We start from the raw sequence: 72,089 nt of genomic DNA on the forward strand, positions 1-72,089 counted from the left end.
GTACGTTTCGACGTAAATTTTAATAGAACCACAAACATACAAGTTATTAAATAAAGCTTTATGTTTTTACTTTCTTTTTTTATATATAAACGTTGTCGTTTACGGTCTACCCTCTTTTCTAGAATTCCAAATTAACTATCAATATCATTGCCACGTCCATATTTTATATATGTTTATATATGAATTTTATTCAAAATCGAGTTTAACCGTCGCAACGCGCGGGCTCTTTTACTAGTATATATATATATATATATAGTATACATGATGCTTGCATTTGTTCTATTGAAATGAGTTTTTTTAAGTCGCGATTGAAGTAGTTATGAATCGTTTTCAAAACATGAAAATGCGTATGGAAAACTTATAATATGCAATCTCATTTTTTTAATTAAATATAACTTTATTTTTTAATGAATGTTGATAACGTATATTTATTATTATAATGACCACCCAAAGACTTTGACGTCGGAAAAAAAATCATGCACTGAAAAATCCGAACCCATAGACAAAATTTCCTGGCTCCGCCACTGCGCACAAAGGGCGTCTGATCGTATAATATCTCTTCTTTAATCTTGAATGGTAACGATTTGAACCTATCACATTATCTTTAATAAGGTAAACACCACACCACTAAATCTCATTTGTGTTATTTTAGTTAGTTTTATGTCACAGCCTTTTTATAATAAAAATACAAGAAAGTGGAATGAAAAAGGTAAAAGGAAAGGGAGGGATAAGTGACTAAACTTTTTCTTTTTTTACTAAACTACATAGATCAAAAGCATGATTTACTTACAGAATTGAAAGGGACAGGTTGTTGTTAGCATGTAAGTAGTCATCTTTATTACTACTGGATACGAAAAACCGAAACTAGGATCGAACTGAGTTTGATTTACGAATCAAAGTTCAGTTGCCAGATCGGGTTATCATCTTACTTTGGTTATTGAATTGCGATTTTTTAATCGACTACGCCAGAATACTTAAGAGTTTATCGTGCGAATGGTACGAAACAAAGAGCAAAATCCACGTGGTGGCAATGCGGTAAATATTTAAAATCTTGCTACAAGTGACAAGAGTGATTACTTTGTGTAATAGAGTAATATCAAGTAATTACTCCGGTTATGCAAACAATTACGCTACAGAAACCACGATGTGTTATTTACACTTTTGCCACCGCTCCCTTTTTTTCTATGATTCACACACCTTGCACGTTAATTCTATTTGTATATGACCCGAACACTATATTTATATATTATTTTATTTTTCATATTTCGGGTTGTTCAAATCAACCAAAATCAGAATCGGTTTTTCGAATTATAAGGTCTATGAAGGACAGGAGAATTTCTTCAAGTAAAACCAAAGATGCATATATAAATTTTATGATCATACTACACAATGATATAATCTTGAACAAAAAATTATTCTGGATATTAATTAATCAAATGATGCATTGGCTGATCTTTCTTCGAAGACAAATATACGCCAACAAGCGATACACCACACCCATTCCTAGCAGCATCCAAACTTCTTTCCACCCTCCTTTTAAGTTTACTGTATCGAATGACGGTGAACTCTGCAACGGTCTGCATCCGCCTATGCTTTCACACTCGTATAACTCATCACCCGTGTATTGCACTTTTAGTAGCAGCCGGAACCCGTGGTACATGAATGATATATACTTTAGCCATTGCATGAATGCTGGTATATGCTGCAACAAAAAATGAACAAACTCCAATTTAGTTTACAAGATATAAGTAATTTTTTTACTAGATGGAAATTTGACTCTTTTACTGATTACCTGAACATAGTAACCTCCGGTAAGAAGGAACAACATTAGTATTAACGAAGCCACATTGCCCGCACGTCTAATGCTCATTACTGCAGCCCCAAACATTTCACCGGCACCCTAATTATATGAAAAAACAAGATACGTCATCCGTTATTTTTAATCTAAAATGTCTAAAAAATGGATGTAGATTTTAGACTTACTTGGCTAGTTATGGCTATTAGTAAGATCACCGACAAAGTTGTAAAGAAACACTGTAAATTTTTCTTGAATCCAACCATGAAATACAAAATGGACATGAAAATGGTTGGGTAAGTAACGTGCGCGATCATGTCACATAATGTGCTGCAAACATAGTACGCACTTAACCGATACATATCAGCTTTTCTTTCTTTTACAAGCATAAACTTCTCAAACGGGAACACGTATACAGCTCCAAATATTGATGAAGATGTCCAAAAGATACACACGTAGAACAACAACCCAATCTGCATCGGTTACAGAAATTAAAACGATATAAAAAATGATCGCGATTTCTTAACTAATGGATGGATTGGATAGGTTGTGTAACATGTCAAAGAGACAAAACATAATGTTAGTTGACCGATTTATAAGTAAACAAGTGTAACGCGACCTGATCTCTTAGGCGAGCCTCGTTCGCATAGCTAGATTTCCACCATAAAAGGCCTAACAAGACCGCAACTCCAAGCGATTGAATTATTCTTAAAATATCAAAATAATCTCTCCATCTTTCTCTATATGTTCTCTTGAACAATATTAAAAACTGGTCCCACCAACTTATCGTCCAATCTTTTTTCACTTGAGTTGCTAATCTAAGAGGTTCGGGTGCCTTTCCCGTTCTTTGAATTGCATCTTTCTCTTTACTTTCTAGCTCGACCTTGTACCTGTTTTGTACATACTACTTTCATAGTATAGCACAAAACGTATGCAGTAAGAATTAATTAATCAAAACTTCGGTTACAAGATAACAAAAATGAAGATAAAAGATGTTTTTACCCTGATGACCGCCCTTTCGTATTCAAAAGTGCCTTTAGGAGCCACGATATCATCAGGGGCGGTAATGTCATTCACTTGGCCTGTTGCTAAATCTAGCAAAAACTCTGCAGGGTTCATGGCTATATCCGGGATGAACCTTAAAGACATAAAATAGCTCATTGATTCTCTTGCCTTCCCATAGTACATAGGATGTCCTTCGGATATTAATAATATCTTGTCAAACATATGAAACACTTTACTGGACGGTTGGTGGATCGTTGTCACAATTGTCCTCCCAACCTAAATTGTTATAAAAAATAAACACCTTTTAACAACATATATCAATTTGTAATTTAAAAATCTTGATCTTGATTTTTTTTCAAGGTTTATTTACCTTAGCATTTTCTCTTAGAATCTGAATGAGTTTGTTTGCTGACGTGGAATCAAGGCCAGAAGTCGGTTCATCAAGTAATAACAATGAAGGATCAACCAAGATCTCATATCCTATACTCGTTCTTTTCCGTTCGCCCCCGGATATCCCACCTATGAATCCTCCTCCTACTCGTGTTTTTCGACATCTTTTTTATTTTAAAATAATTCAAAACAATTAGTAAGGAAAATATTAATATGCATGAAACTTGCTTTAATATTATCCTTATAGAAGAATTGTAAGCTAACCTTTCTAGTCCTAGTTCCTTAAGAATAACCTCCACTCTTTCCAATTTCTGCTTTTGACTCATGCTGCCCGAAAGCCTTAAAAACGCAGCAAATATTAATGTTTCTTCAACTGTTAACTGCGGGTAGAGCACGTCATCTTGTGTAACAAATCCAATCCTGTACATTAATTAGTAAAAAAGCATCATTATATGTGACATTATGGAAGAACATTATATGAACATATCTTACCTTCTTTTAAGAGCTGGACTATATGGAACATCATTATATGTGACATTTCCTTTAATATTTTCGCGCAATCTTCCACCTATAACTTTCAAAAGGGTTGTTTTGCCACTACCAGAAGGACCCATTAAAGCGAGGATCTCACCCGGGCCAATGCTTCCTGTTATGCCCTTCAAAATCTGCTTATAGTTGTCTTGTTCGGCGTTTGAAGCCACCTTTGACATAACCGCTTTCACTGGATTCCCGGGTGTTGCTTTGCTCATTTTCACCTTAAACTCTATATCTTCAAACTAGGAGTGTGCATCAAATCAAAACAACCGAACCATAACTTAAATAACCAAGAGAACCGAACCAAAATAACCCAACCCAACCCAAAACCAACGGTTTGGTTACATGTTTTTCAAAAAACCGAATTTCCAGTTCAGGCGCAGTTTCAGTTTTGCATGTATCAAAAATCGAAAGAACCGAACTGTCCCATAAAACTGAAATTTGTTACCAAGTATAAATGGATTGTAAATTTTATTTTTGAATGTTAAGTAATGTATAAAAATATGTTAATAAATGGTGTAGCCCAAAATTTTAAGGCCGAACATGTAATAATTGGTTAATTATTAATCAACAAAAGTTTTGGAGCCAAATTCATGACTTTGGACCACTTTTTTTCGGCTAAAAAATTTCAAGACCAAAAGAGAAAACTAGAAAAAACCGAAACCGAACTGAACCCAAACGACAGGCTATAAAGATTATCTGGAGGGCAGTGAAAAGTTATAGGGAACTAAATAGACTTTCCACTTAGTAAGATATTAAAGTTTATGTATTTCTTTTCAAACTTTGTATCATGGAACTTGTTGCCCGTTTGCCTGCCACTTTATTGTAATCGTTTTATAGTAAATTATATAAAATTGATTGTAATTATGGAACGTTTTAAGCATTTATAGAATTATGTTTTAAATTATGATTTCTGTAATAGTGACACGTTGTCCCTTTCCAGACCAAATATCTTACAAACGAAAGATCTACAATTGTTAGTGTTACCTTGAGGAAAATGGGAAGCGGGCGATCTTTAATGGAGCAACAAGTATCTTCTTGAATATCAATTTGAGAGCTTGATCGGTTTCTATGGCAAGTTTGAGCATTTATATCAAAGCTATGAACAACTCCTTTGTTGTTTGTAACCTGCATTGCACTCGATAGAGGAGACGACGTTGACAAGTCTTCGATTTCATCTTGGTACTTGGAACCCATTGTGAAGCAGAATTAACGATCATGCGATTGAGTATTGTTTAATCAGGTTTTTAGATCAAAGTTTTGCTCAACTAAAACATACCTAGATCAAACCTATATAGTCTTTTTGATTATGGTGTTGGACATGTAAATTTATATTGAGAAAGACTTGTGAATTTGTTGGTGTGACACAACCTTGGTGCCACATTCTGACCAACTACCTTAAGTTTAAGTTTAGCATGTCAAGAACATGAATTTCACCAATATTAAAATAAAATGTATTACTTTTATACAATTATGGGACGTCCATTATGGATGGAAAACAAACCTGAATCCAACGGGTACACCCGAAACATTTTGTGTAGTATTCGGGTATGGAACCATGTGTGGGACTAGTAATTTTCACGAGTTTGGAGACAGAGTATTGTATTAGGTGATACCCGGCCCGATTACCTAAAATATAAATACACAAACCATGTCCTTAAACGCTTCCATTTTAAATTTATTTTACTTTGTCCTTGAGCAATAGAGTTCAACTAATCCACTCATTTGACTTTTATATTTATAATTTTCTTGATAATAAAATTATATAGAAATTAAAATAGTAAACAAATGTATTTTGAAAACCTATGGACAATTTTTAACTAACTAAACGTCGATGCCCAGTTAGTATGAGACACGGTTTTATAATCCATTACGAGACTTAGATTACCAATATTTTGATCCCTCAATCATAAAACTTGTAATAATTTGCTATGTGAAATAGTTAGGGTTTTTTTAAAAATAATTAAGTAAATAAATAAAAGAAATAAAAGAAACTTGAACTTGAATTTAAGCTTTTTAAATTGTCGTGGACCGGGAAAAATTAATTGTTTTAGAAAAGTATGATTTTTTTTTGTATAGAGGACAACATAATTTTATAGGTTGAAGATATAAAAATTCACATATATTTAATTTTTGAGAACTTTTAATAGGAAAACGTAAGTATTTTTTTTAAATGGTTTCCTTACAAGATGTAAAAAGAGTTTGTGATTCCCTCTAGGGATTTACTCTGTACATGTTTCGAAAATACCGGTATTGAAAATCACTAACGTACCGGCATCGAAGACAAAAGTTTTGGAAAATATCGCTAAAGAGCGTGGAGGTTCGAGTCCTCTTCAAGGCATAATATTGAGAATGCTCATTCAATGAGCAATTCAATAAGAGAGCTCGGATAGCAATACCGATTCGATCCGAGCTCTCTTGGAATAAGTTCGACAGCGGATCACGAAATCTTGGTCATCTTCTCTATCTAATGAATGGGGAATCTGCTTTAAAATTTCAATATGTCCGCCCTGCACCGTTCCGATCTCCAAAACAATTCGGTACCGAATTAGTACCGATAAATTCTATAATGGTATTTCCCTTACATATATTATTATTATTATTATAATTATTATTAGCTTTTATATAGCTGTTAAACTGTGATCTTATTATTAATATTATTATAATTAGTAGTAGTTTTTATATAACTGTTAAACTTTGATTTCCTTTATTTTGCTTCATACACATGTACTTAGAGCCGAGGGACTCTCTGGAAGCCACCTCTTTATTCCTTTGAATAGAGGTACGGTGTGCCTACATCCCACCCTCCCCAGACCCTACTTATAGCTTTGCTGTCGGTGGGATTTTACTGGGTATGATTGATTGAAATTCGATAATACGTAATTTCACACAATTATCGACAGCATTTGCTCATTCCTTATTCCCTCGTCAAAAGATTCTCAATTTCATGTTTAAAACAAAGAAAAAAAAAAGCCAATATTAAAATCCACAAACGACGTCGTGGAGCCAAAACACATGACAGTAACAACATCAACTAACGACGGAATCAAGACGACTCCATTACTGAGAGCTTGAGTGTGTGTAATTAATCAATCAATGGAAGAATCACAAGAGATATTATTACTAAACTCACTAACAAAACTCGGTGTTCCGATCCCAAACGAAGCTTCATGCGTTAAAGATCTAACGCCGGAAGCCTTGGTATCAATCTGTGCTCACTCGCTTCGTATAATATCCAACTCGGAGGAGTCAATTCCGGTCACGTTACCGGACTCTATGGCCGATCGGTTCACTGTGTGTACTGATCTCGCAGCTTCTGTTAAAGACCTAGGTTATATCGGTGTTATATAAGATAATATTATTATTATCTTCTCTGTATCGTTTTGTTATGTAATTAGGTTATATCGGCGACATGATTTGTAGTTTATATTAGTTTGAGATTTAGGAGTGATAATGTTATGTTAATATGTGCTCAGGTGTTAGGAACTTTAGATATGTCAAACTTTTTATTAAATAATCATATGAGAGATTAGGTTAGATTCATAAATCATAACTAGGTTAAATTGATTGCAATGTGTAAGTGTAACTGCCATTTTAGGAGTAATAAATTGTATGTCAGCGTGTGATCGGGTGAAAGGAACTTTAGATTTGTTAATTTCAATTCGATCGTTGCTTGAATAATCATGTGAGAGATTATGTATGTAGGTTAAGATCATAATCAGGTAAATCTGATTGCGATGTGTAACTGCATTAAGGCTCATCAAGGCGATTCACAAGTTGTTTCAGTTTGCATTTTAGGAGTAATAATCTTATGCCAACTTGTGCTCGGGTCAAATGAACTTTCGTTTTGTTAATTTCAGTTAGATAGTTGATTGAATATTCACGTGATAGATTACATTAAATTCATAACTAGGTTACATTGATTGCAACGTGTAAGTGTAACTGCATTGAAACTTATGAAATTGATTCACAACTGATATCAGTTAGCATTTTAGGTATAGTTATTAAAGGTGACCGCCTCTTGCGCCTAGGCGCATTTTTGAGCGAGGCGAGGTAGTTGCGCTTGTAACTCCGGCAGTGTTTCAGGCGTAGATTCAGGCAATTACTTTCTAGGGTTTGCTAGACTGCAAAATATGAAAACAAAGTGCAGGGGAGGCTATTTACTGGAGCGACTTATTTTTTTTAGTCTGGGCCGGTGTTACTATCTTCTTGGGCCTAACCTAGGTTTACTAATCAAATCTGAACATTTTTAAAAATAATTATAACCGAATTGCTCTATTACTTATTTTGTGAGAAATTATAAACTTTTTGATTCCCAAAGATTATTAAATACCAAATTCTCACATTTATATTTTATCTAAATTACATCTGAACACAAATTTATTATATGCCATTTAATCTATATTAATATGTAGAAAGTAGTACTAAATTGACAAATGTGAAATTGCACTAATTTTGACGTATGATGTATATATGTGTGAACCCTCGGGTGGGCAAAAGTGAAATTGCACTAATTTTGACGTTATTTTACTAATCTCGTGAAAATAACGTTAAAAGTGAACCCTCGGGTGGGCAAAAGTGAAATTCGCACATTTATATTTTATCTAAAATTCGCACATATGATGTATATATGTGTGAACCCTCGGGTGGGCAAAAGTGAAATTGCACTAATTTTGACGTTATTTTACTAATCTCGTGAAAATAACGTTAAAAGTGACGGACGGTTAATCAGGCATTATGTAGTGGCGTTGATAGCCGAAAGACAAGGGTACATGCACCGATCAACCGGTGTCCCGATGATTGAGTGCTATGTGCCTTATGTCCAAGGCTTGATGCAAAACTACTATCGAGCCGGGGGTCTCACCGAAAGCAGCCTCTCTATCCTTATAGGGTAGAGGTAAGGCTGTCTACATCTTACCCTCCTCAGACCCTACCATAGCTTTGCTATTGGTGGGATATACTGAGTACGATGATGATGATATATGATGATAATATGTAGAAAACTTATGTAATTTTGTATAATAAAATTTGTCAATTTAGTACTACTTTCTACACTAATACTGTAATACACTAATATTTTAGAAATTTTGATGATATTAAACATTATATAATAGCTTTTGTTTATTTTGATTAAAGAATATTATTATTTTTCTTATACATAATATATTTTAAAAAAAAATTATGGTGCGCTTTTTTTTCTCAGGCCCTCGCTTTTTTGTGCTTTGCGCCTAGTCCCCAAGGGAGGTCTATGCGCCTTAAGTGCGACTAGCACCTTTGATAACTATGATTTTAGGAGTAATAATTGTATGTCAACATGTGCTCGGGTGAAAGGAACTTCAGATTTGCTAAATTCAATTCAATTGTTGATTGAATAATAATGTGATAGATTTGGTTAAGTTCATAGTTAGGTTAGTTTGATTGCCATGTGTAACTACATTAAAGCTCATGAATACGATTCACAATTCACATCAGTTTGCATTTTAGGACTAAAAATCATGTGAATGATTAGTCGAAGAAGCTAGTTATGATGAATCTCACTGATGAAATTAGATTCATATTCACCTATTGTATAGTTATTGTTGTGAAATTATTCTTAGAAACAGAATATATATCTTGCTTAGGGCAGTTCCTGTATCCATCTGAAGAAGACATGTATAAGTTGATTAGGTTTTTGGTTGGGAGGCTCTCTGAATCATCTCGAACTGCAGTATCACCTGAAACAAAGGATAATAATGCCACAGCAACAATAAATGTCGATGGCCGGGAGATATCTATCAAGGATGCTGATGATGAGGGGCAGGACTTGCATACTCAAGTTGCAGACCTGAAACTTAGAACTGATGAAGTGGCATCACATTCAATTCAGTATGCTGAAGATGTTGTCACTGATAATGGTGATAGAAGAGGGAATTCAGAAACTAATGATATGGGAACTGGTAGAGGTTTAACACATGACACTCAGGAAGATGGTCAACAAAAACTTGACCAGTCAACCATGTCTCTTCAAGACAAATTATCCCAGGCAAGTATACACTTGCAAATTTTTGTGTTATTTTAGTGCAAAGCAGTTGAGAATGATGCAATTTTTCTTTTCTAGTTGGAGTAAAATGATTGGATATTTGTTTTTGATGAATGCCATTTGTTTACTATTTTCAGACGAGTGACAAGACAGAAGTTTCAATAAATGAAGAAAATGTGTGTTCGGATGAAATGAAAACAAAATCATTGATGTTACAACAATTAGAAGAGCAACATGATTTGTTGAAAGCAGCAATGGAAATGGCTTGTGATGAACAAACTCCTTTGGAATCCTACATTACACAGCTCACCAAGCAAATAGATGCAAAGAGGCACAATCTAGCAGAAATAGAGTCAAAATGGTAATTGTTTGAAAAACTAAATACCATATTCTGTATCTTTAAATCTAAATAAGATTAATATATATTACATATGACAGGAAAGCCTTGATAAATCCTTTACAAGAGAAGAAAAGAAACTATGAAGAAGCGTTATGTGCAAAACATCCAGAGTCTCAAGAACATCAACAAAGGAAAAAACTTGAGCAGGATTTGGAGTCTACATTGTCTGAAACAAATCAAAGGTAAAAGTATTGTATAAGTGTTTAACACATGCAGATTGCTCGCTTTTATGAAATAATCAACGGGTTCATATGCTCTGTTTTATTAATTCAGAGAAAAGGAACTTTCCAATTTGTCAGCAGAAGTTGAGAGACTGCCCAAAATGGCGACTAGAAGGTCTTACATTGAGCGGATTAAAGAGATTACTAAAAACAGCCGAAAACAAGATATTGAAATTGATCGTATTTTAAAAGATACCCGAGATCTTCAATTGGAGAGCAACATGATTCAAGAACGCCTACATCGAACTTATGCGGTGGTAGATGAAACACTTCTAAGGTAAACACCATTAACTACACCATTCGTATGTAACTATGTAGTTGTAGAATTTCAAACATTTATCATTTGCAACATATATTATTTTATAGCTAAAGATTGGCAATTTTGGCTATTTTTATATATAAATGGATTGATTTTGGCTGCGTTTTACCCTCTTAATGGGCCAAACAACTAAAGTTTAAGAATCGCCAAAAAGTAAACGATCTCTCAAACGGGTCAAATGAGTCAAAACTCAAAAGGGTACTTTTAGAACAGTAAAGGTGTATCAGTTATTAAACAAATCTATTTATAGGAGAAAAAGTGGTCTGCGTCAGCCCAAACGGGCCAGACAGAATAGCCCTAAGTTGTATTTATTATGCATGTAACCTCTTAAATCATTTTATCAGAAAAAAAACAATTGTTTACCATTGAAATAATATGATTTTGATAATGATATTAAGTTTACCATTGAAATAATATGATTTTAAAATACCTGTCAAGTGTTTCATGTCAACCTAATTGGATCATTCGGGTCGAAACGTAGTGTACTTCTAATGCATAAAAAGCCTCTCAAATCATTTTATGAAATGTGGTAATCATAACTGACTAATGATTTATAAAAGCATATAGTGTAACTTTTTTTTAACAGAAAGTATTTCTGGTCAAGCCAACCGAGTAAATTGCCCATTTTGACACGGCCCGGCTGAACCTCCCATTTTTCATTTTTTTTGAAAAATAATATCTTAAGATGCCAGTTTTGAAGTCGAACTAGTAATTTCTGCCAAACATTGTACGATGTACTGAAAATAATCTTGCTTTTGTAGGGAAGCGAGGAAGGATCAAGTAGGAGAGCAAGCTCACATTTTGCTGACTACCATTCACGAGAGTTTTCAAGAAATTTCTGAAAAAATTCTTGCAACTGACAGAACGCGTAGAGAACAAACAGATCTTGAAACTAAGCTTTCAAGTATTGCTACTCGAAGTTTAAACATGGACAAACTACAAGCCGATCTTGATGCCATCCGAAAAGAAAACGAATACCTTGAATCTCGTTTGGGTAATCCTCCTTAAGGGCCCGTTTGGTTCACTAAAAACATTGTATTGGAACTTTAATGAATTCCTTCAAATTACTTCATTCAAAGGAAAACCGTAGTCCCTTCAATACAGGGATAGAATTCAACTAAAGGAATTGAAATCACCATCAGCGTGACGTCGCCACCACTAAAAAGGTTTATTTTGTAACCGTAGATTCCGATTACATTTGACATATTTCAGTTCTTTTGATAATTCTGAGCCAAATGCCTTCTAGAATTTTAAACTTTTGATTCGTTATAGAGTTTGTATGAGCCCGTCTTTTCTTTGATTTGTCGTCTTAGAATATTGTCAAACGCCTAGACGTTGTAAGCATCCATATTATGGTTGTTAATATCTGGATTTTGATCTTATGATTTTATGGAACATTGATGCGATGTGAATAGTTAAAAATTAAGTAAGAAAGCTAATCGAAAGAGTAGATATTCTAGAATTTAGAATTCTAAAATTCAAATCATTTGCAACACCACATAAAATTTCTGTTGGTTGTATGTTGACATTGCTATTAAGTTTAAACTTTATCATTTCATTAATATGAATACGAGGTTTTTAGTTGATTTATTACCACCATGGTAATTGAATAAGGTAACAATTGCTATGAGTGTTGGTGAGAATTTTTTAGTTGAACCACTAACTACGCTGTTGCTAAACATTCGCCCATGATGCTGTTGGCTTAAGAATAAAAGAAACATAAATCACATCCTTAATTCCCTCAAAACCCAATTCTCAAAAACCCACGAATAACAATGAATCAAGATCCGCCCTCTATGTGCTCAAACTACTCATTCAATCTATGTTCATAAAATAAATAAATAAATAAATAAAGGTGTTTGCTTCAAGTTTAGTCTTTTTTAGTGGTTTATGAATATGAGTGTGAATTTATGACACGACAAGAACCTAACATGAAATCTGTGAATTTGGGTTTGACATAAACAGGGGTTTGGGGTCAGTTTTAGGTTGAATCCGCTATCCTGTTTAGCCACGTCGCGTTTGGATTGGACCACGGGTTTACTTGTCAAACCTATTTATATTGTATTTCAGTTTTTCAAAATAATTAATTATGTAATAAGTGTTGGGTATCTAATATCAAATTTTAAATCTAAAGATTAAATTAACATTAAGTTTTATAATTGAAATGCAATTGTTTTACGTAAGTTTGTATTCTTTGTTGTGAAAATGTAAATTTAAATTATTAGGATGTGAAAAAACAAAAGTAAAAAAGCTTTCGGGTCAACTTGAAAATAAGCGCGACGTGTTTGGGTTCACGTGTTTTAAATTATTTTCAGTTTCGGGTCTGTGTCAAATTTTTGTGTTTGTGTTAGGTTGGACCCGCAAACACGGCCCGTTTAGCACCTCTATTTATAAACATCCTTGTAATTTGTAACTAAAAGATTTGAACTCCGCATTTTTGTCCCGCTTTGTACATCTCTCGTTACGAGTTGATCCCCTCAATTTTTCAAAAAAAAGGAGTAATATAAAAGGAAAATTGGATTTTAATAATCCAACTTAATGCATTTGGCCGATAATAATCCCAACTTTGAAGCTGTCACTGGTCCCAACTTTCACCCTATTTGTTTTCATTGGACCACCGTTAAAAAAAACTTAACGGCGTTAAGTTTTTTCGAAATTTCAAATTGATATTTTATAGCCTTTGATCGGAATGAGGATACGAGTCGATTAATGTAAAACTTACCTCCAAACGGTGGTCCAAATGACTAAAAGATGCTTCAATTCCGGTGTTTAAACTTTTAATTAACAAAAATCAAGCTGTTTGAAGCATTATTTCAAGTTAAGTTTTACATCAATCTATTCACATTCTCATTCCGATCAAAAGCCCTAAAAAATCAATCTGAAATTTGGAAAAAACTTAACGTCGTTAAGTTTTTTTAACGGAGGTTCAATGAAAACAAATAGTGTGAAAGTTGGGACCAGTGACAGCTATTTTTAAAGTTGGGATTATTATCGGCCAGCTGCATTAAGTTGGGATTATTACAATCCAATTTTCCAATATAAAATTATGAGTTAATCATTTGCTTTCTCTTTAGGTACGATTCCATTCAACCTAAGGTTGACAACGCTACTCAAACATTCGACAATAATATGTCAACTACGCAGGAACTTTAGACGTGGTGTGTAAGAAATCAATTGCTTCTTTTCTAAAACAACAAAAATAAAATAAAAATAAAAAGTGTAGATTATAATAATAGTTGAGTAAATAACAATCAAATGCAAATCATCATTTAATTTTTTTAATTTAGTTGGAAGTATAAAAACAAAACCTATGTTTCATTTTGCTACGCATCCTTCCAATCTTGAAATTGACATCTATTTTTGAAACTTGCATCAAAATTTTAAACTGGCATCAAGTTCAAGCCTTAAAATGTGAATTTGGGTTTCAGTAATTTCATTCCAGAGTTCATGATGTTTAGAGGAATGGAATTGATTAGCTCGGTTCTTGGTCGAAAATCGTTCTTGAAGAGAAAAGATAGTGATGCAGGGGAAGCAGGTTTGATTTATCTAAATTTTGGTTTGATTATAGTTTTGTAGTTGTTTGTATTTTATTTTCTATAGTTGAATTTTGTAAATTATTTATTATTTTTTGTTTAAATTTATGTTGTTGAATGTTGATTCTTCCTCAAATCAGTTTCATGATTCAAAAGTATAATTTAGAACTTTAATTTTGACTTAAGAGTTAAATTTATAGGTCTTTAAAATGGATTTTTTTTTTAGTTTTTTTACTTTATTTTACATTGGACAAAGAATTTCACCAAAAAACATATTTTTAAGATTCTAAAATTTTAAACTAGAAATTATATGTTTAGTTTTATTGTACGCAAGGCCGATAGATGAAAGATGACACGGTTTAAATGAGCGGTTGATAATGAAACAATTAGTACGTCATGCACTTCTTTTTAGGAAAATATGAATTTAACCAAGTAACCAATCAAAATGACTAACTTTGGGTGATATCTTGGATGTCAAAATCATGCTCCGGATAAAGAAATTTGGGTCCGAAGGTTCAACCCATTACACCATTTACGTCCATATTTTATGGACACGATAACTCCATATAAATCAAAAGTAATATACGTTTTAAGTTAGACCATTTTCTATTACAGTACACGGTTACTTTTATCAAATTACTCTAAATACGAATTTACCAACTCCGGTCAACAATGGACTTCGATAATTAATACCTATAGGTCCTAACAACTTGTTTTAGCAGGTTCAATTTGAATCGACATTTTGATCTTAACTCATATGTTTCTTTTAAGTCTTATACATGTATATATTATAACGAGTCATTTCGTTATATATCAAGACTAACTTTATGTTTAAATGTTAGCACGAGCATTAGAAGAACTTAGAGGATCACTCTACAATGAACTTCGGACATCAGAAGGAGCCAAACGTCAACAACAAAGATTATGTGGCCCTGTTGTCGCGTTAACCTTCAATTTTATGGTTTCCGTTGGAATCATCATGGGAAATAAACTGGTCAGTCAAAATCCTAAACTTTAAATCCTAAGTTTTATACAACTTTGTAGTAAAAATATGTATGGTTCATATTTTGGTATTGTGATTATTACAGGAAATGGGGAAAGTCGGGTTTAATTACCCGATCCTTTTAACTTTAATTCATTACACATCCGCTTGGTTGTTACTCGCCATTCTCAAGGCTCTCTCCCTCTTGCCACCATCTCCTCCAGCCAAAACGACATCATTCTCGTCGCTTTTTGCTTTGGGTGCAGTCATGGCTTTTGCTTCTGGCTTGGCCAATACCAGTCTCAAGCACAACAGGTCACTATTATAATATTACAAAAAAACTTTTAGTTTTTTAATAAAATGATTTCAAGATTTTATGTCACCGTTGACTTTTTTTTTTGGTCCAAAAGGTTAACTTTTTGTGATCAAGCAAGTTGACGGTGACTTAAAATCTTGAAGTATATTGGCTTTGTCGTCGCGATAGAGATAAATGCGTTGGACTCATCGTTTGGTTTCAAACATCCAATCAACTATAACAAATTATGTTTTGTTTTGTTTGCAACATGTGCAGTGTAGGTTTCTACCAAATGGCTAAAATCGCAGTTACTCCCTCCATTGTTGTTGCGGAGTTCATTCTTTTCAGAAATGTTGTTTCTTTTTACAAGGTTTACACAAAAGAACTTGGATTATTCTCTTAAAACAAATAGTATTTGCAACTTTACTTAGCCTTTTCATCATATATATAACTAAAAACGATAACCAACTGCTAGGTACTAGCGCTAGTGGTTGTTTCGGTAGGTGTAGCGGTTGCAACAGTGACGGATTTAGAATTCAATACATTTGGTGCGTGTATAGCGATTGCATGGATTATCCCGAGTGCCATAAACAAAATATTGTGGTCAAATCTTCAACAGACTAGAAATTGGACTGCTTTAGCGTAAGTGGTAACATATATCCACGTAAAAGTCCTAGGACCAAGACCAAACTTGGTCGAACATATGCTGGTCCTAGGCTCATAAGTTACATACAGTCCGGTTATAACAAGGACAACTTTTATGTTGTGTATTTCTCAAATACTTTTAAATGTCACAAACAAATTATGTTATTTGAAAATATTTCAATTTTGCTAACCAAAATTTAAGAATGATTAATAAGCTCTTTTTCATTATTATTAAAGTACGAGAATTGAAAAAAAAAATAAAATATTTCAACTTAATAAAATAAATAAACTTTATCGTTCACGAAAAAGAAAAAGATAAAAGAACGAGATTAGTCGGGATCAGCAACCAGGATCAGTACTCAAAACTTGTTCAATAGTCATGACGAAACTTGACCATGCATGATTTTATTCTCTGAAGAATAAATTAATATAATATGTGATACTTTAGGTTAGGGCGTGAAAACAATCGAGTTTGTAAGTTCACGGGTCAAATTATTCCAACCGAAACACGACTTATAGTTATTCATGTAAAAAACAGAAGAACTAGTTGCACTTAAAACAATGTAACCCAGACATTGCCCATTTAACTCATTTGTCCAAACGTGTTAAAAGGACTAAGCAAGTCACATGTCAACTTGTTTAATTCGTGTGGTTAAACATGTCGAACCGAACATTACCCATTTATAATCAAATCTAAATGTCTAATTAGGACTTGTTCACTTGATAGGTTGATGTGGAAGACCACCCCAATAACCATATTCTTCTTGGTAGCCTTGATGCCATGGTTGGACCCACCAGGAGCATTATCCTTCAAATGGAACCTCAACACCACCACTGCAATTCTCATCTCTGCACTCCTGGGCTTCCTCCTGCAATGGTCTGGAGCCTTAGCTCTCGGGTAAGCAAATCGTCGAGTCAACTCAAATACAATTCCAAAACCAACTCATTAATCCTTACTACTAATGCAGAGCAACATCAGCAACATCACATGTGGTGTTAGGTCAATTCAAGACTTGTGTCATCCTTCTTGGAGGTTACTTGCTCTTCAAGTCAGATCCCGGTTACGCAAGCATTTGTGGCGCTTTTGTTGCAATTTGTGGGATGTCGGTTTACACATCACTTAACATAAACAAGACTCAACACACAAAGCAAACATTTGACGATCAAAATGAAAAGACAAACGTTACCGGTGTATGATATGACGATAATCGAGCCTTTCAAGTTCTAACATCCCATTCTCACTCGAAAACTTTCATATGTTTCACAAGCACAATTTCCCTCATAAATTCCTCCTACCTTGTTTTAGTAAAAAAAAACAGATGTCTAATAGCCTAAAAATATGCTCTAGGGTTTTTTAAAATCACAATGGCCCAAACTTTGTATATATACAAATTGGGTCACAGGCAAAATATATTCTATTTTCTCCTTCCAAAAAGATACTTGACCATGAAGCAAAACCTAATGTCAACCGGTCCCTGTGTTCACTAACGCCGTCACGTGATGGTTAACCTGTGGTTCAATGGTGGCACCGGTAGGTGGTGGTTGATACATGAGTGGCGGTGGTATGGTGGATTGACCGGTCAAAGAATGATAAAGTGCGGCAGCTTGTAAGTGTGAAAAGGCAGCCATGTGTTGTCCTTGAGGGTAGGTATAGAAATAATTTGGCAGCATGTTATGTAAATCATGAACCGGTGCGTGAGCCCGAGCTTGTAAATCTTCAACCTGCGATTCAATGCGTATAAACAAAATTAACTAGATAAAAAATAATTAAATAAAATAAGTTATAGCTTACAAAGAACAAACCTGTTGAGTCTGTTGAACCGTTGAAACACTACCGTCATCATTTGCTTCTGATGTAATATCTTCATTGCTTTCATGATTGTTTTGTGAAGGGGTGAGTGTTTTCACGGCAGCTGCTGCCACCTGCAAATGATGGGCATTAGTGGCAGGTGGTGGCGGCTGAGGGAATACACCATGGTTCAACAAGTGAGCGGTTTGTGGCAAATACATATGTGGGAAATATGGATTATATGGAATGTAGTTTGGATATGGTCTGAAATAAGGAAACAAAGGTGGAGATAATGCTACAGAACCCTGGCCCGCCACTGCAGGTTGTGTCACAGACGGTTGACCCGCTGCAGTTACAGCTTGCGAGTTCCCATTCTGCATACATTAACAGTTGCCACAAAAACATAAGTAGATAACCCTAAAAACTTAAGTGAATAACCTGAAAAACCTAAGCAGATAACCTTAAAAACACAAGTGAATACCTTAAAAAAATAGCAACCTAAGTGAATAACCTTAAAAAAAACCCATAGGTGGATAACCTTAAAAACATAAGTAGATAACCTTAAAAACATAAGTAGATAACCTTAAAACCTAATAACTGCAATATTGAAGTTCTAGAATAAACTTGCCTGCTCAGGCACATCAAGTTGTACATAATGTGGGCCCATCAGGGGTGGCATATAGCCATAATAGTCCCTGGTTGTTGGAAGAACCGGAAGATTCTGGAATCCAGATGAAGGGGGAGGGGGGACCATATCCACCTTTGTCTGCTTGGCTATCACAGCAGAAGAATCAGATGATATATTATTAACTTCTGAACGAAATACATCTTCAAAAACACGATCTTGAATTTCACCTTCTTGAGCTACCGTTGAAGCGTTTCCGTTGCTGCCACCAAAAAAAGTTGAAAATTTTAAATACATTTTGAAAAATATAATAGAAGCAAAAAGTTCAAGAAAGAAAGCCAAGCATCTGATCTACCTCAAAGTAGGTTCTTTTACAGCTTCATTTTGCTGAGTTGACTCAGTCACGGAAATAGATTTGCAATCATCATCAGTAGCATCTAAACTTCCAAATATGAACTGGCATTTATAATTTTCAGGGACTTGTAAATGATCAGGGAAAATAACAGCTTGGTGAGAAGATAAAGTCGGTTTTTCCACCATCACGTCATGTTTTGGAGTCGATATAGCCAATTCAGACTCTTCTTCAGAAACTGAACTTGTATTTACAAAAGCAGAAAATATAAAAATATGTTAACATCTATTACAAAGCATGAGCTTCCTACATAAAAAACAAGAACAAAGAAACAATTACCTTTTAGAGGCTCGTTTGATAACTGAACAGGCTGCTGATTATCCTGAATAGGATTAACAACCTTTGAACTGTCTGGGGTTGGCAACAAAACAGGCTGCAAAGATTCTGAGATCTCTTTCTTTTCAGATACAATAGATTTTAGGTCAGAATCTGCAGCTTCCGTTATAACGGGTATGGTAGCAGTGTCTAACTGATCAACACTTAACTTCATGCCAGCTGGACTTCTTGCATTTGATTCATTAGTACCACTACGTTTCACAATCTCACATTTTATTGTACCCACAGCACATATGTGTTTTGTGTTCTGAGATGAAACCATAGCATGATCTGAAGCAGAGGATGTGACATCTAAAAGCACCAAAATAGTAATAAAAAGCCAAGAAGTTAGTGAAATTGGGAACTGTATTAAATACGATTAGTTAATAAGTTAAATATTAACATTACCTGCAGGGGATTCAGATGCATGTTTATGGTTGTGCTTCCCATTAGATAGAGCCGGTGTACCATTGGCCTTGGCACGAGAACTGCAAAAAGTATGATGTCAAATGAGTAAATTAGTTATAAATAAATTAAAAAAAAAACAAACACTTATTTTCAAGTCAACCCTATCTTGCCACCCATAAAATAAAGAGCACTAAACAAAGTAACAAAAACTGCGATATGTGTTTATATATAAACATTGATAGTTGAGATATTTACTTTGACACATGTACTACATTGTTTTCTTTTCCAGTTTGACCTTGCAAGGATGGCCTCAAAACCCTCTCTACGCGATTAGTAGCACCATGTTCCTTCCCTGAACTCGAATTCCTCCCACCTCCAACACCTAAAATGACAACACAACATAATTTCAATAATCTAAAGTGTAAACAAAATTTTAAAATATAAAGAAAAATACTTTATAAATGTTTAAAAAAGAGGATACTTCCACGATCAACATCTCGCTTATGTTGTCCCATGTATGTTTATTGCATGTATATATTGCCATATGCAGTTGAAATGTGAACCACTATTATATGTGGCATTACATAGAGTTGAAATACTAACCGATATAGCATATAAAAATGAAAGATATTTTAGTGTAAGATATAAGATAGTAATCATACCTTCAAAAACTTTAGATGAGTAGACAGTCCCTCGCCCACCCTTATCCCCCCTCCATTGATTACCCCGTGTCTGCATATTCTCACGAAAACCCTCATTGTTTATCTAAACAAAATTGTAGAAACAACTAATGAATTGTCATGCCATCAAGAAAACTAAGAAACATTTCCTTCATTAAAATTGCAACTTGTACATTAATTAAAGCTATAAAATAGACACGTGAGAGAAATCACAGCTGCACAACTTACGATTTTTCTCCGGTCATGTTTCTTTTTAACCACGTGAAAAGTATCTGCAAAATCAAAACAAAAACCATCACTTTTCACAGAATAAACTAAACAAGATTCTCACAAGCCGCAACATTTAACACTTTGATAACAGCTTGTTTGTAAAATGAATAAAAATACAAATGTAGTCAAACACATATATACGACCCGATCAACAAAATCACATATAGATACCATTATTGACAGGAAAGTCTCGTAGAACAACCGGCTTTCAACCATAAAAGAAGCAAGAATATTGAACACATTCCCATACCAGGTCCTAATGTTAACATTAACAACCATTAATAAATAATAACTAAAACCATTAATAAATTTAAAAAACATTTCACACAATAATAATCATAAATAGAAGAGCATGCAGTACAGATAATAACTCCAACAACAACTGCACATCCATCAAAGCAGAACCCATAACTGATTCAAAAGCAACGCAAAAAAATCATCACTTTTCAAAAACTAAAGTAAACAAGATTCTCACAAGCAATATCATTTAACACTTAAATAACATCTTGTTTGTAAAATGAATAAAAATACAAATGTAGTCAAAACACATATATACAACCTGATCAACGAAGTTGTACACAAATACCGTTATTAGAACCAAGTTTTGACCATATAAGAACACTGAACACATTCCCATATCAGGCTCTACCTTTCCCCTTTGCCATTACCACATTACCAACATTAACAACCAAAACCATTAATAAATTCAAAAACCCATTTCACACAATAATAATCATAAAGAGATGCGTTTGTAATACAAATAAATTATACCAATATACATGACCCGATCAACAAAGTCGGACACAGATGCCGTTTAAAAACACATACCTATATCAGGTTCTACCTTTTCCCCTATGCCATTACCACAGTGTCAACATTAACAACCAAAACCATTAAAAAAAAACATTTCACACAACAATAATAATATTCAAATAGAGAAGAGTATGCAATACTACAGAACCATCAAATCAAAACCCATGAATCATTCAAACATTAAACCCTAAATCCCAACTAAACTCAACCCAAAACACAAAACCTACAAACCAAAAGGGTTAATTTAAATCAAACACCTGGGGTTAAATAAAATAAAATAAAATGATACCAACATACAAGAGCCTCTGAGCAGCTTCGTTAGCATCAAGATTACAGTCCCACAAGTCACAACATTTAACACTTAAATAACATCTTGTTTGTAAAACAAGTGAAAATACAAAATGTAGTCAAGCACATATGTATCACCCGATCACTTCTCACATAATAAGCTAAACAAGATTCTCACAAGTCGCATCATTTAACACGTAATTAACATATTGTCTGTAAAATGAGTGAAAACACATATATACGACCCGATCACATCTCACATAACTTACTAAACAAGATTCTCACAAGTCACAACATTTAACACTTAAATAACATCTTGTCTGTAAAATGAGTGAAAATACAAATGCAGTCAAACACACATACATGACCCGATCAACAACATCCTATACAGATACCGTTATTGAAAAGAAATCTCGTAGAACAAACAACCGACTTTCGACCACGAAATAAGTAAGAACATAAACCCATTTCACACAATAACAATAACTCCAAAAACAACTTCAGACCCATGAAAACAAAACCCTTAATTAATCAAACTCCATAAGCACAAAACCCTAAAACCCACAAACACTAAAAGGGTAAAATAAATAATAATATAATAATATACCAATATACAATAGCCTCTGAGCAGCTTCATTAGCATCAAGATTACAGTCCTTAAGCATTGTGTATACATCCTCCACGCTGTGTTTTCCGGCGATCTCTTGGATGTGGTGGACCATGCTCAGACGGCGGCTGGCTTCGGTGGGGTCCATGGCGGAGTCCTTCAGGGTGCTGTACAGGAACTGCTCCGTGTGTTTGTGGGTTTTGGAGAGCTGGTGGATGACGTGGCGGATGTTGGCCGGAATGGAAACCCTAGACTCGCCGCCGGTGGTGGGCATGGACATGATGGTGGTGAGAGGAAAATGAATGAATAATAATAATTTTGGTATTGGAAGAGATGGGCGGTCAGAGGGTTTGATTGATTATTAATTGAAACTTTTTATATGTATATGATGTTATATTATGTTATGGGAAATAGTTTTGATCTTTGTTATCTTGTATATATGAAGACTAATCATATACAAATACAAATACTATAATCATAATAATGTTGATTGATTAACACAAATTTAATTGATATCGGTTAATATTTAAGATAATGATAGTGCTTGATATTATGGTAAAAAAGAATTACACTTTTGAAAAGTAATTTGTTTGATCATTGTAGTGGCGAGTCGATGAAAATGGCTTTTAAGAAACACAATAATGACAGGGAAATAACACTTTATGGATATAAGTATGGTGCAGGCATTACATGAGCTTGATTGAGCATGGGCAAACAATGGACACATGTTGCGGAGATGGTTAGGGTCTTCATAATGGTAGAAAGCACGGGCTATAGGAACACCGAGTTGAGCATGTGGGGTAGTAGTAGACTAGCAAATCTAGGAGCAGGCGGGTAGACCGTTGTTGGACGGCTTGTGCACCAGGCGGTGCACGTCAAACGTTAGCAAGGTGACTGTAACAATTGCATTGGGTGCACCATCTCCTTGACCTATCCTGGACCCCGACCTCCCCCTCGGTCAAGTCCTAGGTCTTCATAGTTTGAGCTCCAACAACCGCAACGTTCACGCATGTGGTCTTTAATTTTCCATTCTCCATCAACATTGGAAAACATCAATCTGCTTTGCATATCACCTTCCTCTTTTGGCTTTGGGAGACGTTCCTCAAAGGCCTTCAATCTTCCTACGGTTTCTTGAAACGACATCGTCTTAATATCCGCAAATTACTCAATAACCGCCACCATCTGTCTATATTTTTCTGGTACAACACCTAAAAATTTTCGAACCAACCTTATGTTTTCAATCGGGGTCCCCATGTTACTTGATTGTGATGCAAGTTGGCTAATTTTTCCATAAAATTAATTAAAAGACTCGATGTCCTTCATCTTCAATGACTCGAACTCAAATTCAATTGCCTCTAGTCGCGCCTCCACAATCCTATCAACACCAACGTAACGCATCTTCAAAGCATCCCAAACCTTTTTAGCCCTCGTGAACTGAGCAACTTGTAAAACAAGTTCTTCCGGTAAGGCTTGAAACAAATATGCTATTGTCATATTATTCCTCCATGGATTGGTATCGGTTCTTGGGTTCGTTTACCTCTCAAATCCCATGGACATTGAGAATCACCTTGATCTTCACAGCCCAGATGGTATAGTTGGTTTCCGTCAAAATGGGAACCTGAAACGCGAATGAACCGTTCCCCCTTACAATCGCAACTTGTTTGTCTCCCATTGTACTTTGGTTTCAACCCCTTTTGATCGTAGTTTTACCGTGTCACACCCCCATCTTAGGCCTAGGCGTGTGACTCGCAGTTGGTACCGTTTTTGTCAATAAATTAGAGTTACGGATTAATGCGGAAATATTTGTGTGGATTAAAATATTAATATTTACATATTAAAACACGGGATTATAAAATACCCGTTTAATGTTTACAAAAGATTACTTATTTATATAAACCCACCATTCATGTTAAATATTTAACAAAATGATCTGAGTCATCAGATTGTCTAGTGATGACTTCGATTCTTCAAGCGCATATCCTTCGTTACCTATAAAACAGTTTGAAAAGACGCTAGCAACATATGATGGTGAATAAGCTGACGCATAAAATATAGTTACTTAATTACCCTTCAAGACATAACTTAGGTATCGGCCCATCGTGGCTTAGTAATAATCAAGATAAAACTTAAACGCAATTATAAACTTAAGCTAAACTCGAAACAGCTCAGCAAACACCGCAACGTTCGAGGTTACTTAGTTACCATCAGTATACACATGATTACCCTCTCTCGGACATAACTTAGGTCCGGCCCGTCATGGCGGAGGCATAACCAGGTGTGGCACGGTGTGCCCACCGCCTACCACACATGAAAGGATCCAGACAAACGTACACGACAGCTTGAGGGCCAGCGATTACTTTTGTTCATAATGTTTTAGAGATACGTAATCTCATGTAATCAATTTAATTGACTCGATTAAACTCAGTTATAAAAGTTTGGGGCGTATTCACCTTTTTAAAAGATCAGCTTCACTTCACTGATCGAGTTTGTCTTTCTTTGTTATATCGGACCTATAGTACGAGTATAACCATTTGTTATTACTAGATCAATAATTTAGCTTTAAATATTTAGTCTATTTTGTATAATCTTTACGTCGATTATATTTTCTATTCGAACCTTTAGTTCAAAACATCTTTTCTTTATTTAATAAGTTCAGACCTTTAACTCGACTTATTTACTTTCTAACTGCTACGTTTATTCTTCTCAAAAAGACGTATACTTTATTTCTTTACTTATTATTTAAGAAATTAAACTTAAATAATATTTTCATTATTAATAAAAAATTATTTTATATTCATATCACTTATTTATATTTTCTTTGTTTATTTTCGAGGTATCGAGTAAACCCTCGAGTAGGGTCTAAGCCTTTTTAATATTATATTAATATTTCATTCGTTGCCTACCTTGTTCGGTTTATAATTTTCTAGATTCTCGGGCAGCACTTCCACGCTTTCACGTTTATCGAGAAATCTTGATCAACACTTCCTGGCACGCAAATCGAGGCACGCCGATCTTCAAAGCTTGTCGGCACGTACTTCGAGGCGGGGTGTCAGTTTGTTTCGTGTTGGCACATACTTCGAGGCAACGCCAGGTTTTGACATGTTTTACGAGGTACGAACTTTGGGTCAGTGGCACGTTTATTTTTACACCCCGACTTAAGGCCTAGACGTGTGACCAATAGTTGGTACCTGTTTTGTAAATATATCAGAGTTGTGGGTTTATGTTAGCGGAAGTCTTGAATAAAATATTATTATATTAAAAACTCGGGTTTAGATACCCGATTGGTAATTTAAATACTTGTCGTTTACAAAACATCATTCTTTATAGTATATTGTGACATTCGTAAATTTCGGGTTACTTTTATTATGTAAACCCGACCCGTTTTTAACCCAAATATTTCAAATATATAAAATATTGGATCTTGTCATTTAAAATATATAAAATATTGGATTTTTATATTATGCATTGTTTGACCATTTAATCATACCCATTTTTATGCAAACCATAAAAGAATCTTTATACCCAACCCTTCACTCCTTCCCTATATATACACACCCATCTTCTTCATTTTACTCTTGCTACATCTCCAAATTCTCTCTCAAAACTCCATAGATTCAAGGTTGTTTTATATATGAGTTCTTGAAGGTTTGACTTCCAAGAGTCAAACCATGTTTAATCTTTCACTCTATTTAGCTTATGTATTCTTATTAATAATTGTTTATGGTGGTACAACATATATATATATATATATATATATATATAATACATACCCCTTGTTTCCTTTGGTAGTTGCTTCTCCGGTTCCGATCGGTTTAAGTTTCGACCTCGTAAGGTAAGGCTTCATGTTCTTGATATATATATATATATATATATATATATATATATATATATATACTTATATAACTTGTTAATAAATACTAACCATGGCTAACTTATGCTCTTTTAGTTTATTTATGAAGTTCCATGGTGTGGGTTTGTAGAGACTAACCTCGGTTTAACCGTAAATTGTCCAAACCGTGAACCGAACTTTTGCTTACTAGTTTTGTTAAGATAGTTGTTTAAATATGTTTAACGTTAGATTTGAGTTTCAAAAATCATTTACAAGTTCTTTAATATTAAGCATGTGGAATCTATCTATGAACTCATTGGGAGATGGAAACCGAACCAAACCGAAACTTTTGCTTAAAAGACTTGTTGTTAACTTTTAGTTGTAAAACTTAAATATTTTTCATTTATAAATTATTATACAAGATCTATGATATTTGGGCATATGGAAACCATCAAGGAACATATTGTGAGATGGAAACCTAACCAATCCGATTTTTACTCGCTTAAGACACACAAGTGTGTTTTTAGCTATCAAGACTTGTATATTTCTTTAAAAATAGTTTACAAACTGATTTTAATTATTTTCTTAAGTACTTGGAATTGTTGATCCAACTTGATCTCATAACATAGTTTGGACCGACAAAACCGAACACTCGCTTAACGTGCATTGTTAGTTCTAAAACAATAGAACTACATACTTGGTTAAGTCTTAATAAGTTTTATTGAGTTATCTCATAACATTCATTATTTTGGAAAGTTGGCCTTGGGTTTGACCAATTATCAAGACCCGAACCAACAACCTGAACACTCGTTAAAAGCCCGTGTTAGTATCTTTATCCCAATGGAACTTGCATTTTAGCATTTTTCTCACCTTATTACTTACCATTGGTTATGTAAATATTAAGGTTAGATACTTTAACCCGGTTTCGAGCAAACTTACATTTTTAAAGGGTTATTATTATAAATTCTTAAATAGTTACATTTTAAACCTTGAACTTTAATTGTTTACTTTTTGCAACAATTATTTTATTTAAAGATCTTCAAGACAACCTTTCTAAATCCAAGACTTTCTTTTGTTTAGGCTTCATACGTTAAACCCGTTGTTCCGGAAAATCTTCAAATTACCAACTTTTCAAGTTTATTACTTGAACGTGAGTAACTTCATACCCCGTTTTCTATCTTTTGTTTTGGGATGACATTTCATACTTATTCAAATCAAATGCTTTATACTTGAGTCTTAAATCACAAACGTTATTGTATACTTTACTTAAATAAATGCTCGATTTGGTGTTCTATGCTTACATGATTATATGCTTATGTGTTTACTGCTTTTGGAAGGTTGATTCATAAATCCGTGAACTATCTGGTATTCTCTTATAGCGCGGTGCCGTTAATGTATTTTTATTAACGACCTCATGAAATCCGAATCTATTTGGTATTCTCTTATAGACGGTGCCGCTAATTTATTCTTATTAGCGACCTCATATTATCCAAATTATTGCTATTTATTTGTTGTTTCGTATACAAGATTGTGGCTTTTCTATTATATACATATATGCTCAAAAACTATGAATTGCTCACCAACCTTTGTATTGACAAACTTTATTTTATGAAATGTTACAGGTTTGCATCTAGGATGATTTTGGAGTTCGGTGAAGAAAACGTCACAAATACCGTTAGGATATTAGCAAAAATGAACAATATTTGATTTGCTATATTTGTTATATTTTGTTGTATTTGACTTATGATTATCGTTATGTGACATTTTTGATGTTGTGAAATGAAATGAGTTGTTAAATATTGTCGCTTAAAATAGTGTCATGCGCTTATGGGCAATCGTTACACCTCGGCATGTTCCGCCGCCTTTGGTCGGGGTGTGACATATATTAACATAAATATCTGAGCCACCAGATAGCATCTAATGCTATAACTCCAATATTTTATTCTGCGTTGCTTGTATGTTCTAACCTTTCTTAATTTTTAGTAAAATGGGTTGAAAAATACATCAGCACACAGCTGGTGAATGACGCTGACTCTTTGTAAAATCTTTTCAATACATTTGTGAAACCAACAATAATACCTTTGTGACTACTCATTAGGCACCCAACTTAATTGGGATAAAATTACCTTAAGTACATGTACAATTAATTATATTCACAAATCATTTCTCATAAAGCTTTCAGAGACATGTTGATGATTTGCATGGCCTCGGGAAAATGTCGAGTCACCATGTATGAATGGATCCAGAAACATGTATACTCTTAATCAGAGTGTCCGTTTCTTATTATTGTAACACAAGGTTTTAAGGATTCATAAATCCTATGCAAACATTCTGACTCTAAAAGAGTTGTAAAAGTTTAAAGCGTATTCACCTTTTCTATTTATAATCAGTTTCTGATACTGATTCCTGTTTTCTGATTTCTGCTTTCTTGTTTTGTTACCTCGGACCTATAATACGAGAATAACTTTTGTATAAATAACTAGATCATTGATCTAGCTTCAGACCTTTAGTCTGTTTTGTATAGCTTTAACCTTGATAAAATTATTTGTTATATAAAACATTTGGACCTTTAGTTCCTTTCTTTATTTACCAATTATATGTTACGTTTCTTCTTCAGGAAGAAACATCTATACTGAGTTTCTTCTTCAAGAAGAAACATTAACTTAAAAATATCCTTTTTATATGAATTTTATATTTCTTAATTATAAAGAAGAATCAAGAAGAAACAACCTTTTAACTATAATCTTTGCTTAAGAAAAGTTATTTTATGCTTAATCGTAATCAAAGTTCGGGTTATACCCCCGACTACGATCTAAGCCATTTATAATAATAAAATAATAACTTAGACAGAACCCCTACCTCGCACGGTTATACGGAGTTAGATATTTAAAACTTAACGAGCAGCACTTCTACTCTATATCGCGTATCGGGACTTAAACCATCAAAACTTCGGAGCTTGGCACGTACTACGTGACTATGCACGGAAAACAATGTAGAGAGAGAAAATATTCTTGAGAGAGTGTGGGAGGTGTTTGGGAGAAATGACCGTGACCCTCATTTTTATAGCCAAAATTGAGTCCCATCGCGATACGCGATGGGCTCTACTTTAACTGCTTCGCGTATCGCGACGCCCCCTTTTATGAGATCACGCCACGTGGTGACACGTGGTCTGTCACACTGCCACGTTTTGACACTGATGTGCTAAAAGTAGTCAAATAATTATTAACTAAAATTATATTAATCTAGACACTAGGTAATACTCTAGACCCTTAAACTTAACTTAGATTACTAACCGGTAAGTGAACCGATCGACTATAGTACAGCTAAATAAGTCCGGATATCGAACCCACGAGACTCTTTAAATTACGAAACTAGCAAATAAGACTTAACTGCAAGACACGACTATTTATTAATAATATTTGAGGGGGATATTTAGTACTTCTAAAAACTCTAAGTAATAATTAACTAATAAATACTTTAACTATTAAACTAATAATAAACTAATCAAAACCTAACCCTAATTAATATAATAATAAAACATAATCATTACCTTAAACTTAATTAATTAATTAATTAATTAATAAACCTTTAACCTAATTACTTTAACTAATAAACAATTAAACACTTAGATTAACTCAGATGATGAAGATAACTACCCAGGCCAGAATCCCAAAGTTACGGTTATTAAATAAATGGAAAACTCACGTTATGGAACTGGGATAATAAAATAGACCCTTAACAGAAAACCCGAACATGACCCTTGAACTTCAAGAAGACGCCTATGGATTTCTAACAAGTTTTAAGACTCACAAGTTTAATATTAAACTTCCTTAAGGTTATTTAATAGCTTATGTCTAAGTATCTTTTATGACGAAAACCTACCTTACAGCGTGTAATTCAAAAGATAGCAAAGAAGACTCAATTAACTTAATAGACTAAGCTGACAATCAAACCTAGACGGACTCCTTACGAAGAACTAAATCTAGCAATCCTGACAAGCAAAGATCTATCAACAACCTATCACATTACAACTTTCTAGGCTGGCAGTTCACTTTTATCTATTTACTTGATTTTATTGTTTCTATGATTTTAATCGATATTAATCACAAACTAGTCAAGAACACACAGTAAATGACCTAACAAAACCCTATCCTATGAAACAATCAACAAGGACAATGTGAAACAATAAATTCAAGTAAACAAAACCAAGCAATCATACGCATTAATTAAATCAAACTCAGTCGTTTACTTAAAACATAAAATCCATAACGAAAACGAAATCCAAATAAATATCAAACCGAACTAAGGTTCATCCGACCTAGGTAGTTTATGGAATTTAGCCTAGCATCATAAAGTTTAAATCAAACAAAACGAATAATAACGAAAACATGGTGAAAATATAAGAAATGGGAATCCAAGATGATAAAACCCGTAAACTCGAACGTGAACGTGTAGCTCTTCACCGGATGTCCTCTCGCCTTCAAAATCACCAACAAACGTGAAAAATGCTCCAAGAACTCTCCGGCCAAGGGTTTCAGGTTATGTCAGGCTTAAGTTAAAGGTGTTTAAATACCCAAAACAAGGCCTGACAAGAAGCAAAAACGAAATAAATCTAGCCCAGTGTTGCCTAGGCGCCGGGCGGCCGGGTTTGGCCTCCCCCTTCGCGCGGCGCTGCGTGCTTTTCCAAGGGGGCCGGTCAGACCGGCCCGGTCTAACCGGTTCTCTGCTCTGGTTCTTCCTGACGCGTTCCGGATCTCCTTTTCGACTCGTTTTAGCTCGTTTTTCACCGTTTTTAATGACAATCAAATCCCGGAACCTACAAAACATAAAAAAGTTAGTAGTATACAAATCTCGACTAAAAACGAACAAAAACAATTAAAATATTAAATAAAATAAACAAGGGAAACATATATATTTAGCATTATATCAGACACGTGGCTCGACACGTGTTATGCGTTGCCGACATCAGATCGCGGTACGCGATCTCCTAGCCTTTCCTCCATTGCGTGTAACATCCCCAAAATTTCAATCCAAATTTGACAAATTAGTAAAGTTGAAGGACCAAAATTATTCTCTACAATAAAAATTTAAATAAAGAAAATAGATTCATTTTATAAGGAAATAAAAATATTTTATAAAGACAGTCATGGAATAAGGAAATTCAATCCACATGGAAAGATGGAAGAAAATAGAAGCATTTCACTTAGGTATAAATAAGGAAAATGGAATCCATTTCTCATGGAAAGTGGTAAAGATTTGGAAGCTCTTTAAAAAGAGATAAAATTCCATAGTAATATTCTTTTATGCCTAGCATGCACTCAGTGGTCTTAGCGGATGGTGCGAAGCACCCGATGTGCAAGGGCACGGGCTCGGGCGAGGACAATGGCGACGACGTTGGGCGATGGGCGCAATGTGGCGCACTTTACACTTCGCACGCTCGCATCGCCGCCATATTGTTTTTGGGAAATGAAAGTAAGATCAAGATGTGACAAGTTACCTAAGACAATGGATCAAAAAAGAAAAATTGAACTCAAGAAGCCATCGCGCTACGCGATGAGCCCATGACAAAGGTCATCACGTATCGCAATGGACCTTGATTACTCAGCATACACGTGTCAGCTTGTGGTATGGCGGTGGAGAATATATGGCGCCGCGATACACGACGAGGGTTACCAAGACCCATCGCGTATCGCGATGGGTTGCAGTTCAGCCTATAAATAGAAGGTTCACGGCACACTTCTTCTTCACATCAAAATCCTTTCTCTCTCTAGAAATACTTTCTCACTCTACCTCGATTTACATGCCATATACCAACGATTCCTCGAAGTGCGTGCCACCCGAAAATAACCCGACAATCTATCTCGAAGTACGTGCACGACACGACGATCACCATATATGTCACCTCGTTTAGCGTGCCGAACCTCGTAAAGCGTGTCAGGCTCTGAAGTTTCGCCGATTTGAACCATAATACGCGACATAGATTAGAAGTGCTACTCGTACAAGCTTAGGCACATAAGCTCCGATATACCCGTATAAGGTAGGGGGTTCTGCCTAAGTCATTATTTTATTATATTATATGGCTTAGACCATAGTTAGGGGTATAGCCCAAACCTTGATCATGATTATGTTTACATAAGCTTTGAATACGAAGGATTATAGCAATATTTCTTTACAATTAAGAAACACAAATTTTTCATTCATAAGGATATAGTCAAAATATAGTTTCTTAACGATTAAGAAACATAACATTTCATACACAAGGAACATAGTAAAAACATTGTTTCTTTATGATTAAGAAACATAAGACTTTACATAAAAATATAGCAGTCAGTGAATGTTTCTTCTTGAAGAAGAAACAGATTATATATGTTTTTTCATGTAGAAGAAACTCAGCATATGATTAGTAAATAAACAGAAAGACTACAGGTCTAAATATTTCATTCAAACAAATGATCAATCAAGGTTTAGAGCTATTTAAAACAAAAGTAAAGGTCTATAGCTGGATCAAGAGTTGATCCAGGTGTTTACATAAACCTATTTAATAGGTCAATCATCAATCAATCATTCAAAGTCAAGGTTTCAAATGCACATCGACGGTACAGGTGTATACGTTAACCTTTACAATCAATCAAAACATATTTATACTCGATAAGATGAATGGGTGTTTGTCTTAACGAGTCAGTAAACGTTACATGAGATTACGTGTTCTCTAAAATGTTATAATACAAAGTAGAAAATAAAATCAACTCAGACCGAATAAGCATGCGTCTGGATCCAAACATAACTGTTCAGCCCAATCAGTCAAAGGCCAGGTGGTCGCGGGCTAACGGTCATGACTAGTTCTCTGTTCAGGACTATATGGCTTGTAGAATATAATTATGTGTGTAAGGCAGTGGTACATATACCGGAAGTAGAAATACTTCCGCTGAGCTTGTCAAGAAAATTATGTTTGTATTGTAACGGTAATTTTACATATTTTAGAGTCATACGTGTTCACCAGCGCATAGCTGACGTATTTTCCCCATATTGTAGGGAAACATATTAGTACAGGTAGCAAAGATTATAACCATTAGTGGAGTTAGATGCTCGCAAGGTAGAGATGACTCCGTTTTAAATTATTACTCCCTCCGTCCCATTATAAGTGTCATATTTTGACTTTTTAAGTGTTTATTTTGCAACTTTGACCGTAAATATTTTTATTCGTGTCATATAATACTTGATAAAATTATATCAATGTAAAATGTATTTAAAACCCAATCCATTCATATATTTTACATCGAGTTTTATATAACACAAACAAAAATATCGCCGGTCAAAGTTAAACAAGAAAGACTTGAAAAATCAAACTAGGACACTTATAAGGGACGGAGGGAGTAAAATATTATAAACAAGATTTAAATATGATTTATAAATCAAATATTCGGATATTTATTATCTAAAAAGTTTTCAAATAATTTAATATTTTATTATAACCAAAGTCTTCTGCTAAATAAATCGCAACTATGATGTATTTACAAAACAGGTACCAATTATTGGTCATACGCCTAGGCCCTAAGCCGGGGAGTGACATCGTGTATCGCGATGAGGTTCAATTTCCAGAGATTTCATTTTAAGTCCCTGCACTTTCATATCTTGTCATTTCCTGGTCTTGCTTTGCAAAGTGCGCCACCAAAGCGCCACATTGCGCCCATCGCCTTCGCCCGTGCGCGTGAGTGTGCACGTCGGGTGCTCCGCACCCTCTGCTAGGACCAATAGGTGCATGCTTGGCATAAAAGAATATTACTATGTAAACTCTACTCTTTATAAAAAGCTTCCATTTTTTACCACTTTCCATGTGGGATGGATTCCATTTTCCTTATTTATACTCAAGTGGAATGCTTTCACTTTCTTACATTCTTCCATATGGGATAGAGTTTCTTTTTCTTATTTCCTTCATGTGGGAAGACTTAACTTAGGAAATATTTTTATTTCTTTATTTTTCTTATATTTCCTTATTTAAAATTTTCCTATTACTTGTCTTTGAGATTATTTTTGGTCCTTTAACTTTAATATTTTGTCAAATTTGAACCGAAATTTTGGGGATGTTACACTTATCGAGATAGAGAGAGGAAATGTTTTAGAGAGAGAGTGAGATGGTTGTGATAAAAAATGAAGGGCCGATGGCCCTATTTATAGGCGCTGATCAGATGACCCATTGCGGGTATCGCAATGGATCGGCGACAGAATTTATAATATAATATTCCATAGCGATACACGATGGGACCTTGATAGGCCTGCAAGGTTCAAGTTGGTTCTCACGAATAGATATCAGATCAGGCTATCATCAGCTGAAGGTGAAGGAGGCAGACATCCCTAAGACAGCATTCTGAACGCGGTATGGACACTACGAGTTCCTACTAATGTCATTCGGTCTAACAAATGCTTCTGCAGCATTTATGGACATGATGAATAGGGTGTGTCGGCCAATGTTGGATAAGTCAGTTATTGTCTTCATCGATGATATATTGATTTATTCAAAGAGCGAGTCTGATCATGCTGAGCATCTGAAAGAGGTATTGGAGACGCTGAAGAAAGAGAAGCTATATGCTAAGTTTTCGAAATGCACGTTCTGGTTGCGAGAAGTGCAATTTCTAGGTCACGTGATTAATCCTGAAGGGATTGTCGTGGACCCAGCTAAGATTGAGGCGATAACTAACTGGAAGACTCCACAGAATCCGACTGATATACGAAGCTTCTTAGGGTTAGCTGGCTACTATAGGAGATTCATCGAAGGTTTCTCTAAGATAGCCGCACCATTGACCGGTATGGCCCGAAAGTCGATAGTGTTCAGTTGGGGTAAGTTTCAAGAAGAAGCTTTTCAGGAGTTAAAGAAGAGACTCACGCAAGCTCCAATCCTTGCTTTACCCGATGGTAACGAGGACTTGGTTGTTTGCACTGATGCTTCGCATCGTGGGTTTGGTTGCGTGTTGATGCAACGAGGAAAAGTGATAGCTTACGCGTCTAGACAGTTGAAAGTCCATGAGAGTACTTATCCGACGCATGACTTAGAGCTAGCAGCGGTAGTGCACGCTCTTAATATATGGAGGCATTACCTGTATGGTACCAAGTGTACCATTTACATAGATCATAAGAGTTTAAAGTACTTCTTCGAGCAGAAGGAGTTAAACATGAGACAGAGGAGGTGGTTAGAGTTGATAAAGGATTACGACTGCGATATTAAGTACTATCCTGGTAAAGCTAACGTGGTCGCTGATGCGCTAAGTCGTAAGAATGAAGAAGTTATTGCAACAGTGAAGTCATACCAGTTGATCATGAACTCAAGTCTTTTTGAAGAAATCATCAAGGTACAATCAGAGGTGTTAGTAGATGAAGAGTTAGTAAAGAAAGAAAGAATTTATGGTCAGCAAGATGAGTTGATGGAAAACACTCATGGTGTTAAGACTAGATTTGACCGTACGTGGATTCCACGCCATGGAGATCTCAGAGGTTGAATCTTAGATGAAGCTCATAAATCTAGATAATCGATTCATCCGGGAGCTACTAAGATGTATCAAGATTGAAAAGAGACTACTGGTGGCAAGGGATGAAGAACGATTTGGTGGGTTATGTTAGTAAGTGCTTAACTTGTTTACAAGTCAAAGCCGAACATCAGAAACCTTATGGGAAAATGCAACCGCTTGAGATACCTGAGTGGAAATGGGAACACATCACCATGGATTTCATAACTAAGCTACCTCGTACAGCTAAGCACCATGATACCATCTGGGTGATTGTGGACCGTTTGACCAAGAGTGCTCACTTTCTGCCCATACGAGAGGCTATCTCGTCAGAAACGTTAGCAAGCTTGTTCATTAAAGAGGTTGTATCTAAACATGGAGTACTGTTATCAATCGTGTCTAATAGGGATACATGGTTTACTTCGAGGTTTTGGAAGAAGTTCCATGAAGCTATGGGAACGAGATTGAACATCAGTACGGCGTATCATCCTCAAACCGATGGACAGTCCGAGAGGACGATCCAGACCCTTGAGGATATGCTATGTGCTTGTGTTTTAGACTTTGTTGGAAGTTGGGATGATCACCTGCATCTGGCAGAGTTCTCCTATAACAACAGTTACCATTCAAGTATTTGTATGCCACCGTTTGAGATGCTTTACGGTAGACGATGTAGAACTCCCGTATGTTGGGGAAAGATTGGTCAGAAGGAAATGGGAAGCTTAGAGCTGGTTCAAGAGACATCTTCAAAGTTCGATCAGATTAAGGCTAGAATGAAGGCTGCCCAAGACAGACAAAAGTCGTATGCTGATAAGCGACGACGACCGATTGAGTTTAACGTTGGTGACAATGTGATGCTCAAGGTCTCGCCTCGGAAAGGAATCATTCGTTTCAGGAAGAGGGGAAAATTGAGTCCGAGGTATATTGGACCGTTTAAGATTATAGGTCGCGTGGGTGAGGTGGCTTATATGCTGGATTTACCTAATGAGTTAGAAGGAATTCATTCAACCTTCCATGTTTTTCACTTGAGGAAATGTCTAGCTGACGACCCGTCTCACGTGCCATTGATGGACATCGAGGTTGATGAGCAGTTGAACTACATTGAGCAACCCATAGAGATTGTCGATCGCAAGGAAAAGTAACTTCGTCACAAAGTTATACCATTAGTGAAAGTGATATGGAAGCATCGCAAAGGGTCAGATGCCACTTGAGAAGCTGAGGATGAGATGCGCAAGTTTTACCCTAGTTTGTTTAAGTAAGAGTTAGATTTCGGGGACGAAACCTCTTTAAGGAGGGAAGACTTGTAACATCCCAAAATTTCAAATAATAATAATAATGTATATTGACTCGTTATGACGGAAAAGTTTACTTGAGTTAATAAATAAATAGTAAAATGATAAAAGGGAAAGATAAGTAGGCTAATTAAATGGAATTAATCATGGACTAAAAAGGGAAGATGGGCTTAGGTCCATGGGCTTAAGGGCGTATAAATACCCCCTTAAACCCTAATCCTTTCCATTTTCCATCCATCTTATCCATCTTATTCTCTCTACACCTTCAAAACACACACACACCTCTCTTACGACTTATGGCCGCAAGAAGAGAAGGAAGACCCGAGACCAAAATCAAGCCTTTTGTTGATAGATCTTAGATATCCAAGCTAGATACACGATTCAAGTTCATAACCAAGCTAGCCGTGACCTAACAAACGTCTAAAGGTATGTTCTTTACGTTAAAGGTTGCGTTTTTATGAACGAATAATCATGAAACTTAAACCTAGAGTAAATCGAGTATAGCTATACCATAAAGTTGCAAACTTGAGGATTAAAATGGACTTAACGAACTTATGATTATGTACGGTTCATAAAGGAAACCCTTGATTTAGCTAGAACGTTTTAACACTATAAAGGTCTAAACTTTATAACTAGAATGGGTTAGATCTTGAAGTCGTGAGGTTAACGGGTTGGTAACAAGTGAAAAACGGTTAAGGAGAATGGGTTATGGATGGTTAGAAATATAATCATGGATAGTTAGCCATTATAGAATGGGTTTAAAGGAAGGAACCTGAGCTGAATGCATTAGACCAAGGGTCTCGGTGACCTGAGCCTCCGTCTAGGGTTCTAGGTCACATACGAGTTCTCGGTCAACGAGTTCTCGGTCAAGGGAATTCTCGGTGACCAGGTTCTTGGCCAAAACGAGAGTTCTCGGCCACGGAGTTCTCGGTTACATATGAGTTTTCGGTCAAACGTGGGTTCTCGGTCAACAGGGATTCTCTGCCAAGAGTTCTCGGCTGACCCAGCTTCTGTTTGGGCCTGACCCTAGTTGGGCCTAAGTGCTTTAATGGACAGTTGGGCCTGACCTAAGCCCATAACCCATCTAAACTGGGCAAGCCCAACTTAGAAAATACATTGGTTAACTAAATATCAACTTACTTAATTATACGGTTAATTAACTTTTATATGTAAATAACAGTTAGCCGTGCACAATTAAAGAAGGGGATTACGATTAACGGCGAACGTAACAGGATCCAGGTGAGTTTCTAGCCCCATTCCTTGTTATGTTTTCGGGGCTGTGTGCATACTCGATATGTTTGTTAATACACATATCCTAAGTGATAAGTGTATGCCTTATGTGATGATGTGAAATGTAGGAATGATTGCTTGTTGGTACGTGAACGATCTTCGGATATTGCATGTATTGTCAGGTTGTAATGCTATGTATAAGTATGTATGAAATGTATGATGTATGATTAACTAGAACTCACTCAGCATAGCTGACTTTTAGTATGCACGCAGGTGAGTAGGATGAGGCAGCTCGCTTGAGGGGAACACTTGGCATTGAATAAGAGGTTGGCATCGGAGAACTCAAGACATTTACGTTTAGTATTATGATAATTCGAAAGACAAGGATGTTTATTTTAAGGCAAGTTATGGATTATGTAACGTTTATGAAAGTTTTTATATTCCGTGAATGTTTTTTATTAACTCTGATGATTAGAACTATGTTGATGAGTAAATCCAACGTCCAAATGTGAGGCATAGGTAATGGGGTCTTACATAACCATTTCACCTTCAAACTCACTTCCGCTTCCAACTCAAGATGTGCAAGTTCTTTTCTTGCATTAGATAACTTCAACAGGTCAAGCTCTCTCAACATGATCAAATCATCACATGACAATAGTTGTTTAGGCTTAAAACTCTTAAACTCTCCATTTTCAAACCAGAAAACAACCTTGTTTTGATAAGGGTAAAAAAACTACTCACTTACATGTTCATAAGGTAAAACCTCTTGCTGAAGATCATGAAGGAAATCATGTAAAACATTAATGAGATTTGTTTCTTGTTGACATGGAAAATTCTTCCTAAGACCAATCTCTTGAATTTGATGTTTAAAGAGGTTGTTGAACATCATGACGGATTCAATATTATCTTTTTCTATCGTGACTAATTCGCTAAACACGAATTGATACTTATGTAACAGGTTACAAAACCTCCAATTCATAATCGTAGCCATTATCGGAATTTAGTTATGTTCACAAACTTTAGATTGTTAAAGAAGAAGACGAAGAAGATTTAAATTGAAAATTAAAAAATAGATTAATGAAGTGACGGCTTTTCTTTTCCAAGTCAGTTAATGATTAAATCTATCTAGTAATTATAATGTATAGTTAGCCTATACTTGGTAATATTTAATTAGATAGTATTATAAATATCTTAAATACTTTAAGTAAAAAAGTAAACATAAAAATGGTATCTTATAAAACGAATTTTAAACATATAGATTTATATCCGGAAATTTTTGGTTTATATTAACATTAAATAGGTATTTATAATTAATTAACAAATTATAAGTTAGGATAACAAACAAATATTCAAAACAAATTTTAACTACATAAATCTAAAGTATAGACCAAAATAAATTACATTATAACCATTACTGTAGAATATAACAATTTGAATTACATAACAAATTTAAACATTTAACGTTCTACGTTTCCAAAAATCTCCTTGTAAACAACATTTGTTGTTTTATTTGTAAGCTTTGATTCTTTGTCGAGTATCACTAACTTAATACCATTGCGACTCTTCACTCTTGACAAAGCTACATAAAGTTGACCATGAGAAAATACTGGATCTTTAAGATACAATCCAACTTTTGACAATGATTAGGCACTCCTGACATCTCTAAACCATTTAACAAATCAGGGAAGTACAACTGTGGATCAAAATCGTCTGAAACGTCTTCACATTCAGCTAAACTGTCAGAACTTAGATACTCGACTTCTTCACCAGGAAAGAGGGCTAACATACGTTCATTAATTTCTTGAACCACCTCATTCAAAGGTGCCAACAGTGCGCGATCCTGAAAGTAAGTAAGTTTGTTGAATCTATCTAATATATTAGGATAGACAAACCTTATTAAATCACCCATCGAATCTAATGAGTTCAATATCAAAAGATCGTCTGGAATATCAATTACTGAATCTCCGTCATCTGGACCACCCACGTTTCCTTGACCTATGTCTAATAGCCAATCAGCAAACTCTTTGATGTTTTCAACATTTGAAGATTGACATCCAACTGTAAGCCTCATGTTCTTAGTTAGTTTAAGAACTTTGCACTTTGACCATATATAAGAAGAATTGATGCAAGCATTGACACATTCACTTCTTGTACCGTTCGTTACAACGGGAAAAATTTGCCGCAAATCACCACAAAAAACAACCTTACCTCCAAAAACTGCTTCAATCACCATTCATAACATCGCTTAAAGTCCCGTCCAACGCTTTGAAAGCATGCTTATGAATCATGGGTGCTTCGTCCCAAATTATTAAGCTTGTCTTTTTCAATAATTCATAGACGTCGGTATTTCCTTTAACCTAATTATATGAAAAAAATAAAAAAACATATATAACGTAAAATATTTAAAAGTAAATTGATATTCGAATAACAAATAAAACCATATATACTAAAAAAAGATTAATATTAAAAGTAACATAAAGTAGGTTGTAATATTACCGGACAAATGAAATCTTCGGTCAAATTAATAGGTATTAAAAATCTCGAATGTGCGGTTCTTCCACCCTCCAAAAGCAAAGAAGCTATACCACTTGAAGCAACATTCAACACAACTTCTCCCTTTGACCTAATTGATGCAGATAAGGTTTTCCATAAATATGTTTTTCTAGTACCACCACCGTAACCATAAACAAAATAAGCGCCACCTTTTTTATCAATCAAAGCACTCATTATTTCATTATAAACTACTCGTTCATCTGTTAACGAATCAAACATATAATTAAATTCGTTATTCATGGTCTCGGTATCATATGAGAGCTCTTCCACCATCAATGGATTAGTTGCTATTGAAATTGTCTCCATATCTGGAAATGACATTTGTTGATATCTTCTAAAACTGGAGTTGTTGCAAATTAAAAAATTTTCAATTTCCAGAAGTGCTAGGTTTTTTAACTGTTCTTCATTAAGAATCAACCCTAAAAATCAAATAAGAAGCTACTTAAATTAATATATAATAAATATTTATGATATTAGATATTTGGCATAATTGAAAAATTACAAAAAACATAAATCGTACCGGGGTTGTTTTGATCCTTTTGTTGTTTGTATAGTATACCATCAACTAAAAGTTGCCAAGTGCTTTCCCAAACAAAATGAGGTTTAGATAAATTATAAGTAATCAACATTTTAGCAAATAAATTCCTTAAATAATATCCGGTAGAAGTATGACTTGTTTCTTCAATGGCTTCTATGTATTCCTTATCATCATCTAAAAGACCTCTTTTGTAACATGCATCTCGAAAAGTTTCACACACAACTCCATCAACTGTTCGAATGTCTTCAAAACATTCAGGACCTTTAACCTTATTTAATAATATTCTTAGATAGTAAGCCTCGTCGAATGCGGGTGGAACATCATGAACTCTACCGATTGCAAAACCCCTTAGCCGAGGTTCCCATTTACGACCTTGTTTTTTCCAAACAAACTTTGTTGGAAACTTAGAGTATGTGAGAGTCTTTACAAGGTCATAGTTCTTATTACACTCAAACCAACCGGTAAACATCGAAGAAGCATTAGTTGTTTTGTTTAAAATATCTTCAATATCTTCATTAGCACCATATATTACTTGTTGCTCACCGGGTAAATGAAAAACAAGCCTCATAGCAGATGGAAGCCTATAATGCACATCAAATGAAAATATCCTCCATGTTGCCTCGCATTCAGAGACATATCTACAATCACAAAACGCTTTGATTTCATCTAAATTAGGATATGGGTTATCACCATTGTCATTTTGTACAAGAGAAATTGTTGCTCGGTCTGGACCCTTATTAATGTGTTTAAACAAATACTTTATCGATCCATCTTGATTACACCACTCAACGTTAATATGTGCTTGAAATTGTTTTAATAGGGTCTTGTTGTAGGAACAACAGTTCTATTATCCATCATTATATCTGACTTAACAACATATTTTCCGTTATCTCTTCTTTTGTATACTGGAAAACCTTGTGAATCAACAGTTGTCTCATCATTAAACATTTTAGGGAAATTTTTGGAGCATTTTTTGTTTACCATGCAAGTGCACTTCGGGTTAGCATCACCACATGGACCGTGAATCATATGATCAGATACAAGCTTGTATAGGTCTGGATCACTGTCTTTTTTTGGAATCTTGACAGAAATAAATTTATCTACATCTTGTGGATTATGAATCTTGCTACCTGGATGCATAAATATGCAAATATGGGCGTGCGGTAGCCCCCTTTTTTGAAACTCTATCGTGTAAACAACTGCAACATGCATAATAAAAGTAAATATTCTACAAGTTTTAATAGTTAAAGAAATATTCTGTTTGTTTAAATTGATGTTTAAGTCTATACCCTAGTAATATATTCAAGTAGCTCATGTTTATAATTGTATACTCATAACATTAAATAAAATTACATGCTTGAACCCTTCCAAACACAGACTTATCCTTCACCAATTTAATTATTGCATCAAGCTTGAGCTTAAAAAGCTGACATAATATATCAGGTCTATCCTCCGACTTTAACGTTGCATCCTTAAGAAATATTTTAACTTCTGGCCAATTGGGATTACATGTTATGGTTATGAAAAAAATTGGGATAACCGAACCATCTACAAAGACACATAGCGTCTAGATAATTTTGCATCATATATCTTGCTCCGCCAGTAAATGAGGATGGTAGAATAACACGTTGACCAGCCGTTGAAACATCAGTATTTCCAACAGATTGCATACCTCGTAAACTTTGGTAAGTATCACATCTAAGTTCATGTTGTTTACCGCGCATAAAATGTAATCTTTGAGCCTCAATCATCGTATATTTGTCAACTAAAATTTTCTGAAACAAACGCCTACCATTTAACATGGTTGAAAACGTATTTGGCCTATCTTGAATACGATAAGCAAAAAACTCAAGCATTGTAACCTTCTTGCGTGCTCCGGTTGATGAAGAGGAAACATTCTTATGAAGTATATTAACCTGATAACCATCCTCACCAAAAGGATGAAACAGCGGGTATTGAAGAGGTGTATACGATGGATGAAGTTCACTGATACGCTTTAACGAACCAGATTTCTTGGTAACAATTATATCTCGGTTATCAACAGCGTCACCAATATCACCAACGATTAAAGTAGCAACTTCAGAACTGGATGGTAAGTTATATTGTCTGGCATCATTCTGTCTTGTTCCAATAATACGCAACTTCAAATCGAGTTGTGGGTTTTCTTCAAAACAATCTCGTACCATTCGATAAGCTTGGACCAAATGATTATTTGAATCTAACATCGCCTTCAAATAATTAATAATATGCTTTTCTTGCTCATCGACCATTGAACTATTATCACTGCCCACAAAAAAATATATTTGCTTTCATTAAATATAATAAAACTTATACTAAAAAATAATAAAATAACCAAAGTTGACGAATATTGTTAAAAGTATTTACCAAAAAACACCTTGACGGTTTGAAATCTCGTTTTCCGTGTCGTAAATGTAAAGTTGAGAAAACTGTGGTTTACGACCGTCTAATGGTAAAAGACTGCCCAAACAATGATAGTTTTCACCGGTAAGTCGAAACGTATAAGGCACATTCCCTCTATTTATGGAATGGTCAATCTTTCCTTCCATAGACGCAAATGAAAACATTGAATTGAAACGTCTAATGTTTTTCAAGAAATACTTACTCATGGCGCTTTCACCACGAAATAATTCAAGATAACTCTCATCTGGTTGTCTAACATCCGGAAGTTCGACTTTGCCATTATAACAACAAAGCGGAAAAGCTCCTTCTTCATTACTACTACTTGGTCTATTAACTTCGGCTTTCCACAACAAAGCATTGCAACTTGGACACATAACGGATTGATTTTCATGATCAACATATTCTAGTAAAATTTAAATATCATGATATGGAGTTACTTAGTATACATAAATGCATAATAAATGATTGAAATTAAATTATGAAATATATATTATACATGATGATATTCCTTTATAAACATCTACAACATTTTGATAACTAGTAGTTGTAGCATGTTCATTTAAATCAGCCATAGGTATAGGTACTATAGGGGTTCTTTTTCTTGACCTTATGCGAAAGGTTGTAGATGACTCCGGAATGTCATCAACAACACAAGACGCATTTGATCCTTCTTTAACATTATATTTAATTAGACGACCTGTTAAAAATTAAATAGATAAAAGTTATATAAAGGTTGTCAAAAAATATCGACAACTACACATATGATATTTTAAATGACAAATTGTAAATTATATTTTTAATTGTTAATTATATTAAATATAAGGCTACTTATTAAAATGAAATTATTATTACGTCTAATATTCTTACATTTAGATTGAAGTGTTTAATTTTTTTTAAAAAATCTCAAAAAAATGTAAATAATAGTTATAAGGAAAAGGCAAGAGGTACTTTGTAGACCAGTTTTCTTTCTGTCAACTAAAACAGTTCTTTTTGCATCTAAAATTCATCGTTATTCTTTCCTTTTAGACGCAGCAGAGTTCACAAATGGTGTACATGTTTGAGGGTCTTGAAATTACAAAGGTAATAATATAAATATTTAAGGCCAAGTAAAGGTTTTAAAAACGATTTATAAAAAATAAAAAGAGTTTATTTGTTGTGTTAAATATTTATAAATACTAACCGTTATTTACTACATTAGAAGAGTAGACATTTGACGTTGTTGATGGAGATAGGTTCTCATTATTAGATTGTAAATGCGTTACTAGTGTTGATGAGGGGATATTTTGCTAAGTATCGAAAATTCGATTAATTGTATCGTTTTATATATTACACATAAACATGAGAAACAAAAGTTGATAACGAAAATATATAGTGAACAACATTTTATTAACATACCAGAGACACAAGGATTAAATAAGGAATATGTTGTATGCAGATAAGAATTTGGAATATTAGATAAACCACTAACCGGTATATTAGTACCACATGCATTAAACAATTTATTTGTTAATTTTCATTTAAAAATATATTTTAATAAAAAATATAATTTAATAAAATTACATACTTGCGAAGTGGTTTCCGATGTAAGCGTTTCATTTATTTTTAAAAAAACCTCAAAAAAATGAAAATAATACTTATAAAGAAAAGCCAAAATACATGAAGAGGTATTTTGTAGATCACTTTTCTTTCCGTCAGCTGAACCAGTTTTTTTTGCATATAAAATTGATCGTCTTTCTTTTCTTTTGGACGCAGCAGACTTCACAAATGGTGTACATGTTTGAGGGTCTTGAAATTACAAAGGTTATAATATCAATATTTAACCCTAAGTAAAGGTTTTAAAAACAATTTCAAAAAAAAGACCATGTTAAAAAAGAAAAAAAAAATTAAATACTAACTGTTGTTTACTACATTCGAAGAGTAGACATTCGAAATTGTTGATGGAGACACTTTCTCCTTATTAGATTGTAAACGCGTTAATTGTGTTGATGAGGAAATATTTTGCAAAGTGCCGAAGATGGTTTTAACTGTATCGTTTTACATGTTACACACAAACATGAGAAACAAAAATTGATAAGGAAAATATATAATGAACAACATTTTATTAAAACACTAGGGACACAAGGATTAAAGGAGGAATGCGGATAAGAATTTGGATTATTAAATAAACGATGAATATTATCTTGGTAACTAATAACCGGTATATTCCAACCACCTGAATTAAACAATTTCAACGTTAATTTTATTTGAAAACTTGATTTTTAATAAAAATTTATAATTTAATAAAATTTACATACTTGCTTGATATGGTAGAGTGACAATCGTTGTTGCTTGATAATCCATGTAGTTTGTATTATTGGAAAATGGTAGACGTTGACTTTGGGCTACATTGAAAGACATTAAAAATTAAAATAATAAGATTATTGCTTAGTTAAACAAAATATTAACCAGATAAGAATACATAAGTGGGTAGAAACAACTAAAATCTTTGTACCTACCACTGTTATTTAGCTGATTTTGAGAAGATGAAGATCCATCATTTTTTCGTTTCTTTTTAGATGCAGACATCTTCAAAAAATATAGCAAACAAACCTTATACGTGAGTTAAGCCTACGCTACCGCACCCTAACATAGAAAAATGGAGTCTTATAGATTAAACCTTCGAAACACCGTTAAATAAAATATAAATCAATGTAATTTTGGAATACCGGAAACAAATCATATTAAAATAAATCCCAAATAAAAATTCGAAAAAATAAAAGGTTAAATAACATCTGTTTGCTAAGAAACAATTTTCTATCTCTATATATATTGATTTTTATAAACATCACAGTCAGCTAAATATATATATATAAAGATGAAATTGAAAAAAAAACAAAACTGTAAAATATGTATTTGTCAAAAATAGATAAACCATTTTGTAATTATGCAAATAGTAAACTGATGACGTGCTTTGTATAAAAAATTTTATTTTCAATAAAAAACGTAGATTGAGGAAAACACTTAAAAAATCAAAATTCTGTAAATTTTATAAGAACGATGCTTAACTTATTGTGTTGAGGATGAAATGTATGACAATAATCCATAGGAAGAAAAGTAACATAGAAGATTGTTGGAGATAAGAATGATTTATATATGTATATATACACAAATTATGTAATTTATATTTATTCTAAAGGAAACAATAATATAAGGCTTATATTAGGGATGGTTTATTTTAGGATGTAATATGGTAACCATAATTTAGAAATATGGTGACAAAAACTAAACATAATTTGTGGCCTTAATATATGATAATCTTTTATAATATTATTGCTAATTAAATTCTGACTATTCTTAAATAATTAAGATATAAGTATTTGTATAAAATACTTTATGATAATCTCTATAAGCTTTTTAAGAATAAATAATTTATGCCATAAATAATGATATACGAATTATTGTATAGAAAAAATAATTTATGGAATTCAAGTTAACCATTTATATATTTGTTTCCTATTGTAGTGAGTCAATATTTATTATAGGAAATAATTCTTATATATAAATATATATACTTACATAACATCATAGAAGACAACTAATGGCATTCAAGTTAATCTTATAACAAAATAAGATGCCATAAAGTCATAATTAGTAGTACAAACCGTACTTACTAAATCTACCAAAATAAGTGAATAATTTACATAGCTAAAACTAACAAAGTAAAATATAACCGGTTAGCAAAGCGTACTGTTTAAACCTTAATGTATCAAAATAAAAAACAACCCATGATAGACAAGTTGAAAATTAACCAACAACATCAGTGAGTATCAACGAATGAGTAGCAACGTTGTACACGAAAACAACCATTGTTCCAAACTGAAGACCATTCGACCGAACAAAACTTAGCCAATGTCTAACCCGATACCTCTCATTAATACCATTGAGTTCAATAGCAGTTTCAGTGGATATGTCAACACCATTTGGATTTATTAAAACCAAATCTGTTTCCACATTCAAGTTATTGTTCCGTGCAAACTCAACCGGCAAACGCTTTGAAGAAAAACACAATTAAGAAGTTATTTGTTTGACGATCCATCATATGAAATTAAAAAGGTTGTATAATATGAGTTTACTTACCAGCTTATCTCGTATAACCACTTCCAAAATGTTGTTTTCTTGAACATGAAGAACAATAATATCCAAAACCGGCTCATCAACATCTTCAATATCAACATCAACTCCTATACATATATATTTAACTTATAAAGTTATTAATAATATAAAGTGTAACAAAATATATGAGATAAAACAAGATGAAGAAAATACCGATGAGTTGGTTGTGTTGTTCAGATTCGTCATTACTTTCAATCTCAATAACCATTGGAACATAACCGAGTTCGGGATGGTTGGTTGGACCGGTGTATACCAACTCATCATTAAAATTGACACGTTCAATACCACGGCTATCAAAAACAAATATTCTGAATGTCCACGTACCTTGAAGATGTTGAAAAACCAAATAATCATTCACAACAAGCTTACAATGGGCGGACATGTCTTCCCACATACCAGTAAAAGCAAATCTCGGAGTAGTCAGTTTGACGCACTGGATGTATAGATTCCATTTAAATCCGTCAACAGACTGAGCGATGATTTCGTGTAAGGCCCGTTACCGGTGCCTCACATTTGGACGTTGGATTTACTCATAAACGCAGTTCATTATATCAGAGTTAATTAAAACATTTAGGGAAAATAATAAAACTTAAAACATTCATTACAATCATCCAAAATATTGTCTTTTTAAATCATAACGTAAAATATAGTAATAAACATCATGACCAATCTTCAGATGCCAGCCTCGTCCAATCCTACCATGTGTCCCCTTCAAGCTAACTGTCTCATTCTATTCACCTACGTGCATACTAAGAGTCAGCTACGCTGAGTGAGTTCTAGTTAATACAAGTAACATACAATACGTTCTTATATTACATACTTGACCTTCTTTTCTTTCTTTCATACATACGTAAGTATATATACATTCATTCATACTTTCTTTCTTTTGTACTTCATATTTTATCTTTTTTTACATACATACTTATACGTTTTAAAGAGCCTTTCGGCCTATAACCTCACATATATTATTAGGGTCTGCCACCCTTAAAGAGCCTCTCGCCCTATAACCTCACAGATATTATTAGGGTCTGCCACCCTCCCTCACATATATTATTAGGGTCTGCCACCCTTTACCGTCAATTCCTTCATATCATTTTTTTCTTTTCTTTTTATAACTATCATATACTTTCTTACATACTCATTAATCTATAACATACATACATCATAGATACAACATATTTAAACAATCACATAATAAGCTATCTCCTAACAGTACATGCAATATCCGAAGATCGTTCATGTACCGTTAAGCATTCATTCATAACCTTCACATATATCATAATAGGCATACACTTACTACTTAAGGTAAGTGTATTAACTAATCACATCGATTATGCACACAACTTCGAAAACATAAAAAGGAATGGGGCTAGAAACTCACCTGGATCCGGTTTCTTTCTCCGTTAATCGTTATTCCCTTCTTTAATTGTGCACGACTAACTGTTAGATATATATATATCCGTTAATTAACCGTATAATTGATTAAGTTGGTATTTTAGTTAACTAACGTATTCTTTCTAAGTCGGGCTTGCTATTTAACTTAAGATAATGGGCTAGCTTGTTTTAATCAGGTTATGGGCTTAGCATTTTGTGGACTTAGTTAACTCAGGCCCAACTGTCCACTATCTGAGCCCAACTGTCCATTATGATATCTGGGCCCAACTATCCATTATGATATCTGGGCCCAACTGGACTCAGGCCCAAACCAAACAGGAACTGGTCAGCCGAGAACTCTTGACAGAGAACCATGATGACCGAGAACTTGTTCTTGCCGAGAACCCTATCTGACCGAGAACTCAGTTTTGACCGAGATCTCCCTTTTTGGCCGAGAACTCTTTTCTGGCCGAGAACTCCTGTTGACCGGGTTCTCGCGTTGACCGAGAACTCAAGGTGGAGGTTCAGGTCATCGAGAACCCCTTGTCTGATGCATACAGCCCATATTTTCATTTTTTAAATCCATTCTAGGCTTAAATAACAGTTTACGATCCATAACCACAACTTTAACCACCTATTTCCATTTTTCATTAACCGTTTTACACCCGCTAGTAGCCCTTCATCAAGATCTAGACCGTTCTAGGTATAAAGTTTGAACCTTTAGGCTAAAGATTTTCAACACTAGATCTAGGGTTTCTTTAAACGAGCCATTCATGACCTTATGTTAGTTAAGTCCATTTTAACATCAAGTTCGCAAATTTATGTTTTATCTAGACCCGATCTACTATAGGTTTGAGTTTCATGATTATTTGTTCATAAAAACATAACATTTAAGATCAAGAACATACCTTTATGATTCCCTCCAACTACAGTTAGCTTGATACGTGATCTTGGACTTGTTATCTTGATTGTATGATCAAAGATCTAATGTTACTATGATCGGTTTGGGGTTCTGAAGGTGGCCGACGGCTATGGGAGGTGTGGTTGGCTTAAGTGTGTGTTTTAAGGTGTAGGCAAATGTGTAGAATGGATGGAAATGGAAAGATTTAGGATTTAAGGGGGGTATTTATACTCCATTAAGCCCATGGACCTAAGGCCCATCTTTCCTTTTTAGTCCATCATTAATCCCATCCAATTAGCCTACTTATCTTTCCTTCTTTATTATTATTTTATTATTTATTTACCATATCAAGCAAACTTTCCCGCCATAACAATTCAATGTAAAATATTATTATTTGAAATTTCGGGATGTTACAAGTCTTCCCCCCTTAAAGAGGTTTCGTCACCGAAACCTAACTATCATCTAAACAAGGCAGGGTAAAATTTGCGCATCTCTTCCTCGACTTCCCAAGTGGTGTATGAACCCTTACGGTGCTTCCATATAACTTTTACTAAGGGTATAACCTTGTGACGAAGTTGTTTTTCCTTACGATTGACAATCTCTATCGATTGCTCAATGTAGTTCAACTGTTCATCAAACTCGATGTCCATCAATGGCACGTGGGACGTGTCATCAGCTATACATTTTCTCAGGTGAGAAACATGGAAGGTTGAATGAATTCCTTCTAACTCGTCAGGTAAATCCAGCTTATAAGCTACTTCACCCACACGATCTAAGATCTTAAACGGTCCAATGTACCTCGGACTCAATTTTCCCCTCTTTCTAAAACGAATTATCCCTTTCCAAGGCGAGACCTCGAGCATCACATCGTCACCAACGTTAAACTCGATCGGTCGTCGCCGCTTATCAGCATATGACTTATGTCTGTCCTTAGCAGCCTTCATTCTAGCCTTAATCTGATCAAACCTTGAAGAGATCTCTTGAACCACCTATAAGCTTCCCATTTTCTTATGACCAATCTCTCCCCAAGATACGGGAGTTCTAGATCGTCTACCATAGAGCATTTCAAATGGTGGCATACCAATACTTGAATGATAGCTGTTGTTATAGGAGAACTCTACTAGATGCAGATGATCATCCCAACTTCCACCAAAGTCTAAAACACAAGTACGTAGCATATCCTCAAGGGTTTGGATTCGCCGTACTGATGTTCAATCTCGTTCCCATAGATTCATGGAACTTCTTCCAAAACCTCGAAGTAAATCGAGTATCTCTATCAGACACGATTGATAACGGTACTCCATGCTTGGTTACAATCTCTTTTATGAACAAGCTTGCTAATGTTTCTGACAAGATAGCCTCTCGTATAGGCAGAAAGTGAACACTCTTGGTCAAACGGCCCAATCACCCATATGGTATCATGATGCTTAGTTGTACGAGGTAGCTTAGTTATGAAATCCATGGTGATGTGTTCCCATTTTCATTCAGGTATTTCAAGCGGTTGCATTTTTCCATAGGGCTTCTGTTGTTCGGCTTTGACTTGTAAACAAGTTAAGCAATTACTAACATAATCCACTACATCGTTTTTCATTCCTGGCCACCAATAATCTCTTTTCAAATCTTAGTACATCTTTGTAGCTCCAGGATGAATCGAGTATCTTGACTTATGAGCTTCATCTATTCGCACCTGAATCAAATAATACCGAAGCAGAAACACCGTTTACTAAAAACGTACCTGTCACAACGTCTGGAATTTGTTTGGCTTGCTCCTGAGTCAGCATGTAGGCTCTGGTCTTTGGCCTTGACGGTTCCACATCTTTCATTCCACCGCCCCCCAGCTTCAGTACATTCTCTGGCCATATGACCTTTCTTCCCGCATTCGTAACATGTGGGTTCGGCGTTGCATTGATGAGCGTAATGCCCCACCTTCCCACATTTGTAACAGGCATTTGATCCTAGCCTGCAATCTCCAGCATGAGGTTTCCCACACTTATGGCACACATCAAAACTAGTACCCCACTTGCACTCGCCACTGTGCATCTTACCACAAGTCTTACACGACTTCCTTTCCCACACTTTCTGTTTCTTATCCTTGGAGTTCCACATCTGAGTACCAGGTCGTTTAGCAGGAACAACCCATTTCTTCTCTTTCTTCTCTTCTACCACCACATCGTCCAAGGCCAGATCATTGTAAACCATATATGCGAGTTCGACAGCAGAGTCAAAAGTGGCATGTTTACTAGTCTTGACCAATGTGCGGACGTTCTGCGGTAGCCCTCTCACATAACACTTGATTCGTTTGGCCTCAGTGTTCACCATGTCTGGCACGAGCCTAGACAGGCGGTTGAATTCAGTAGTGTACTCGCGGTGTGTCATCTTACCCGTCTTCAGTCCAAAAAATTTCATTTCAACCCTCTCAACCTCTGCTTCAGCACAAAACCTCTTCATGACCAATTCCTTCAGATCCTTCCACTTCATTGCCTTTATCTCTTCCCCACTCTTCCTCTGCTCAACTGACTCCCACCAATACATCTCCTCCTCACCAAAAGATTGGGTGGCGTAACCGAAAGCTTGTTCGGGACGGCACTCGCTAATGTGGATAATCTTGTACATAGTGGTTATCCATTGGAGAGTAACGATTGCGTTTCCCAAACCTGTCAGCTTTGGCGGGTCACATCCCTTGAAGGACTTATAGTTGCACCCACCTCGGCCCCTTCTCCTATCATCAACCTTCACGGACCTAACTACACTTGAAGCCTCCCTCTCTCTTTCATCATCTTTCCTACCATCCCCACCAGCCCCTTCAGAAGTCAATTTCTTCACAGCAATGGCTATAGCTTGAACAATAGCTGCTTGGATTAACGGATCTAGTTGAACCCCTTCATTTTTGTTCGGGTTTCTTCCAGTTGTGCTTCCTTCGTCTCTGGTGTTGGAAGCTATTTCAACTGAAGGTTGTCGGACACGAAGAGGCCTGCCACGACGTCCAGTGAGGCCTCCTGCTCCAGCAACTGCCCTAGATCCAGCCATCATATTCTAAAAGGAAAACACAAACGTCATCACTCAAGGAACTATTTAGTACAAGGATAGTAAGGCTAACAGGTAATAACAGTGGCCATGTAACACCCCAATCCGGAATGGGCTGACGTGTCACGAAGTACGGAGGCATACAGAGACAGAAGACATAATTCCACTAGATAGTGATCATTATAAGCATCATAAGTTTGTTTTACTCTCTCAATCCCGCCCAAAGTAACCTGTGAACTTGTGTGAGGGAAAAATTTACGGAATGAGCCGAATGCCCAGTACGGATATAAAGCTCAAGTTACAACAAGTATAAATAGATGAAAGATATAACATAACATAAACTGATACGATGCAAAGTAAAGAACGCCAATCAAATAAATTATATCATATGGATGTTACCCAAAGCCGAAACATATAACATACTAATGGGGCTACATAGCACTGCAGAACTATGCACCCAATAGTGTGATGACGGTGTTGGCATACACTCAACCATCTACTAACATACCATACATATCCATATAACCTAGGATCAATCCATACGCCTCCTAATATCTATGGGCCACACTTGCCCTTAAGAGACGCCGTGATTTAGGCTCACCGTCACGGCCGGTGCCACGCCATTGATGCCACAATGTCGTGCTTGTGGTCACCCCCACAAGTAGGAACATGCTCGGGTAACAGAATAAAACAACTGAAATGGTACTTCAATAACATAACTTAAGCACGCTCTCAAAGCGTCTAATCAAACACATAATCATATCTTAATATCGGAACATGCGATAATGAGTACAACATATGCATAATTCTATCGCAGGCTATCAAGGCCAAACTAAATGTCAATAACAAAATATATAATCTGATTATGAATGAACGAGGAATTAATATATTACTGACAAAACAAAGCGTAACATGAAACCCGCACATCTTGGTTAACGATAACCTAATAACATAGCCGTGTGTTTATATATATAGGATGTACCGCAGCGTATCCATGACACCAGGATACATTATCAAAGTTTCGTTTCCTAAGATGTTCGGAATTCATATTACCTTCCTGGAACATTTAGGTTTCAAAGGTCTTGTTGTAGTGAAACAAATAATCGTAAGAAACATGAAACGAACGGAGAGTCCAAGACGTTGAGAGTTCCAGGCGATAGTTAACATGGTTTATCAAAATCGAAGTAGATAACAAAGGAGTGGGTAAGAATCCGTACCTTGAAAGATAGTTCATGAAAATAATCTCAACCTTTTATTTTAGGGGTCATGATAACCTACAAGTAACTTACATCCGATAAGATTTATACGTCTAAATAACAACGTCGTATGTTCTCCTAGCAATATATGACTACTTTTGGGTGGCTGGATGTTGATGACAAATCATATTTAGTTTAGTCATTTCGTTATATTTATGTTTTTAATGAACATATATAATAATGTCTTATTTTTATATACACATATAAGTTATTTATAACCATGTATGCGCAATTGAAAGTCTAAACATAATTTTACACATGTTTGCTTAGACTATACATTTATTCGTAGTTTATAAAATACCATGTTACATTGAAAATATATAAATTTATGTAATGCTCATACCTTTAAATAAATTAATTATAATTATAAGACTGGTTAAAAGTTAAACCTCTCTACATTATTATTATTGTTAATAATAATAATAATAATAATAATAGACCTAAATTACATACATATAATTTAGTTATTATCTTATAGAACTACCCACGTATTTATGTTGGGTATTGATTTTATTTTATTTAGTATGGAGCGTTGTCAGTTTTATAAAAATATCCACTTAACGGCTAGACCATTTTGTGGTTTATTTGCTTTGCTTCATCTAATCATATTAAAAAATAGCATTGTCTACTCCTCTTTCTATTTTAATTAAAGATATACAATTCTTCTCCGTTTTTCTTATATATGTTCACATGGTTTTGAGCATGAAGAACCATGTATCATATATATATATATATATATATATGATTCGTGAATTCTCATATACTAACTATTATAACTCAGCTTTTAGGAGTTCATTTGTCAATACCTCAATGGTTAAAATAAACCGTTCTGGAAGATGGACGTTGCCGAAAAGATCGTCGGTTGGAACTTTCGCTGGTGCTTTGTGGACGATGGAGGTGACACGCGGTGAAGATTATTAGTGTTTGTATCGGTTTTGGTTTTATTGTATGAAAAGGGGATAGCCCGAGGTTTGTTTGCGTAGCCAAAGAGACGTGTGAAGCGGCGATGAGATGATGTGCGGTGTTGTCATTTCCTGTGAGCAGCAGTCAGAGTGGAGATCCACGGAGGTAGGTCTGGCTTTGTGTTTATTTCATGAAGAGGAGTTGGTTGGAGGAGGTAAGACTGTTTGTTACTTGGAATATATGAGCATAGGATATGGCATGTATCTAGAGAGTTTGGGAGTAGTTGAGGGGTGAATTATGATTATTTTCTTTTTATATTGAAGGCACACCATCTATACCTATTAACTAGGCATATTTACACACCATTCAGTATACGTTTTGTATGCTCAGCATACGTTGTGTATGCTGTAATACTTTTCAGATATCATACGCTTCGTATGTAATGTTATACGGTTCATATTGCTTTTGTATAAACCATACGAATAATATGAAAAGCATACGATTCATATTAACAACTTTTAAGTAAAATTAATAAACGCTTCATATGTAATGTTATACGGTTCATATTGCTTTTGTATAAACCATACGAATAATATGAAAAGCATACGATTCATATTAACAACTTTTAAGTAAAATTAATAAACTCTTCGTATGCAATGTTATACGGTTCATATGGATTTTGTATAAACAATACGAATAATATGAAAAGCATACGATTCATATGAACAACTTTTAAGTAAAATTAATACAATCATTTATGAAACAAGCTTCATCCAGAAAAGCAAGTGACGGACCAAGATCAAGCTTCATCCAGAACGCATTTACGGAATGTAGGGGAATCGGTACTCCATTATTTATACAATCATTTATGAAACAAGCAACGGCAGACCCCAACCCGACCGCTTCAAACAACCACATGGTCTCCCATGCAAAGCATTTACCCGACCAACTTCTGTAACTATTAAATTTAAAGCCTCTCTAGAAATCTTTCGTAGCAATAGACTAAAGATTTGACGCTTATGGTGATGATGGAGAATGATTTGGCTATGTTCAAAGGTTGATTTTATATTAGCGACTTGAAACTTCACCATGCGATCAATGATTATCGGAAACTTTTCTAAAGTAGGTTTGGAGTTTCTCAAATGTCTCTTTAACAAAGAATGTTGACTTTCCACTCGGTTGGTTGTATGATTACCAAAATTGAGATGTTTATCGCACCATGCAGACACAAATTTTTCTTTGCTAGGCTTTAACCATGTATCATACAAGTAAGGAAATAGTCCTGTACTTGTAAACAAAATTGGTCACGCCTTAGTTAACAGTAACATGTAAACAACACGGTTGAAGAGTACTTTTCTTCAAGTCGCTGGCAATGGTAAAGGTACGACTCCTCGGTGGGAGAATTGAGTAACACTCTCCACTTACGGAGGAAGACCTCCCAGTCTTTTTCAAGTGGAAAACTTTGCTTGTGGTGCTTGGTAATATTTTGATGTATGTGAAATCGACACAGTAACATTTGAGCGTTTGGGAATTGCCGTTGGCATGTATTAATCAAAGCATACTCCCTGTCTGTTAGTATGACACGTGGCTGCATACACTTGTCCAGCGTCCTTTTTAGTTGGCTTAAGACCCACGTGTAACTATTTTTTGTTTCGTCACTTATAAAAGCGAAAGCTACACAAAAGGTTTTCCGGGTAAAAGTTACACCTACAATCTCAACAAATGGCAAACCATACCTATTTGTCTTGTATGTTGCATCTATGAACAACACGTGCGGGAATGCACGCCAAATCGGGAACGATAATTCATGAACGATGAATAGCCTCTCCAAATTGTGAGTGGATTCATTTACCTCATGCTCTTGAAAGTAACCAGCATTAGCCAAGAGTGTGAAAAGAACCTGCATCGGAGACTTGTTACCGTGGAGGGATACTCGTTGCCTTTGTTGTTCATTGTATACGTTTTTTGCCGTAGACACACAACGAGGGTCCTGCTTTCTTATTATTGATATAATGTTTTAAGGATCCACGTTCTGGTTTGTCAGATCCTTAACCAAAACTTTTTGCGCAGGGTTAAACCTCTTTGCAAAGATCATGACCTTCCATATATAGAGTAGGCGGATGATTATGTGTACCACACACAACTTTTAGTTTCCAACCATCTTCCTCTTTGTGGTACTTTGCAATCAACTGAAATGGACAGTTGAGGTTCTTGGTACCACCAACGTGTCTGACAATTGCCTTCCCCATGTATACACCACCACGATCACATCTAAGACACACCTTGTTTTTGTCGCCAGCAACATTGGTCTGAGACCTTTGGGTAACTATCACGTAGCCATTGTTAAGTCCGGTGTTGTACGCCCATTGCTTCAACTCATCGAAACACATAAACACCTAAAATAAGATTCATTTTTGTTAATAACAGGATAACGTAATACAAACATGAATACAAAACCTGTACCTATTCGGTTGCGAAAAAATGACCAGATTCCACAAAAACGGTGGCGAAAGATTCATCGGATTCCACAAAACTTTCTTCAAAATTATGCATTTCATCAACGAAATTTATCAATGTGGTTGGAAAAATAATTAGGTTGGTAATATTTTTAACAACATTTGGAAGGGATGAAGGGGGAGAAAGAAGTGAGTAAAATAAACACACACTTCATTGTTAGATGTATATCGTTCAAAGAAGTAAGTGGGTAAAAAACCTATGAGATCACACAATTTATATGGTTGAGAGATTCCTTTTATACCTAATATTCGTCTTACAATATGGTCAAAGAATCAATGAGGCCTAAATATATATGAGAGATTGATGGATTAAATACGTTTCACGCTTCCTGCAAAAGTAATTGTACAATTTTAAAGATTCTTCGTCATACTTTTCGTATTATTTCCTATACAGTTCGTATAGATTACTTCTCATGAGTTTTCAAACACCTACATGCATACGATTTGTATTCTTTCATATACAGTTCATATGTTTATGTTAGATTTACATGCTTCGTATGAAATCTTATACGTCAAGTCTTCCATATAATACGAACTGTATACAAAAGCATATGACTCGTATAGTTTCTGAAGCATATGACTCGTATGGTTTTCCATATGATCGTATGGCTTTCTTGATTTGACTAACTTAAGTTATTATTCTATACGTTGCGTATGCCAGCATACATTGCGTATGAGGCCTATGATTAGATGGGGGAGTGGTGTGTAAATTGGCTAAATGGTGTATCTCTAGCAAACCCCTTTTATAATAGGCATTCCTATTGTTTAGATATGAGAATCCATGAAAATATCTTGCAACTGTTCAAGTTTTGATATCAAGAGATGGTGTAAGATATGGTCCATGTGTTTCCAAATGTTTTCCTAGACATATGGTAAAAAGTTTTCTGATTCAAAGATAAGGATCAATAATGCATCAGAAGGGTGCAATTATTGTCTCTAACTTTTGGTATGTGTAAATAAATTGGTTGTGCCAATTATTACGACCAAATAGATATATTGTGATTGTTACTACAATTTCTTTATATTTATATTTACTTACTAGTATCATTATTATCTCAAAACTACATTCACATAACTCTTATACATATATTTAATATTAGGGATTCAATATTATACTATGTGATATTATATTTTAATTTATACATGTTATTACATATAATATTTTACGATCATTATAGGCCATCTCTCAATGGCTACAATTAACTTTTTTTTTTAAATTATAAGAAAAAAAACATTTTAAATATGACAAAACGGATTGTTAAATATTTAATAAAAAAAATAAACCGTTGCTTACAAGATATTTAAGAGTAGGGTAACAAACAACGGCATCAACAATCATGTCATCATGAACTGGATTATCTCTAACGTAAACGAATGTCCATTCATTTTCGTTAACTGGAGAAAAAACCAAAACATCTCCAAATATTAAAGCACTGTCTTGAACAAATTGATCCCATCCATTTCGAAAAACATAACGTCCGTTTGTGAATTCAATTTGAATAAACCAATCTTTGTCTTTGTGATACAAAACAACCGGGTGCATATTAGCACCTGGCTCAAAAATTCCTTGATAAAACTCAGCTGGGAGTATCTGAAATGAATATGATGTGGCAGTTAAAGTATAATGCAAGAATTTAAACATAACTAAAAGAGTTTGTATATTACAAGTTTTTGATACATACCGTCTCTCCGTTCAAGTTGTCATAGATCATGCAAACCGCAGGAATAACAATTGCTTTGTTTAAATTTAATATAAATTAATCAAAAATGATAAAAACACTAACTGATATCTTATTTTTTTAATTATATCTACATATACTGTCTATGATTATTATATGTTTATGTTCATATAGTAATTAGCCCTATACAAACATGTGTATGCCAAAATCTTAATAAAACAAAACCATTAACACACAACAATAATAACCTAAAGAATCAAAAACCAATAACTTCTTATTACTAAACTGATAAAACAATGATTGATGTTTAAACACAAAAATATTACAGTTAACACCCTTAAGCATGCACAAAGAGTATAATCAAGTATAAAGAAGTTGAAGACGAACCAAAAAACAGCCTTGATGCTGTAACCAAACCCCAAACAACAACATTAAATATTATGACTAAAAATCATCTTCGGTCACTTTAAATTAGGGCTAAAAAGATAAGAAGAGTTTTGATTCATCATCATCATCATCATCATCATCATCGTACTCAGTATATCCCACCAATAACAATGCTATGGTAGGGTCTGAGGAGGGTAAGATGTAGACAGCCTTACCTCTATCCCATAGGGATAGAGAGGCTGCTTCCGGTGAGACCCCCGGCTCGATAGTAGTTTTGCATCAAGCCTTGGACATAAGGCACATAGCACTCAATCATCGGGACACCGGCTGATCGGTGCATGTGCCCTTGTCTTTCAGCTATCAACGCCACCACATGATGCCTGATTAATCTTCCGCCACTTTTAACGTTATTTTCACGAGATTAGTAAAATAACATCAAAATTAGTGCAATTTTACTTTTGCCCACCCGAGGGTTCACACATATATACATTATATGCGCGCACCGCTACTTTTGATTAATAAAATTAAATTATTTCACAAAATAATACTTACATTCTCCATCGATTGAGATCGATATCAAACAGGAAGAAAGCCTTCAAATCGTCGATTAAATCTATTATTCCAATGGCCGGCATATACTGAAAAATCGAAATGATATTATTTTTGATGATAATTAACAATAATAAATGAAGAGTCGTTAATTTAAAAATTGTTAAAAGAAAAAAATTGTATGGGCCTCAATTAATGGGCTTATAATAATATATCTTGTTAAAAATATATCAAAATAGAAATAATCTTTAATATATAATTAAAAATAGAAGTTATGTTTAGCTTTATTTTTTATTTAAATTACCATATTTAAAAAAAATAAATATTATTATTAAATTCAAGTAGTGATTTGTTACCAAATCACAATCTAAATTAAATCTTTGATAAAGGTTTAACATTTAGTAATTTCTTATACAAAATATTCTAGAAAATTTGTAGTTTATATATAATTAGAATGTAATTATTTACCAAAATAATTAATATATTTTAAACATAATTAATGGAACACGATTTTTATTAAGGTTTAACATTTAGTAAGTTATTATACAAAATATCCTAGAAAATAAATTATATCTTTGTAAAAATAATATTAAATAAAAAGCATTGTATAGAAAATTAGACATTATGGTTATATTAAAAAGGTGTTAGCAAAAACAAAAGTTGAAAAGCAAAAACTTATTTATTTATAAGTAATCACAAAAAGCATTTTTATATTATAAAAATAAAAGGTTATTGTAAATGAAAATATGTTTCAAATATAAAATATTCTTGTTTCACATTAAAAGATTACTTGCATGGCATATTACAAATTAATAGAATATATATAGACCAAACAACCAAACATTAACTCAAATTAAATCAAAACATAAATATAACTAACATCCAATGTAACATTAACTCAAATAAATTACCGTTTACACACGGGTTGACATTAGATAAGTAAGAAATATATATAAACAACCATACAATATCATAAATATAGAACCATATATGAACATTCAAATAGCCCAAATAAAAAAGTAGGAAATAACATTCTCTACATAATAAGTTGATAGATACACAAACTTGAGTGTCTTATCAAAAACATTAAAACATTATACATTAACATGAATCTAAAAGGATGATCTTGAAAATTTCCCTCCTGAAACAAAATCATCAGCCTAAACCACCTGAAAAAACAAAACAAACCACGGAAAGTAATTAACTATTAAACCAAAATGTTAATGAATATCATAATGAATGTATGATAGTTAAATATCTACCTACTTATGTTAAAGTAAAAAAGAAAACGTGAAAATGTAACAATTAGCAGTTAAATATAGACAATCATAACTATTTAAAACAAAACCTTTAAAAAACCTTTAAAACTATCAAATGCATCAAAACTGGTAATAAAAAATCAAAGAATATTGAAACTGTCATATTAGACAGACAAACATATTAAAAGTAACTAATAATACAAAAAGATTATAATTCAGATCCATTTAATAGAAAATTGATACTAACACAAACTAAATAACAAACATAAAGAGGATATTCTAAAAGAAGATATAAACATGTGGAAGTTAAGTTTACCAACCATCACCTTCAATCAAAATCCACCAAAAAAAGCTAACAGTCACGACAACTTGACAAACAAAAAGAAACGATTATACCAGTGTATTTTACTTTTTTCAAAGTTTGTAATTAAAAAGTAAACTAATGTAAGGCCCCGATCCCGGTGCCCTACTTTAGCGTTGGATTTACTCATCAACACAGTTCTACAATCAGAGTTAATTAAAACTTTCGCGAAAAACATAAAACTTCAATCATTTATTACAAAACATTCCAAACTTGTCTTTAAATCATAACATAAGTCATCGTGTTAAAACATCATTTCTTTTATCTTTAGATGTCAGCCACTCAATCCATGCCATGTGCCGTCCTCATGTTAGCTCTTTGAACTTGGTTACCTGCGTGCATACTAAAAGTCAGCTATGCTGAGTGAGTTCTAGTTAATCAAGCAACTTACCATACAACCATTACATGCATTATATACGTATCCAAAGACACATAGTCCGTTATCTATCCTGCTCAACTTACCGCGTGACCACTTAACTGTCCCATACGTCTTATGTAACAACTCGGTCTTTTCGAAACTTATAAACCCGACTCGTTTCGGTGTTCAGGTCATTTTATAAAAATATCGCAGTAACAAATGGATTATTTTATTAATATTTTGTTGGGTTTCTATGGATATTTTAGACTTAGTTAATCATTTAACTAGTCATTAAAAGGCGGAAGCGTGATTATCTATAAACTTTATGTACATATATCCATATATATATTACAAGTTCATATGTGTGTTAATCTATGAATAACCCTTTATTCTTGTTTCAAGATTACCATTAATCTTAAGATTAGAAACCCGAGACTAAGGATCAAATAATACGGAAAAACTAAACTATCAAAACTTGTAAAACTTACATTCTTAACTCCTTAAGAGATGTAGTTGATGGTTGAAGAAGATGATGATGTTGATGCTAGACTTTCAAAGGGAAAATCCTCAAACGGAAGATACCCCGAGCCTCCAACACACACCGAGCTATGTTAGGAAGCTTGAACACGAGAAACCGAGACTCGAACCTCTTTTGTTTCTTGACTTCGGCCGAACCAAAAGCTAGAGGGAAAGAGAGAGTTGTGGTTACTTATTATTATCTTGAAAGTATGTTGATCTTTATATAAATGAGATCATATCTCATTCATATCTTAAGTTAGGTTTTTGGTCAAGTAAAAGTTACTCAACCTCCATCAAGTCCTTACCAACTTTGACCAAGTGTATGGGGTGTAAGGCATACATGTCTAAATAATATATATTTTATACCTTATAAAATATATAAACATCCCATCTTTTATAAACCATTTTATAAAAGAACACATGTTTAAATAATCATTCCAATAATAATTATTTGAATAAATAAATTAACCAATTAATTTATTTAACACTTTCAAGTAATTATTCAGAAACCCGATTTCTGAATGTGTTGTGTTCTGTATTTGTTTTATAGATCATATCTCAACAAATACATAATTGGTGTGTGTCTAACTCGTTATTGGGTATGACCCGACTTGGATCAAACACGGCTAGCCACGTTAACCTAATTATGTGTCTCGGGCATACGGTATTCCAACAATCTCCCACTTGCACGTGACTCATAGGAAGTTAATGCTAATGGTGAATACCGCCTAACAACAGGTCACCATCCCTAGTGTGTTTGACTAAGTGCCATTCAATAACATCATCCCCTTCAAGTCCATACTTGATATGATATAGGTAAGTCTTATCACTACATCCCTTTGTTACTAGATGTCCTGTCAAATCGAAGAGACACAGAGTGATCATTCTCTCAATGATTTAACTTAACAGGCCTTAGACATCTAAACTCTCAACACATAAGAGGAACAAATCCCATCTTGACTGCATACACCCTTGTTGACATCTCGTATGATATCTGAGCTCTTTCTTACAAGTTATCGTGTTACCGAAATAACAAAGAAGAGAGTCAAGTTATCAGACTTGATGAAAGACCAGATCCAATATGCATCTTAGGTCAAAGGACACAATGATACTCGCCTTTACTCAAGGATTACTTATGATCAGTTACACTAACTCCATGCAGTGATCCTTGAGAGCGGGTCAGTCCAATATTTGTATCCCACAAATATCTATGAAGTTTGGTGGCAAACCTATGCCCTATATTCGTCACATGAATATCAACCAATCCGGGTTCATAATAGTCTTACCTTCATACTTGTTCCCACAAGTATGATCGACTACGGACGTTTAGAACAACATAAGTCATTCATGGATTAAACATGCAAATATAGAACATAACTCATTGAATAATTAAAACATAATTAATTTTCATGAGATACCCATTACATTCGTTCTTATACAAACACTAAACACAGATTAAATCCACTCACTAGAATACCGAAGTCCTAATGCACAAACATGACCCTCATGCTTTGGCCTATCGAGGAGCTTCTGAGTGGGTCCGCAATATTTTGATCGGTATGAACTTTATGAATACATATCTTTCCCTTTTCAACTTCATCCCTTATGTAGTTGAATCTGCGCTCAATGTGCCTCGTTTTCTGATGAGCACGAGGCTCCTTGATCTGTGCAATAGCACCCTCATTGTCACAGAATATCTCTAGGGGCTCCTGAATAGTAGAGATAATCCCTAGATCCATGATGAACTTTTTCATCCATGCAGCCTCTTGGGCTGCCATTGAAGCGGCGATGTACTCAGATTCTGTAGTGGATAACGCGACAACATCCTGCTTCGAACTCTTCCAAGAGACAGCGCCTCCATTCAAAATGAAGACATATCCCGACTGTGACCGAGAATCATCTCGGTCATTTTGGAAACTCGCATCCACGTAACCCTTTACGACGAGTTCCTCCTCACCAGACCCATATATTAAAAACATATCCTTAGTCCTTCTAAGGTATTTTAATATATTCTTGACAGCCATCCAATGACTGTCACCTGGGTTGTGCTGGTATCTACTCGTTATGCTTAAAGCATACGAGACGTCCGGTCTAGTGCACATCATTGCATACATAATAGATCCTATTGCCGAAGCATAAGGAACATGCTTCATCCTATCCTGCTCTTCCTTAGAGCTAGGACTTTGGGATGAGCTTAACACGGTTCCTCTAGGAATAGGTACCAAACCTTTCTTAGAGTTTTCCATCCTGAACTTTTTCAGGATTTTATCAATGTATGCACTTTGATTGAGTCCGATCAATTTCCTTTGTCTATCCCTATAGACCTTTATTCCCAAGATATATGTCGCTTCTCCAAGATCCTTAATTGAGAAACGACTACTTAACCACGCTTTAACGCTTTCCATACTTGGTATATCATTTCCAAATAAAAGTATATCATCGACATACAAAATAAGGAACATGACTATACTCCCACTAGCCCATTTATACACACACGCCTCATCACCGTTTTGGACGAAACCAAACGCTTTGATTTCTTCATTAAAACGATGAATCCACATCCGTGATGCTTGTTTCAACCCGTAGATTGATTTCCTTAACTTACATACTTTGTCAGGATTAGATGGATCGACAAAACCTTCAGGCTGAACCATATGGACATCTTCCTCAAGATATCCATTAAGAAAAGCGGTCTTGACATCCATCTGCCATATCTCATAATCAAAATGAGCTGCAATGGCAAATAATATCCTGATCGACTTAAGCATCGCGACCGGCGAGAAGGTTTCATCATAATCAATCCCTTGAGTTTGTGTGAAACCTTTTGCTACAAGTCGTGCTTTGTAAGTATCTAGATTTCCATGCATATCGGTCTTCATCTTGAAGACCCACTTACATCCAACCAGTTTGGAGTTAAGTGGACGATCAACCAATTCCCAAACTTGGTTATCGTGCATGGATTGCATCTCGGCGCTCATGGCTTCAAGCCATTTTTCACAATCAGGTTGTGACATAGCATCTTTGTAGGAGATCGGTTCATCCGAATCGACCAAGTAGCAACCATCCACGAGAAATCCATATCTCTCGGGAGGTTGACTAACCCTACTAGATCTGCGAGCAACGTGTGTATGATCAACCATTTGATCACCTTCAACATCCTCGTGTTGAAAGCTAGTATCGACCAACTGTGTATCATCCAGTGATTCTTGAACCTCTTCAAGTTCCACTCTCTTTTCACTAGGTCCTTCCATAAGGAACTTAGTTTCTAAGAAGTATCCTTTGCGTGAAACAAACACTCTTTGTTCACTAGGATCATAGAATATATATCCTATATCATCCTTTGGGTATCCTATGAAGATACACTTGATGGATCGAGCCTCAAGCTTATTTGGGGTGTCACGTTTAACATAAACTTTGCATCCCCATACCCTTAAATATGAAAGGGATGGAACCTTTCCATGCCACACTTCATAGGGTGTTCGATCCACCTTTTTGGTCGGGGCCATATTCAAAATACGAGCTGCTGTAAGTAGTGCATATCCCCAAAATGATGGTGGTAGTGAGCTTCGTGCCATCATTGATCGAACCATGTCCAACAGTGTTCGATTCCTCCTCTCGGATACTCCGTTATGTTGAGGAGTACCAGGAGGAGTGAGCTGTGAAACAATTCCACAATCTCTAAGATGACTTTGAAAAGCATCACTTAGGTATTCGCCTCCTCTATCGGAGCGGAGTACATTGATTGTTCGGTCGAGCTGATTTTGTACTTCATTTTGAAATTCCTTGAACATTTCAAAGGCTTCATGTTTGTGTTTCATTAGATACACATACCCATATCGACTAAAATCGTCGGTAAAGGTAATGAAGTACCTTTCACTATTCCTACTAGTGGGCTTGAGAGGTCCGCATACATCCGTATGTATGATACCTAACAAGTCCTTAGCCCTTTCATTTGTACCTTTGAAAGGCTCTTTGGTCATCTTGCCTTGAATACAAGATTCACACTCATCAAACGAACCTAACTCGTTTGTTTTCAAAAGACCATTCTTTTGGAGAGTATTTACACGATTCTTGTTTATGTGTCCAAGGCGACAATGCCAAATGTAGGAATCACTCAAATCCTTTTTGAGTCTTTTGGTGGAAGTTTGATATAATGAGCTATTTGAGGTATTATCATGAACCAATTCATAAATACTGTTGTTTGGTACAGCTTTAAAATAAAAGATACCATTAGATGATACATGCATTTCTGATTTTACAAATTTAAAGTCAAAATTACATTGTCTAAGAAGGTGCACGGAAATAATGTTCCTAGTCAAACTAGGAGCATACAAAACATTCCTCAAAACAACTTCCAAACCACTTGGAAGCGATAAAGTGAAGTCTCCTCTAGGGACCACGTGCACCCTTACACCGTTGCCCATGAAAAGACTCACTTCGCCCTTCTTTAAGTCTTCATTCCTTTTGAACCCCTGCAACCAATTGCAAATGTGAGTTCCACATCCGGTATCCAATACCCATGTGTTAGAAGAAATAAGATTTAGCTCAATATTAATCATAAAGACATTACCCGAGGCATGCCCCGCATTCCTCTTGTCTCTTAGCTCCTTTAGGTAGACCGGGCAATTGCGTTTCCAGTGTCCGGTCTCCCCACAACCAAAACAAGGATCATCCTCATGACCCCTCGGTTCCACAACCTTTTGTTTCTTTGCCATAACCGGTGCCTTGCCCTTACCCTTAAGATGCACCGGAGGACCCTTTCTTTTTGCTACCTTAGCCTTAGGATTGGGCTGAGATCGATTCTTGGATCCACCTTCATTGATCGCAAACACGGGTAAAACCCTTTTACCCATGCTCGCCTTGGCTGTTTTAAGCATTGAATGAAGTTCTCCAATGTTTTTGTCCCACCCGTTCATGTTATAATTTAACACGAAAGTGTCGAACCTTTTCGACAAAGAGTTAAGGATCAAATCCGTTGCTAACTCTTTTGAGATGGGACAATTGAGCTTGGTGAGGCGATCAATGTAACTTTTCATCTTAAGTACATAAGTTGAAACTGGTTGATTATCATCCATTCTACATGCATGCAAGGCTCGAACCGTTTCGAACCTTTCAACCCTCGATTGCTTAAGGAACATTTCCTTAAGTTGAGTAATCATGTCGTACGCATTATGGTTTTCGAAATCCTTTTGGATTTCGGGAACCATAGTCGCCAACATGAGGCATGACACTTGAATGGAATCTTCCGTGTGTTGGACCCAATTCATGTATTCGACCTCACTTCCCTCTTCCGGTTCGTTGGGGATAGGTGTTTCCAAAACATGATATAATTTTTCTTGTTTTAGAACAATCCTTAAATTTCGGAACCAATCCGAAAAGTTATTGTGATTAAGACGGTCTTTAGCGAGAATAGATCGGAGAGATACATTTTGGACGTTAGGGATTATGTTGTCGTCGACGTGTGCGGCCATCTGCAGAATTTTAATTAAGTTCATTTTAGTGTTTTACTTATTTTAATTATTAGTACCCTTTTATATATACCAAATATAATTAATAATTAAAATCTAGAATCCAACGATAAACCCGACTCCGGTTAGGTGACCTTTTTCCCATTGTCGGTTTATCAAGGTAGTTATTCATAACAATTGCAAACCCTTTTGCAACTTCTAGAGTTTATGGGACCGGTTCGAAATCATATTTCGTGTCGGCATGTTTATCCCATCAACACCTATTAGACCCCATGCTTGGGTGACCCTCTTCACATGGTTCTAATTTAAGTCGTCCTACTTGTATCAACTTGTAATATCAACATACAAATGGTTAGGTGACCTTTTTCCCATTTATATGCCAATATTACCTCAACATATTAATTTACTCTACGCGGTTAGGTGACCTTTTTCCCACTAAGAGCTTACTAATATGTTAAGCGTTATACAAAAGGATGGTGTTTAACTTGTTATCCTTAATTTTAAAAGGGATTTTTAGTTTTAATAATTCTAGTTGTAAAACTTTAAATCATGTTCTAACATGCATTTAGTAACATGATTATTTTGAAACCATTTTCAAAATTCTAATTTATAATAAAACCATTTTATTATGGGCGTGAGACGGCTAGTTAATAAATCCATTTTATTAAACTACGTGTCACGTTATTACCGATAATTGTTAGAACCCGTTTTATGCTTTGTTAATTAATTCTATGTGACGAAGTTGATATCCTAATATCTAACAACCACATAATCAAACAATCAATTAACAAGCATACACAATTATACTAGACACGAGCCACTAAGTTAGACCACACTTGTTAGCCGAAACAAGTGTGTGTCTTAGGTCCGATCCTAAGGGACACACGACACATGGATGTTGTAGCTCCCACTTGATCCCGCATCCAAATGCGTCAAGCATCTTCTTCAACCCCGTTGTAATCCATTGGGCTTGAACTTGGGCCTTAGCTTCCATAAGCTTCCATTTGGGCTCAATTGGTGGGCTTAGGTCCTTTTGGGCTTGAATCCCCTTAATGGGCTTGTGAGGCCCATTATCACCATACCCGGCCCAATAAGGCCCAAACTTCCAATTTTGCAATCTTCTTTAATTTTACAAAACCAAATGTCCTAATACATTTTTTATTCTATAAAATAAAGATATTACAAATAATCTATTTATTACATACCCATATGAATAAATAATTACAAAATTACAAAACTGCCCCTAATTAATTATTACAAACCGAAACTTGAATAATTAATTACAATTACAATCATCAACCACAAACAAACATCCATTTTGGTCTACGGCTCGGTCTAGTTTTAATAAATAACAAACATAACCCGTTATGTTTTAAGATCCCGTTCCAAAACCCCTTGACCTTATCGGGCCTAGCCCAACCCATTTGGGTTTGACCCAATAACTTGTTCTTGGGCTTCGGTCCATAAGAAAGTCTCATGGGCTTCGGCCCATTTAACTTTCTTCCCTTTTTTCGGTTAACCCATTAACCAAAAGAAGTGGGCTTCGGCCCAATAGCTCGGTTTTATTTATTTATTTATTTTTTTTTTGAACAAAGCCAAAAATATAACAAGATTAAATACAAAAAAAATCATGCATGTTAATTTTTTGTATAAAATCTTTCAAGGGAAAATATAAAACCGAAAACCCGAAGCTTAGTTTCCCGTATCCCGGCTCTTGATGCCATTTGTTGGGTTTCTATGGATATTTTAGACTTAGTTAATCATTTAACTAGTCATTAAAAGGCGGAAGCGTGATTATCTATAAACTTTATGTACATATATCCATATATATATTACAAGTTCATATGTGTGTTAATCTATGAATAACCCTTTATTCTTGTTTCAAGATTACCATTAATCTTAAGATTAGAAACCCGAGACTAAGGATCAAATAATACGGAAAAACTAAACTATCAAAACTTGTAAAACTTACATTCTTAACTCCTTAAGAGATGTAGTTGATGGTTGAAGAAGATGATGATGTTGATGCTAGACTTTCAAAGGGAAAATCCTCAAACGGAAGATACCCCGAGCCTCCAACACACACCGAGCTATGTTAGGAAGCTTGAACACGAGAAACCGAGACTCGAACCTCTTTTGTTTCTTGACTTCGGCCGAACCAAAAGCTAGAGGGAAAGAGAGAGTTGTGGTTACTTATTATTATCTTGAAAGTATGTTGATCTTTATATAAATGAGATCATATCTCATTCATATCTTAAGTTAGGTTTTTGGTCAAGTAAAAGTTACTCAACCTCCATCAAGTCCTTACCAACTTTGACCAAGTGTATGGGGTGTAAGGCATACATGTCTAAATAATATATATTTTATACCTTATAAAATATATAAACATCCCATCTTTTATAAACCATTTTATAAAAGAACACATGTTTAAATAATCATTCCAATAATAATTATTTGAATAAATAAATTAACCAATTAATTTATTTAACACTTTCAAGTAATTATTCAGAAACCCGATTTCTGAATGTGTTGTGTTCTGTATTTGTTTTATAGATCATATCTCAACAAATACATAATTGGTGTGTGTCTAACTCGTTATTGGGTATGACCCGACTTGGATCAAACACGGCTAGCCACATTAACCTAATTATGTGTCTCGGGCATACGGTATTCCAACATATTTAATTTTTTTCTCTAATTTCATCTCAATTGTATCCAATTCTTCAAACTTCAAGGACCAAACTGAAAATATTATTATTATAACCTGTATAATAAACTGTATACCCGTTTAGCAAACCCGACCCATATTAGTTTTCTTGAACCTGAATTCAAATCTTGCTAACTTGGACCACAAAATTCGCATTAAACTTGCTAATTGATCTCGTAAATCTTTTATTTATGTTATTTTCGGCCACACCAACACAAGTAATTAGGAAACCGTATCATAACCGATTCGTTTTGATTATATTATCCTCCGCCTGAATTCGTTCAATCATTATACCTTATAATAACCTTCTTAACTCAATTAAAGGTGCAGCTAGCATCATATAAACATCGTTGTTATTAACCCTATAACTAATTTGATTTTAGTTGATGTAAATCGCGTGTTCGTGACCTAGTCGTGGCCGGCCCTATAGCGATCAATTAAACGCTCATCTGATCGTCTTCAAGGTAATTAACCACATGATTACGTTCGTCTTAACTCGTTCTTCAAAAGCCCTAAGGCTAATTTGATTATCATTAACAGATTTGGCTCAATTGATGTTGTTAGGGCTTGTTCTTGATTCTTTTCTGGATACTGTGGTTTATGTTTTAGCGTTTCTAAGTTCTGCTGCATGTAGCTGGTTATCCCAGCTGGTTAATTCGTTGGTTAAGGAGTGGCATGTCACGGGTTCGAGTCCCTGCCACCCCGTTTTTAGTTTTATTTTTGGTAAACACATATTAAGATTTTTTTTATTAAATATACTAATAATAATTATTAAACAATTACTTTTATTAAAAACCGGTCATATAATACTTGTTTCTCGCACCTTTCGTTCGTGTATGTACGTATATGTAGACATGTATGTATATATACGTATGTACATATTTTATCGTGTAAACTAATATTAATGGTTTAATATATATACATATGTGTTTATATAAAAGGCAAACTATATATATATTTATATACTTTAACAA

The 72,089-nt window shown here is 34.8% G+C and overlaps 5 protein-coding genes and 1 pseudogene across 6 annotated transcripts; 2 read left to right on the top strand and 4 right to left on the bottom strand.

Annotated features, from left to right (window-relative positions):
• Positions 1 to 1,202: 1,202 nt before the first annotated feature.
• On the bottom strand, positions 1,203 to 4,927 carry LOC143531074 (ABC transporter G family member 26-like). The gene is made up of 9 exons (XM_077026458.1): positions 4,712 to 4,927; positions 3,683 to 3,966; positions 3,455 to 3,610; positions 3,171 to 3,354; positions 2,798 to 3,076; positions 2,415 to 2,699; positions 1,984 to 2,268; positions 1,793 to 1,900; positions 1,203 to 1,702 (listed from the first exon to the last, which is right to left on the bottom strand). The coding sequence occupies exons 1-9, from the start codon at positions 4,919 to 4,921 to the stop codon at positions 1,433 to 1,435; spliced, it is 2,061 nt and encodes a 686-aa protein (XP_076882573.1). The 5' UTR covers positions 4,922 to 4,927; the 3' UTR covers positions 1,203 to 1,432.
• A 1,267-nt stretch (positions 4,928 to 6,194) lies between these two features.
• LOC143531058 (uncharacterized) lies at positions 6,195 to 11,917 on the top strand. The gene is made up of 8 exons (XM_077026446.1): positions 6,195 to 6,264; positions 6,801 to 7,055; positions 7,123 to 7,146; positions 9,346 to 9,770; positions 9,881 to 10,104; positions 10,182 to 10,325; positions 10,417 to 10,641; positions 11,445 to 11,917. Exons 1-8 carry the CDS (start codon positions 6,195 to 6,197, stop codon positions 11,689 to 11,691), a joined length of 1,614 nt encoding a protein of 537 aa, XP_076882561.1. The 3' UTR covers positions 11,692 to 11,917.
• A 1,946-nt stretch (positions 11,918 to 13,863) lies between these two features.
• Positions 13,864 to 17,452, top strand: LOC143531089 (nucleotide-sugar uncharacterized transporter 2-like; annotated as a pseudogene). The gene is made up of 7 exons (XR_013134962.1): positions 13,864 to 14,218; positions 15,059 to 15,210; positions 15,305 to 15,513; positions 15,770 to 15,863; positions 15,969 to 16,135; positions 16,866 to 17,036; positions 17,107 to 17,452. The product of XR_013134962.1 is annotated as a nucleotide-sugar uncharacterized transporter 2-like (transcript).
• A 131-nt stretch (positions 17,453 to 17,583) lies between these two features.
• Positions 17,584 to 22,689, bottom strand: LOC143531090 (uncharacterized). The gene is made up of 10 exons (XM_077026475.1): positions 22,346 to 22,689; positions 20,596 to 20,639; positions 20,350 to 20,452; positions 19,943 to 20,069; positions 19,688 to 19,767; positions 19,244 to 19,591; positions 18,908 to 19,142; positions 18,556 to 18,814; positions 17,942 to 18,301; positions 17,584 to 17,860 (listed from the first exon to the last, which is right to left on the bottom strand). Exons 1-10 carry the CDS (start codon positions 22,623 to 22,625, stop codon positions 17,603 to 17,605), a joined length of 2,094 nt encoding a protein of 697 aa, XP_076882590.1. The 5' UTR covers positions 22,626 to 22,689; the 3' UTR covers positions 17,584 to 17,602.
• A 17,080-nt stretch (positions 22,690 to 39,769) lies between these two features.
• On the bottom strand, positions 39,770 to 40,261 carry LOC143531059 (uncharacterized). Its single transcript, XM_077026447.1, has one exon. It carries the CDS (start codon positions 40,259 to 40,261, stop codon positions 39,770 to 39,772), a length of 492 nt encoding a protein of 163 aa, XP_076882562.1.
• A 151-nt stretch (positions 40,262 to 40,412) lies between these two features.
• LOC143531060 (uncharacterized) lies at positions 40,413 to 52,742 on the bottom strand. The gene is made up of 12 exons (XM_077026448.1): positions 52,511 to 52,742; positions 48,008 to 48,178; positions 47,819 to 47,922; positions 47,495 to 47,731; positions 46,198 to 46,267; positions 45,997 to 46,083; positions 43,667 to 44,105; positions 42,827 to 43,564; positions 42,412 to 42,480; positions 41,264 to 41,919; positions 40,687 to 41,162; positions 40,413 to 40,547 (listed from the first exon to the last, which is right to left on the bottom strand). The coding sequence occupies exons 1-12, from the start codon at positions 52,740 to 52,742 to the stop codon at positions 40,413 to 40,415; spliced, it is 3,414 nt and encodes a 1,137-aa protein (XP_076882563.1).
• Positions 52,743 to 72,089: the final 19,347 nt, after the last annotated feature.

The sequence above is a fragment of the Bidens hawaiensis genome, unplaced genomic scaffold, assembly GCF_021521415.1.
Source record: "Bidens hawaiensis isolate Kalapana, Puna unplaced genomic scaffold, B.hawaiensis_p1.1 tig00009076_1, whole genome shotgun sequence".
Lineage (NCBI taxonomy): Eukaryota > Viridiplantae > Streptophyta > Magnoliopsida > Asterales > Asteraceae > Bidens > Bidens hawaiensis.

Coding starts and splice junctions, on each gene's coding strand:
- LOC143531059 (XM_077026447.1), bottom strand. CDS start 40,261: ATGAGGCTTACAGTTGGATGTCAATCTTCAAATGTTGAAAACATCAAA.
- LOC143531090 (XM_077026475.1), bottom strand. CDS start 22,625: ATGTCCATGCCCACCACCGGCGGCGAGTCTAGGGTTTCCATTCCGGCC. Junction 20,640..22,345: donor TCAGAGGCTATTGTATATTG/GTATATTATTAT, acceptor TTGATTTTGCAG/ATACTTTTCACGTGGTTAAA. Junction 19,592..19,687: donor TGCATCTGAATCCCCTGCAG/GTAATGTTAATA, acceptor TGGTGCTTTTAG/ATGTCACATCCTCTGCTTCA.
- LOC143531058 (XM_077026446.1), top strand. CDS start 6,195: ATGAATGGGGAATCTGCTTTAAAATTTCAATATGTCCGCCCTGCACCG. Junction 7,147..9,345: donor TATCGGCGACATGATTTGTA/GTTTATATTAGT, acceptor TATCTTGCTTAG/GGCAGTTCCTGTATCCATCT. Junction 10,326..10,416: donor TTGTCTGAAACAAATCAAAG/GTAAAAGTATTG, acceptor TTATTAATTCAG/AGAAAAGGAACTTTCCAATT.
- LOC143531074 (XM_077026458.1), bottom strand. CDS start 4,921: ATGGGTTCCAAGTACCAAGATGAAATCGAAGACTTGTCAACGTCGTCT. Junction 3,077..3,170: donor TTCTAAGAGAAAATGCTAAG/GTAAATAAACCT, acceptor ATAACAATTTAG/GTTGGGAGGACAATTGTGAC. Junction 2,700..2,797: donor ACGAAAGGGCGGTCATCAGG/GTAAAAACATCT, acceptor CTATGAAAGTAG/TATGTACAAAACAGGTACAA.
- LOC143531060 (XM_077026448.1), bottom strand. CDS start 52,742: ATGTACAAGATTATCCACATTAGCGAGTGCCGTCCCGAACAAGCTTTC. Junction 46,084..46,197: donor AAATCAGCTAAATAACAGTG/GTAGGTACAAAG, acceptor CTTTCAATGTAG/CCCAAAGTCAACGTCTACCA. Junction 44,106..45,996: donor CACTCTACCATATCAAGCAA/GTATGTAAATTT, acceptor AAATTTTACTAG/AATATGTTGATCATGAAAAT.